Source organism: Salvelinus alpinus, chromosome 31 (genome assembly GCF_045679555.1).
Source record: "Salvelinus alpinus chromosome 31, SLU_Salpinus.1, whole genome shotgun sequence".
Taxonomy (NCBI): domain Eukaryota; kingdom Metazoa; phylum Chordata; class Actinopteri; order Salmoniformes; family Salmonidae; genus Salvelinus; species Salvelinus alpinus.
The window spans coordinates 33,169,081-33,241,169 of NC_092116.1; the positions used below are offsets into that span (position 1 = coordinate 33,169,081).

Here is a 72,089-nt window from a genome sequence, read left to right on the forward strand (position 1 = left end):
CCCTCTCTGGGCCCCAAGTGACTTTTCCCTAGCTGAGAAGGGAAAAGTGCAACTGCCAACAGTATAGTCCAAAGGGAGACATTCTAATGACAGGTATCTCACATAAGCATATTATGTAAATAAAACATCTTATTTATCTCTGTTACCCAACTAATTCTGATTCATCCTCCACACTACGGATCAGCACCTCCAGCAGGACACTTGTTTGCAAACTGATTATCTATACAGTATTATAATACTGTAAGCTATCCACTTCCTACCTGCAATATTTAAATGTAGGCAATCCAAATCTTACTTGCAGGCTATCCACTTCCTACCTGCAGGCTATCCACTTCCTGCTTGCAGGATATCCACTTCCTACCTGCAGGCTATCCACTTCCTACCTGCAGTATTCAAATGTAGGCTATCCAATTCCTGCGAATATTCTGGTCCAACAGTATATTTCAGGTGATTATAGGTAAACCAATCCCTCCTAATATACTGGTCCAACAGTATATTTCAGGTGATTATAGGTAAACCAATCCCACCTAATATACTGGTCCAACAGTATATTTCAGGTGATTATAGGTAAACCAATCCGTCCTAATATACTGGTCCAACAGTATATTTCAGGTGATTATAGTTAAACCAATCCCTCCTGATATACCGTTCCAACAGTATATTTCAGGTGATTATAGGTAAACCAATCCCTCCTAATATACTGGTCCAACAGTATGTTTCAGGTGATTGTAGGTAAACCAATCCCTACTATTGGAGACACCACTGTGCTCCCATTGATTAACGTTAACCGGTTAGATTCATTGTTATGGGGAAGAAATAGTTCTGCCAAATTGATCACCAACATTTTGTGGCTGAGGAGGACAAGAGGTCTTTCACCATTAAGGCTCGGCTGGACAACAGACAGTCCTTCACAGAGATGTTTTAATAAGGTCTCTTACCTTCTTTAAGTTGTGGCCAGAGGGATGTCTGAGTCCATCTGGGTCACGGCACCAAATGTTGTAGAAGATTAGATCCAAAGATGAAGGCAGAGACTTTTTAAATTGTATAGAAAGATCTTTAATCAAGCAGCTGCAGAGGAGATGATTGTAATTTCACAGGGAAGAACCTCCTGAGTAAATGGTTCCATGTCCCTTATATAGTGGGAGGTGATAATACCATCAGATTGTTACAGTTATTTATAGCAGCAACAGTTCCAGAACACAATGGCCTTGTGTTTAAGGTCCAGACACACCAGGACTCTATGAAAGGCATCACATCACAGTCCAACACAGAACATGTCCCTTGAGAAGTTACAACAGCTCAACACAAATTCTGCCACCACACTAGCTTTCACTCACATGTGAGGGGCTGATGCTCATTGGCTAAGACTCAATTTGCTAGGGGGGGTGAAATGTAGGGAAACAGTAATTCTGCTCATAGTTTCTATATGTTTGAACGACACATTGATACATCAAGCACAAAGTGGGAGGTTTAAAATATACTTTCTTAGTTGCCAAAATAACAGAGCTTGTCTTTAATGTTTATAACCCTTAAACTTGTTTAATTATAACCATTATAACCCTTATTATAACCATTATAACCCTTATTATAACCATTATAACCCTTATTATAACCATTATAACCATTATTATAACCATTATAACCCTTATTATAACCATTATAACCCTTATTATAACCATTATAACCCTTATTATAACAATTTTAACCATGGCTTATAACCATTATTATTTAACCCTTATAACCATTATAACTTAACCCTTATAACCATTAAACCCTTATAACCCTTGTAACTTAGGGAATGTGTACTCAATAGTTGTGGGAATTACCACTGGACAAAACTCATCATTTTTCATCACAGTCACAATCACATCCATCCTCCTCATCACATTCCTTTAACTCATCCCCTGTTCTTCTCGCCATCTTCATGCTCCTCTCTCTGCTCCCTTTTCCGCTCCTCTTTTGCCCCGCCCCACCCTCTAATACTCTCTCTCTGTTCCTCCCTGTCTCATCCTGTTCTACACTTTGAATAGCTTTTCTTGGGCAATAATATGGGAATACCTTGAAGTCCTTGTAGAAACTCGTCAATTCTTTTTCTAGTTCTCCCAAGGTATTTGAATTCACTGTTTCCCCCTTTACGTTCTTCCCCCAGTATGCTCCGGCCACCCACTGTCCCAGGTTGTTTTTACAGCAGTAGGCTGTCCACAGAAGATCCGGGATGTTCACTCGTTTGTTCAGTTTGTTGTTGCTGGGCACTGCTCCAGTCACCACATAGGCCTTTATCTGGTCTTCAGCTTCCTTACAGTTACGCTCAAGATATTCTCTGACTTTGCACTCAATTTTACTCCATCTGCCTCGGTTGAAGCCTCTTTCCTGTGGAACGGCGTTTGTCAGGGTGAAAGTGGACCTCATGGTATCATCATCAGCATACGAACATGGGAATAGGTGACCTCTGTCCAGATGCATGCCCTTTATTTTTACCTTGTAGTCTGCGTTCGTAGCCTGGTGCTCGACTCTTAGACGTCTACCTGCCACCATCATGTCACGTGTGTAATTTTTATCTTCAAGCTGAAGAAACATCAGTCAGACATTAAAACTATGATAAAAATTCATACATTTAAAAAAAATCACTATTTCACAATCCAGACTTAAGCTGAAAGTGGTTGCAACAAAGATACATATATACATGATATATACCAGTAATCAAATACACATGTTGAATGAATAGAGATTAGTCCTACCTGGGGCTCCATCATCCAGGACTGACTAGGTAACATAACTGTCTGTGATATATACCAGTAAACAAATACACATGTTATGTTATATGACAAACATTAGTCCTACCTGGGGCTCGATCATCCAACGTTGACTTGGTCTGGGGTCTGTAGGAGGACCAGTGAAGGTGTAGGCTGAGAACACAGGGATCCTGTTGGTCGTGTCGTAGAGAGTTGCAAACCTGTAGATGTTGTTGTACTTTTGGCAAATCTTCTTGTAGCGGTTCTGGTCCTGGACTGTCCCACCAACCAAAATACCTGGGAGATTTGGAGTTGTCTCCTCCAGGAAGAACTCAGTGCACTCTGGATCGAACCGTTTCACTACATGAGAGAGAGCAGGAGGAAGGAGAGAGAGAAGGAGGAGAGTAGAGAGATGATTCAATACCCCCATCATCACCTGAAGACTGTACACCACAGAGACAAAGATGAAGTTACAGAGACCAGTTGGTAGACTGGAGACTGTTGAGCTGAGTCAGGACAGACTGCTTTAAATAGTTATTTCAGAGACCAGTTGGTAGACTGGAGACTGTTGAGCTGAGTCAGGACAGACTGATTTAAATAGTTATTTCAGAGACCAGTTGGTAGACTGGAGACTGCTGAGCTGAGTCAGGACAGACTGCTTTAAATAGGTTTTCAGAGACTCCTCCTTCAGATGTCAAGGCAGAAAGGGTTGATTTGCATAAACTCCTCTGTTTGTTTCCATGGAAACTGCTGTAACAAATAACATGTGACTCACCTACTGTAGTTTCTAACACGTATGGACCCAGAACTTAAATCACACAAGAGTATAGTTCTGGGTTAACGAGATTAGACTGCTCTAAATAGTGACTGCATCCACACTTTGGTTCTGGTAGAAAAACGTTTTAGGATAAAAACATGACTTTACTGAGCATAGAGTCTGTCAGAAGATACACATCACACTATTACAAAAGTGGGACTGTTCTGGAATTACGGTTGCTGAGTTCACATTCATTAATATCCCACAATGCTTAGCGACTCTGACTCAATTACAGACTGTAATATACTGAATGAAACGGAGGAAGATGTGTCCAACTGAATGAAACGGAGGAAGATGTGTCCAACTGAATGAAACGGAGGAAGAGGTGTCCAACTGAATGAAACGGAGGAAGAGGTGTCCAACTGAATGAAACGGAGGAAGAGGTGTCCAACTGAATGAAACGGAGGAAGAGGTGTCCAACTGAATGAAACGGAGGAAGAGGTGTCCAACTGAATGAAACAGAGGAAGATGTGTCCAACTGAATGAAACTGAGGAAGATGTGTCTAACTGAATGAAACGGAAGAAGATGTGTCCAACTGCATGAAATGAAATGGAGGAAGATGTGTCCAACTGAATGAAACGGAGGAAGATGTGTCCAACTGAATGAAACGGAGGAAGATGTGTCCAACTGAATGAAACGGAGGAAGATGTGTCCAACTGCATGAAACGGAGGAAGATGTGTCCAACTGCATGAAATGAAATGGAGGAAGATGTGTCCAACTGAATGAAACGGAGGAAGATGTGTCCAACTGAATGAAACGGAGGAGCAGGTGTCCAACTGAATGAAACGGAGGAAGATGTGTCCAACTGAATGAAACGGAGGAAGATGTGTCCAACTGAATGAAACGGAGGAAAATGTGTCCAACTGAATGAAACGGAGGAAGATGTGTCCAACTGAATGAAACGGAGGAAGATGTGTCCAACTGAATGTAACGGAGGAAGATGTGTCCAACTGAATGAAACGGAGGAAGATGAGTCCAACTGAATGAAAAGGAGGAACAGGTGTCCAACTGAATGAAACGAAGGAAGATGTGTCCAACTGAATGTAACGGAGGAAAATGTGTCCAACTGAATGAAACGGAGGAAGATGTGTCCAACTGAATGAAACGGAGGAAGATGTGTCCAACTGAATGAAACGGAGGAAGATGTGTCCAACTGAATGAAACGGAGGAAGATGTGTCCAACTGAATGTAACGGAGGAAGATGTGTCCAACTGAATGAAACGGAGGAAGATGAGTCCAACTGAATGAAAAGGAGGAACAGGTGTCCAACTGAATGAAACGAAGGAAGATGAGTCCAACTGAATGAAAAGGAGGAAGAGGTGTCCAACTGAATGAAACGGAGGAAGATGTGTCCAACTGAATGAAACGGAGGAAGATGTGTCCAACTGAATGAAACGGAGGAAAATGTGTCCAACTGAATGAAACGGAGGAAGATGTGTCCAACTGAATGAAACGGAGGAAGATGTGTCCAACTGAATGAAACGGAGGAAGATGTGTCCAACTGAATGAAACGGAGGAAGATGTGTCCAACTGAATGAAACGGAGGAAGATGTGTCCAACTGAATGAAACGGAGGAAGAGGTGTCCAACTGAATGAAACGGAGGAAGATGTGTCCAACTGAATGAAACGGAGGAAGATGTGTCCAACTTTGTGTATTCTGTGATCTGGGTTTCATTTATTGGTGTTGTTTATGTTGATGTATTGTGGTCTGACCACTGCTGAGTTTATTTCCAGTAACTGAAGTAGTTCACAGTAAGAGTTGACACAAGGCTGTGTATGTAGAGTTAGAAAATGTGGTTCCTAACAACACTGTGGTCAGAGCAGCACTGGACTGATTAACACCTCAGACTCAGCAGCTGTAGATTCTTCAGTTGAGGCCTTTTCTCAGTAAGAGTAGAGGAGACTGGGGAACAAACTAACACTTTTAGACTTTAGTTTATTATCAAAATATTATTTAAGTTAGATTAATAATATTTTTATACAAACAACATATCTCAGCTACCATTACACAGTAAGTATGCTCCTTGGACATACTACCAGTCATTTACAATTCAACCAAGTGGTGGGAATTAAATGTTACAATTGACCCAGTAGGTGAATGTTCCACAGGTCAATAATTTAACAAAAAGAGAAGCAGCAAGTATATTTACTTCAGGGCCTCAAAACCCTTTTTCTTCTTCAATAAAACTAAAAGTCATCAATGGATTTAAACAAAACCTCTTGGTCATGTAGAGACACTAACCAACCATTATTACATTGAATAAGAGCTTTCTACCTGGTTTCTAATTGGACTTATTTATCTGTTACAACTGACCCTGTGTTACTTTGTTCCCCAGTCTACCCTACCTTCATTTATAATATTTAAAGTGACTGCTTCACTTCAGTAAAACATTTTTAACTTCTTAAACAAATGTTAAACAGCTGAAGCAGGTCACACAATTTTACTTCTTGTAAAATTACCTTTTGTAGTTGTGATTTAAAGATGTGGACGTTTATTTGATAATTGTTTACATAAAGTGTTGCCTTGAATGTTGGCTTGTATGATGTATGATATACTATGAATAAATGTCTTATTTCATGAAACTACAGGAATCCTTTGTTTCAGGGAAACATTATATTTGTTCAACATGCGTGTGGGGAGGAGTTCCCATTCTGTCCAATGAGGTCATTTCTGGACAATATTTCAGCCAGTAAAATGATGGTTCTACTTTAGAATGTGGAACACACAGCCAATAGGGAGGTTTGATTGTTACACATGATAAATAGTTACACCTGATCCACATACAGAGGAGTTTATCCAACCCTCCTTGTCCAGTCGTGACCACTAATTATACCAGACAGGACTCATCTTCATACAGAGGAGTTTATCCAACCCTCCTTGTCCAGTCTTGACCACTAATTATACCAGACAGGACTCATCTTCATACAGAGGAGTTTATCCAACCCTCCTTGTCCAGTCTTGACAACTAATTATACCAGACAGGACTCATCTTCATACAGAGGAGTTTATCCAACCCTCCTTGTCCAGTCTTGACCACTAATTATACCAGACAGGACTCATCTTCTCCCAGATATCATCACAGAATATATAATAATTTAGTTAGAAAGGACGCCACTGGGTGAACATTGAGGCATTGATAGATCACGAGAAGAAAAAACTAATTTACCATTTCTAAGCTTCTCATTTATTATGGAAAAACTCACCCCAGCACATTCTGAGACAGGAAGGACATCACCCTCTTCTGGTCTTCAACCTACCAGGGAAAGGACAGTGATGAACTGTGAGCTCTGTAGGTAGCTCCTGGTTGGGTACTGTGGTAGTATAAATACACATATCAGAGGGTACTGTGGTAGTATAAATACACATATCAGAGGGTACTGTGGTAGTATAAATACACATATCAGAGGGTACTGTGGTAGTATAAATACACATATCAGAGGGTACTGTGGTAGTATAAATACACATATCAGAGGGTTGGGTACTGTGGTAGTATAAATACACATATCAGAGGGTACTGTGGTAGTATAAATACACATATCAGAGGGTTGGGTACTGTGGTAGTATAAATACACATATCAGAGGGTACTGTGGTAGTATAAATACACATATCAGAGGGTTGGGTACTGTGGTAGTATAAATACACATATCAGAGGGTACTGTGGTAGTATAAATACACATATCAGAGGGTTGGGTACTGTGGTAGTATAAATACACATATCAGAGGGTAGTGTGGTAGTATAAATACACATATCAGAGAGTACTGTGGTAGTATAAATACACATATCAGAGGGTACTGTGGTAGTATAAATACACATATCAGAGGGTACTGTGGTAGTATAAATACACATAGCAGAGGGTACTGTGGTAGTATAAATACACATTTCAGAGGGTACTGTGGTAGTATAAATACACATATCAGAGGGTACTGTGGTAGTATAAATACACATATCAGAGGGTACTGTGGTAGTATAAATACACATATCAGAGGGTACTGTGGTAGTATAAATACACATATCAGAGGATACTGTGGTAGTATAAATACACATATCAGAGGGTACTGTGGTAGTATAAATACACATATCAGAGGGTTGGGTACTGTGGTAGTATAAATATACATATCAGAGGGTACTGTGGTAGTATAAATACACATATCAGAGGGCACTGTGGTAATATAAATATACATATCAGAGGATACTGTGGAAGTATAAATACACATATCAGAGGGTACTGTGGTAGTATAAATACACATATCAGAGGGTACTGTGGTAGTATAAATACACATATCAGAGGATACTGTGGTAGTATAAATACACATATCAGAGGGTACTGTGGTAGTATAAATATGCATATCAGAGGGTACTGTGGTAGTATAAATACACATATCAGAGGGTACTGTGGTAGTATAAATACACATATCAGAGGGTACTGTGGTAGTATAAATACACATATCAGAGGGTACTGTGGTAGTATAAATACACATATCAGAGGGTTGGGTACTGCGGTAGTATAAATACACATATCAGAGGGTTGGGTACTGTGGTAGCATAAATACACATATCAGAGGGTTGGGTACTGTGGTACTATAAATACACATATCAGAGGGTTGGGTACTGTGGGAGCATAAATACACATATCAGAGGGTTGGGTACTGTGGTAGTATAAATACACATATCAGAGGGTACTGTGGTAGTATAAATACACATATCAGAGGGTACTGTGGTACTATAAATACACATATCAGAGGGTTGGGTACTGTGGTAGCATAAATACACATATCAGAGGGTTGGGTACTGTGGTAGCATAAATACACATATCAGAGGGTTGGGTACTGTGGTAGTATAAATACACATATCAGAGGGTACTGTGGTAGTATAAATACACATATCAGAGGGTACTGTGGTAGTACAAATACACATATCAGAGGGTACTGTGGTAGTATAAATACACATATCAGCGGGTACTGTGGTAGTATAAATACACACATCAGATGGTACTGTGGTAGTATAAATACACATATCAGAGGGTTGGGTACTGTGATAGTATAAATATACACATCAGAGGGTACTGTGGTAGTATAAATACACATATCAGAGTGTACTGTGGTAGTATAAATACACATATCAGAGGGTACTGTGGTAGTATAAATACACATATCAGAGGGTTGGGTACTGTGGTAGTATAGATACACATATCAGAGGGTACTGTGGTAGTATAAATACACATATCAGAGGGTACTGTGGTAGTATAAATACACATATCAGAGGGTACTGTGGTAGTATAAATACACATATCAGAGGGTACTGTGGTAGTATAAATACACATATCAGAGGGTACTGTGGTAGTATAAATACACATATCAGAGGGTACTGTGGTAGTATAAATACACATATCAGAGGGTACTGTGGTAGTATAAATACACATATCAGAGGGTACTGTGGTAGTATAAATACACATATCAGAGGGTACTGTGGTAGTATAAATACACATATCAGAGGATACTGTGGTAGTATAAATACACATATCAGAGGGTACTGTGGTAGTATAAATACACATATCAGAGGGTTGGGTACTGTGGTAGTATAAATATACATATCAGAGGGTACTGTGGTAGTATAAATACACATATCAGAGGGCACTGTGGTAATATAAATATACATATCAGAGGATACTGTGGTAGTATAAATACACATATCAGAGGGTACTGTGGTAGTATAAATACACATATCAGAGGGTACTGTGGTAGTATAAATACACATATCAGAGGATACTGTGGTAGTATAAATACACATATCAGAGGGTACTGTGGTAGTATAAATACACATATCAGAGGGTACTGTGGTAGTATAAATACACATATCAGAGGGTACTGTGGTAGTATAAATACACATATCAGAGGGTACTGTGGTAGTATAAATACACATATCAGAGGGTACTGTGGTAGTATAAATACACATATCAGAGGGTTGGGTACTGTGGTAGTATAAATACACATATCAGAGGGTTGGGTACTGTGGTAGCATAAATACACATATCAGAGGGTTGGGTACTGTGGTACTATAAATACACATATCAGAGGGTTGGGTACTGTGGGAGCATAAATACACATATCAGAGGGTTGGGTACTGTGGTAGTATAAATACACATATCAGAGGGTACTGTGGTAGTATAAATACACATATCAGAGGGTACTGTGGTACTATAAATACACATATCAGAGGGTTGGGTACTGTGGTAGCATAAATACACATATCAGAGGGTTGGGTACTGTGGTAGCATAAATACACATATCAGAGGGTTGGGTACTGTGGTAGTATAAATACACATATCAGAGGGTACTGTGGTAGTATAAATACACATATCAGAGGGTACTGTGGTAGTACAAATACACATATCAGAGGGTACTGTGGTAGTATAAATACACATATCAGCGGGTACTGTGGTAGTATAAATACACACATCAGATGGTACTGTGGTAGTATAAATACACATATCAGAGGGTTGGGTACTGTGATAGTATGAATATACACATCAGAGGGTACTGTGGTAGTATAAATACACATATCAGAGTGTACTGTGGTAGTATAAATACACATATCAGAGGGTACTGTGGTAGTATAAATACACATATCAGAGGGTTGGGTACTGTGGTAGTATAGATACACATATCAGAGGGTACTGTGGTAGTATAAATACACATATCAGAGGGTACTGTGGTAGTATAAATACACATATCAGAGGGTACTGTGGTAGTATAAATACACATATCAGAGGGTACTGTGGTAGTATAAATACACATATCAGAGGGTACTGTGGTAGTATAAATACACATATCAGAGGGTTGGGTACTGTGGTAGTATAAATACACATATCAGAGGGTACTGTGGTAGTATAAATACACATATCAGAGGGTTGGGTACTGTGGTAGTATAAATACACATATCAGAGGGTACTGTGGTGGTATAAATACACATATCAGAGGGTACTGTGGTAGTATAAATACACATATCAGAGGGTACTGTGGTAGTATAAATACAAATATCAGAGGGTACTGTGGTAGTATAAATACACATATCAGAGGGTACTGTGGTAGAATAAATACACATTTCTGTTGTATAATAGTAAATATAAGTAAAAAACAGTAAAAGGTTAATTTGGATAGTTAGACTGGGCAGGCAACTGTCAGGAGACGGGGGGGCAGGAGGGAAAAAACGTACGTTTTTAACTAAAATTCCTTATAAACTGTTTTATTTGTGAAATTAAAAACACAAATTTAGGAAAAGTCAAAGAGGGGGTCAGGGGGTCGGAGAAAATACTTTACAATGAAAGAGTTAGGGCCTATTTTAAATTCCTCAAAAACGTCTGTGATGGTTCTTGTTAAAAGGCCTGGAGGTCTGATCACCACCAGTCCCAGGTAGTAGACCTACAGTAGGTTTACATTTGATTTGTCACACCAGTCCCAGGAAGTAGACCTACAGTAGGTTTACATCTGATTTGTCACACCAGTTCCAGGAAGTAGGCCGACAGAAGGTTTACATTTGATTTGTCACACCAGTTCTAGTTCATATTCCCTTTCCTGAAGAATTGTATTTCCTGAAAATAATATTTTGACGGTTATTTCAGTTACTGATAAATCTATAGATTATTGAAGAATACAGCTGTCTCAGAACCATGTCTCCATCCCTCTCTCCCTCTTCCCCCCTTCTCCCACTCCTCTCTAGCCCCTGTCTATCATCCATCTCTCTCCCTCTTCCCCCCTTCTCTATCATCCATCTCTCTCCCTCCTCCCCCTTCTCCCACTCCTCTCTAGCCCCTGTCTATCATCCATCTCTCTCCCTCTTCCCCCCTTCTCCCACTCCTCTCTAGCCCCTGTCTATCATCCATCTCTCTCCCTCAAATCTATCATCCATCTGTCTCCCTCTTCCCCCCTTCTCCCACTCCTCTCTAGCCCCTGTCTATCATCCATCTCTCTCCCTCAAATCTATCATCCATCTCTCTCCCTCTTCCCCCCTTCTCCCACTCCTCTCTAGCCCCTGTCTATCATCCATCTCTCTCCCTCAAATCTATCATCCATCTGTCTCCCTCTTCCCCCCTTCTCCCACTCCTCTCTAGCCCCTGTCTATCATCCATCTCTCTCCCTCAAATCTATCATCCATCTCTCTCCCTCTTCCCCCCTTCTCCCACTCCTCTCTAGCCCCTGTCTATCATCCATCTCTCTCCCTCTTCCCCCCTTCTCCCACTCCTCTCTAGCCCCTGTCTATCATCCATCTCTCTCCCTCTTCCCCCCTTCTCCCACTCCTCTCTAGCCCCTTATCTATCATCCATCTCTCTCCCTCAACTCCTCTCTCCCCCCTTATTTATCATCCATCTCTCTCCCTCAACTCCTCTCTCCCCTCTTGTCTATCATCCATCTCTCTCCCTCAACTCCTCTCTCCCCCTTATCTATCATCCATCTCTCTCCCTCAACTCCTCTCTCCCCCTTATCTATCCATGTCTCTCCCTCAACTCCTCTCTCACCCCTTATCTATCATCCATCTCTCTCCCTCAACTCCTCTCTCTCCCCTTATCTATCATCCATCTCTCTCCCTCAACTCCTCTCTCCCCCCTTATCTATCATCCATCTCTCTCCCTCACCTCCTCTCTCCCCCCTTATCTCTCCACGTCTCTCTCTTCCACCTTCTCTCTCTCATTTTTATTCCTTCATTACTGATTTGCAGGTAGAAAAGGATACATGTATAACACACTATTACAACAGTGGGATTGTTCTGGAATTATGGTTGCTGAGATCACATTCATTAATATCCCACAAGGCTTAACACTTAACTCAGCCCCCACCCCCCCCTCCCCTCTATCCTCTGTTAACTTGTAACTTTGTGAGGGTGGAGACGTCACTAACCAGAACTCAGGTCTCATTATTGGAAACCAGAAGATGTCAATAATGGTTTCATTTATTGGTGTTGTTTATGTTGATGTATTGTGGTCTGAACACTGCTGAGTTTATTTCCAGTAACTGAAGTAGTTCACAGTAAGAGTTGACACAAGGCTGTGTATGTAGAGTTAGAAAATGTGGTTCCTAACAACACTGTGGTCAGAGCCGCACTGGACTGTTTAACACCTCAGACTCAGCAGCTGTAGATTCTTCAGTTGAGGCCTTTTCTCAGTAAGAGTAGAGGAGACTGGGGAACAAACTAACACTTTTAGAATTCAGTTTATTAATTATATTTTTGTGCAAACAAACATACCTCGGCTACCATTACACACTAAGTATGTTCCTAGGACATACCAGTCATTTACAATTCAACCGAGTGACGGATATTAAATGTTACAATTGACCCAGTAGGTGAATGTTCCACAGGTCAATAATTTAACAAAAAGAGAAGCAGCAAGTATATTTACTTCAGGGACTCAAAACCCTTTTTCTTCTTCAATAAAACTAAAAGTCATCAATGGATTTAAACAAAACCTCTTGGACATGTTGAGAAACTAAACAACCAATAGCAGTGTTGCTATTGAACGTTGGCTTGCATGATGTATGATATACTATGAATACATTTCTCATTTCATGAAACTACGGGAATCCTTTGTTTCAGGGAAACATTATATTTGTTCAACGTGCGCGTGGGGAGGAGTTCCCCTTTCTGTCCAATGAGGTCATTTCTGGACAATATTTCAGCAAGTAAAATGATGGTTCTACTTTAGAATGTGGAACACACAGCCAATAGGGAGGTTTGATTGTTACACATGATAAATAGTCACACCTGTTCCACATACAGAGGAGTTTATCCAACCCTCCTTGTCCAGTCTTGACCACTAATTATACCAGACAGGACTCATCTTCATAGAGAGGAGTTTATCCAACCCTCCTTGTCCAGTCTTGACCACTAATTATACCAGACAGGACTCATCTTCAAACAGAGGAGTTTATCCAACCCTCCTTGTCCAGTCTTGACCACTAATTATACCAGACAGGACTCATCTTCATACAGAGGAGTTTATCCAACCCTCCTTGTCCAGTCTTGACCACTAATTATACCAGACAGGACTCATCTTCATACAGAGGAGTTTATCCAACCCTCCTTGTCCAGTCTTGACCACTAATTATACCAGACAGGACTCATCTTCATACAGAGAAGTTTATCCAACCCTCCTTGTCCAGTCTTGACCACTAATTATACCAGACAGGACTCATCTTCATACAGAGGAGTTTATCCAACCCTCCTTGTCCAGTCTTTACCACTAATTATACCAGACAGGACTCATCTTCATACAGAGGAGTTTATCCAACCCTCCTTGTCCAGTCTTGACCACTAATTATACCAGACAGGACTCATCTTCATACAGAGGAGTTTATCCAACCCTCCTTGTCCAGTCTTGACGACTAATTATACCAGACAGGACTCATCTTCATAGAGAGGAGTTTATCCAACCCTCCTTGTCCAGTCTTGACCACTAACTATACCAGACAGGACTCATCTTCATAGAGAGGAGTATATCCAACCCTCCTTGTCCAGTCTTGACCACTAATTATACCAGACAGGACTAACTCTAGGCCAGTTCCTCTGTTTACTTCAGACACATCTTCTTCCACATATCATCACGTAAAAGTTAATCAGTTAGATAATGTTTACCCAGTGGCATCCTGAGACATTAATAGATCATGAGAGAAGAAAATATTAAATTACCATTTCTAAGCTTCTCATTTATTATGTAAAAACTCACCCCAGCACATTCTGAGGCAGGCCTTGGAGACAGGAAGGACATCACCCTCTTCTGGTCTTCACCCCACCAGGGAAAGGACAGTGATGAACTGTGAGCTCTGTAGGAGGCTCCTGGTAAACAGCGTCTGGTCAATCCACTGCTGCTTCTTGTTGAGAGATGCCCGCCGGCTCTCTGGAATCACCAGCTGCATTTAAGGGAGAGAGAGAGAGAGGCAGGAAGGACATCACCCTCTTCTGGTCTTCACCCCACTGGGGCAAGTTCAGAAGCCTGGGGTGGATACAAGAGGGCCTGGGGTAGATCACCAGGGACAGGGGCCGAATGTGAGGCAGGAGGGAGCGCTGGAGGTACCTGTATGTCCAAGGGTTCATACCTAATACATACAGAGAATACATAAGTGACAGATACAGTACTAAGCATTCTCAGCACCATGACAGCAGATCTACAGCATGAAAGGTAAGTGACAGATACTAGATTTAGTTGTGTAACTAAAGGACAAAGAATGCATAGGCCTTTATGACAGATACAGGAAGGAGTGTCATAATGGAAGGGGTTTCATCTGTAAAAAGTCCACACTGCATTTATGGAAAGCTGTGTATCATTCAATACATGGACAAATAGTAAGATTAACACAATGCATATCTTCCATTATTGTAAAGTATTCATGCTTGCAGAATGCCAAGGGAATTGAGTAGCCTACCTAACATTGCAATACATTGCAGACCCATATTCATGTGTAGATTGAAATGCAATGCAAATGTTACGTTCCACAGTTTCTGTGTTGTTGTGGGTTTGTGTGTATTTCAGGAAATGGCGTCCTGTGTTGGCTGTTGTTCTGTAAAAGTTGTTGGAAGTATTTTGTAGCCTCTCCTGCAGAGGTATGTGTATGCCATAGGACTGCGTGTTTTGGGGTTATTGAAATTGTTCACTAAGTTTGAATTATTCTGTTTCATTTGTTCCCAGAGGGGAAGGGGAAGGCACCTTGGGAGTGTTTAGGCAAGAGGCCTGCGGGCATACATAACCCGTAGTATTGAATCTGTCTATGCACACTAGGTAAGACCTGGGCGGATCACCTCCTGTATTTTGGTTAGCCGCCAGTTGGTGCTAAAGGTTAGGTAAGCTGTGGGAAGGCAGGTAAGGTAGGAGAGGGGACTTTTACTTTCTTTGCTTTGGTTCGGTCCAGCCCAGTTTCCCCACCTTAACGTGTTTAAGGAAGAATTAGATTCCCTGTAAACGGTATTTTTCCCTGCCGTCCTTCCCCGCACCTACGATCACATACCTTTTTCACTCCACGGGGAGATGAGTTGTAGCAGGGTGTTGCGTTCCCTCCTCCAAGAGACGTACGTAACAGAAAATATCACGATTTCTACCCCATTAAACTAGATAACATAATACATGTATTAGCTAATCCATGACTGATACATGTTGAATAAAACTGTGTTATACACTGGAAACGAAAATAAACTACTGTACAGTAGCATGCTAAAGTTACTATACTGTAGCCTGCATCACGTAAACACTATTTCACAACTTCACAGACGTCTTACAACATACAACAAAGCACGAATATAAGCGATAGTATGCATTAAAATAGCTACGATTGTAAAAATAGTATTGAAAATGCAGACAAGTGGCCGCTGATTGTACCGGTAGTTACCGATACCAAACCAATGCTACGGGTATCATAGGTAGATGACTGCAGAGATAGAACTGTATAATGTTTTCAATTCACTTTTCCGTTCTTCTTACAACTTCACAGATGTAGCAATAAGATTACAATCCATTTCATTCAACCTTATTAAAGATACTTCCTCTGTAACTCTCCGTTTGATGTAAACAATGATCCGATGAGGGAAAAGTGTCATGGCCGCCGTTTGCTTTTGGGGCGGAGCTAAGGTCAAAGGGCGAATATGATTGGACCACACGTGGTTGGATACGGTTATTTGAGACTGTCTCGCATTGCCATTGGTGGATTTTCGCTGGTTGAGACTTTCTAGACATCCGGTTTGCCTTAAACAGGAAAATAATGCGCAAAAGATTATAGCAAATTTGTGAAGCATCCTTATTTTGTCCCTCCCCTGGTTTTTTTAGACCTAAAACTTAGTTTACTGTGGTGGAGAAAACAGGGATTTATGTGGATGTCCGCTGCCCTATAGTGTCATGTTGGATAAGTGCAACAGGACGGCTGAACTAAACCTAAATCAAGTCACACACTGTGTCCCAATCGACAACGATAACATGCAGAATTTCAAGGCAATATGTCAGAATTGGCGTGTTTTAATCCCAATTAAACTGCTGTTTTAAGGTGTCGTTATTTTATTAATTTTGAAGGCCTCGTCGATGTCTCCTTCACCGGGGAGGCTATCCCATAACACCTTGCGACAATTAGCGGAAATAATAAAATAAAAAAATGTCTGAATTAATGGCGGACAAAGTCCCCGGTTGGGAGAAAAATGTTCCAGAGGAATAGCGAATAACTTTGTGAAATGTACTTGTATTTATTCACCAAATTGTTTAAAAGCTCAACAAATTACTTTCAAGTGAATTTTTTATTCAAATGTTGAGTCAGTGCATTTTATTCAGTGGACTTTACCTAGCAGGGTTTTGTAGATGACCTGGAGCCAGTGGGTTTGGCGACGAGTGTGAAGCGAGGGCCAGCCAACGAGAGCGTACAGGTCGCAGTGGTGGGTAGTATATGGGGCTTTGGTGACAAAACGGATGGCACTGTGATAGACTGCATCCAATTTATTGAGTAGGGTTTTGGAGGCTATTTTGTAAATGACATCACCGAAGTCGAGGATTGGTAGGATGGTCAGTTTTACAAGGGTATGTTTGGCAGCATGAGTGAAGGATGCTTTGTTGCGGAATAGGAAGCCGATTCTAGATTTAACTTTGGATTGGAGATGTTTGATGTGAGTCTGGAAGGAGAGTTTACAGTCTAACCAGACACCTAGGTATTTGTAGTTGTCTACATATTCTAAGTCAGAGCCGTCCAGAGTAGTGATGTTGGACAGGCGGGCAGGTGCAGGCAGCGATCGGTTGAAGAGCATGCATTTAGTTTTACTTGTATTTAAGAGCAATTGGAGGCCACGGAAGGAGAGTTGTATGGCATTGAAGCTCGCCTGGAGGGTTGTTAACACAGTGTCAAAAGAAGGGCCAGAAGTATACAGAATAGTGTCGTCTGCGTAGAGGTGGATCAGAGACTCACCAGCAGCAAGAGCGACATCATTGATGTATACAGAGAAGAGAGTCGGTCCAAGAATTGAACCCTGTGGCACCCCCATAGAGACTGCCAGAGGTCCGGACAACAGACCCTCCGATTTGACACACTGAACTCGATCAGAGAAGTAGTTGGTGAACCAGGCGAGGCAATCATTAGAGAAACCAAGGCTGTCGAGTCTGCCGATGAGGATGTGGTGATTGACAGAGTCAAAAGCCTTGGCCAGGTCAATGAATATGGCTGCACAGTACTGTTTCCTATCGATAGCGGTTAAGATATCGTTTATGACCTTGAGCGTGGCTGAGGTGCACCCATGACCAGCTCTGAAACCAGATTGCATAGCGGAGAAGGTATGGTGGGATTCGAGATGGTCGGTAATCTGTTTGTTGACTTGGCTTTCGAAGACCTTAGAAAGGCAGGGTAGGATAGATATAGGTCTGTAGCTGTTTGGGTGAAGAGTATCCCCCCCTTTGAAGAGGGGGATAACCGCAGCTGCTTTCCAATCTTTGGGAATCTCAGACGACACGAAAGAGAGGTTGAAAAGGCTGGTAATAGGGGTGGCAACAATTTCAGCAGATAGTTTTAGAAAGAAAGGGTCCAGATTATCTAGCCCGGCTGATTTGTAAGGGTCCAGATTTTGCAGCTCTTTCAGAACATCAGCTGACTGTATTTGGGAGAAAGAGAAATGGGGAAGGCTTGGGCGAGTAGCAGAGGGGAGGGCAGTGCTGTTGACCGGGGTAGGGGTAGCCAGGTGGAAAGCATGGCCAGCCGTAGAAAAATGCTTGTTGAAATTCTCAATTATAGTGGATTTGTCCGTGGTGACAGTGTTTCCTATCTTCAGTGCAGTTGGAAGCTGGGTGGAGGTGTTCTTATTCTCCATGGACTTTACAGTGTCCCAGAACTTTTTTGAGTTTGTGTTGCAGGAAGCAAATTTCTGCTTGAAAAAGCTAGCCTTGGCTTTTCTAACTGCCTGTGTATATTGGTTTCTGGCTTCCCTGAAAAGTTGCATATCACGGGGGCTGTTCGATGCTAATGCAGAACGCCATAGGATGTTTTTCTGTTGGTTAAGGGCAGTCAGATCAGGAGAGAACCAAGGGCTATATCTGTTCCTGGTTCTAAATTTCTTGAATGGGGCATGCTTATTCAAGATGGTGAGGAAGGCATTTAAAAAAAATATCCAGGCATCCTCTACTGACGGGATGAGATCAATATCCTTCCAGGATACCTCGGCCAGGTCGATTAGAAAGGCCTGCTCGCTGAAGTGTTTCAGGGAGCGTTTGACAGTGATGAGTGGAGGTCGTTTGATCGCTGACCCATTACGGATACAGGCAATGAGGCAGTGATCGCTGAGATCTTGGTTGAAAACAGCAGAGGTGTATTTGGAGGGCAAGTTGGTTAGGATGATATCTATGAGGGTACCCGTGTTTACAGAATTGGGGTGATACCTGGTAGGTTCATTGATAATTTGTGTGAGATTGAGGGCATCCAGCTTAGATTGTAGGATGGCTGGGGTGTTAAGCATGTTCCAATTTAGGTCGCCTAGCAGCACAAGCTCTGAAGATAGATGGGGGGCAATCAGTTCACATATGGTGTCCAGAGCACAGCTGGGGGCAGAGGGTGGTCTATAGCAGGCGGCAACAGTGAGAGACTTGTTTTTAGAGAGGTAGATTTTTAAAAGTAGAAGTTCAAATTGTTTGGGAACAGACCTGGATAGTAAAACAGAACTCTGCAGGCAATCCTTGCAGTAGATTGCAACACCGCCCCCTTTGGCCGAAATGCAGCTAACCAGCTGTACTCTGTTCAATCTAGGCATGTTAGCCAGCCAAGTTATTTGTACATTATTACATGATCAGTCAATACAGATGGAGATATAGTTGTTTCATCTTACCGCCCAAAGGCATTGCATGCAGCCGTCTATATTCGTATTCCCCGTGGACCGGTTCGTACGTGAAAACATTCTGCTGCAAGGCGTCGATTTTCTACAGAACTCGATTTAATATCGAAGGCGGATAAAAACGGAAAGATATGCCTACTTTATGAAACACCGTTTTCCACCACCACGAGTGTATAGCTGATTACATACAATGCCTACAACTTGATCAAGCCTATGAATATGCAAAACTGTTTACAAAACCATTGCACATTAATAAAGGTAGTTGGAGGTTCTCAGCAACTTGAACCAACACTGACATTTGAGCAGTGAGGTTAATTCCCCCCCTTATGTTTCTGCTCTGTTCTCCTCAGGTTGAAGCACATCCCTCCCCATCACCCAGACAGATGTAAAGAAGTTGGGAACCTCCGGTCCAACAGGAACATCACCCTCTCCCAGGAGTTAGTTAGGAGTTTATTCAGCAGCATCACTGTGGTTAGATGGAAGTAGATCCACACATTGTTCTCTATCATGCAGAATTGTCAGCTCATTATAACTCATAAAGCTCATTGTAAAATACAGATGTGGGTGATTTCTGTCCCAGGGTACTGCACTGTGTACACGTTTTCTTTCCTGCCAGCCCAGCACAAACACCTTGTTCAACTATTCATGGTCCTCAATGTAGATCACAATTAGTTGCATGAGGTCAGAAAGGGTCTGGAACAAAGAATACGTAACTGTCATGAGCCTTCATGTACCCAACAAGCTTCCGAGTGTTGGAGGTTCATCTCCTTGATGTCCCTCACTTGGGGATGACTTATTTTGTTCAATGGACTGTGTTCCAAGGGTTCATGCACAGATACAGGAAACCAATAAGAGTTTATATTATTAAAAAGGACCAGTGCTGACGTCTCCCCACGGTTCTGGTTTGGAGGCTTGGACAGGATGCAGTTCATCTGTCTAATTCCCTGCGAGGAGAAACACAATCATGGTGGTATCCTGGGAGGTCTACCCCGGGGGTTGGTGATAGAGGGGAGGTACGTGCCGTGACGTTGGCTCCCTCTGCTGGGAGAACCCGGAATGGAGACGCTGATGGCACCAATTAGGGGAGAGTACCAACCAGCCGTGCAGGCCGCCTAAATGGAGCGCTGCGGGGGAGGAAAAGAGAGGAGGGCGAGAAGCTCCCGGGGTACGGAACCGAATACGAGGAGGCGGCCCTGAAGAAGGATCGAGCCGACCCTAAGTCAAATCAAGTTTATTTTATATAGCCCTTCGTACATCAGCTAATATCTCGAAGTGCTGTACAGAAACCCAGCCTAAAACCCCAAACAGCAAGCAATGCAGGTGTAGAAGCACGGTGGCTAGGAAAAACTCCCTAGAAAGGCCAAAACCTAGGAAGAAACCTAGAGAGGAACCAGGCTATGAGGGGTGGCCAGTCCTCTTCTGGCTGTGCCGGGTGGAGATTATAACAGAACTATGCCAAGATGTTCAAAATGTTCATAAGTGACAAGCATGGTCAAATAATAATCATGAATAATTTTCAGTTGGCTTTTCATAGCCGATCATTAAGAGTTGGTTAGGTTATGTTTATTTTATGATGTCAAGTAAAGGTGTTTTCTGATAGGAAGGTTCTGTCTCTGTGCACACAAACACAACACGGTTTTACCACATAATGTATTCATTTAATATATATTCCTGTTTGATATGCATGCATATCATTAATTTGGACATGTTTTCCTTTATAATATGCCAGGGTTTGTTTCGTATCCAACACATTTAGCTTACATTGTGATGAAGCAGTGTTGTAGGACTCCTGTTCCGTCTCCAGACCACATCATGAGTGTCTTGGTGTCGGATACATTTGCTTCCATCTGTCCAAGAGTGTTTCTCATCCATTCTCGTCTAATTCTACTCATTCAGGATATTGGAATATTTTGGGAGGTTGTGATTGACAGTCGACTCCTGATACTTTGTATAAGTGAAAACTCTCTGAAGTGAACTAAATTTGTTTTTCTAGTCACAATTCAATAACATTCTCCTGATAACATAATTTCCTGGTTTAGTGCAAGCCAGTGTTGTAGTACTCTGAGTCCAGTATCGAGACCACATTTTGAGTGTCTCGGTCTTGACTCGGCGTCGGACAGTGAGGACTCATAATTTTAAAAACTCCTAATTATCATCTTCCATCTGTCAGCGCATAAAACCGCTTTGTCAAATATATACACTCCTTTTTGAAACACATCTTAAGTCTGGATTGTGAAATTGTGACTTTTTGTGTGAGTTAAACGTATGAACTTTAAAAAGAGTTTTAATGTCTGACTGATGTTTCTGCAGCTTGAAGATATAAATGCCCAACGTGACATGGAGGTAGATTATAACGGTGTAAGAGTCGACCACCAGGCTGCGGATACAGACTACGATAAAACAACATGGATATGGACAGAGGTCACCTTTTCCCATGTTAGTACATGCCTTATGATGATACCAAGAAGTCCACGTTCACCCTGACAAACGCCGTTCCCCACAGGAAAGATCCTTCAACCGAGGCAGATGGTGTAAAATGGAGAGTCAGAGAAGCTCTTGTGAAGAACTTAAGGATGCTAACGACCAGACAACAGTCTATGGTGACTGGAGCAGTTCTCAACAACATCAACAACGATCTGAACAACAGAGTGCCAGATCTCCTGTGGACAGCCAGAATAACATGCTGAACCATCATTATGGTGGGGGTGTCCAGTCCACCCCTACCACTACCCCCTACTCCCTACCACTAACCGCTAACCCTAACCCTACCACTAACCCCTAACCCTACCACTAACCCATAACCCTACCACTAACCCCTAACCCTACCACTAACCCCTAACCCCTAACCCTACCACTAACCCCTACTCCCTACCACTAACCCCTACTCCCTACCACTAACCGCTAACCCTACCACTAACCCCTAACCCTACCACTACCCCTTAACCCCTACCACTACCCCCTACTCCCTACCACTAACCGCTAACCCTACCACTAACCCCTAACCCTACCACTACCCCCTAACCCTACCACTACCCCCTACTCCCTACCACTACCCCCTACTCCCTACCACTACCCCCTAACCCTACCACTACCCCCTAACCCTACCACTAACCCCTAACCCTACCACTACCCCCTAACCCCTACCACTAACCGCTAACCCTACCACTAACCCCTAACCCTACCACTACCCCTTAACCCCTACCACTACCCCCTACTCCCTACCACTAACTGCTAACCCTACCACTACCCCCTAACCCTACCACTAACCCCTAACCCTACCACTAACCCCTAACCCTACCACTACCCCCTAACCCCTACCACTAACCCCTACTCCCTACCACTAACCCCTAACCCTACCACTACCCCCTAACCCTACCACTAACCCCAACTCCCTACCACTAACCCCTAACCCTACCACTACCCCCTAACCCTATCACTAACCCCTACTCCCTACCACTAACCCCTACTCCCTACCACTACCCCCTAACCCTAACACTAACCCCTAACCCTACCACTAACCCTACCACTAACCCCTAACCCCCCAGATCAGTGTCCAAAAGGTGATATTCCGAGAGCGCTTCTCCTCAAGGATCGGGATGTACGTGATCATTGTGTCTATGATGATGACTGTGTCTCTGTTGGGGTCAAAGGTTATTACCTACCTGTTGTATTTGTTTCTGTGCTGGTGATGATGATGTAGTGACATAACCACCAGGAACCTGTGACATCATCAGGTCAAGCAGGTAATAATGGACCTGGTTTAGTCTGACCTGAGATTCACTCTGTGATCAACATTCACTATTAATGACAATACTTTCTGAACTATCAGCACAGTAGAATACTGACCTGACCTGCTTTAGTAGACTACTGACCTGACCTGCTTTAGTAGACTACTGACCTGACCTGCTTTAGTAGACTACTGACCTGACCTGCTTTAGTAGACTACTGACCTGACCTGCTTTAGAAGACTACTGACCTGACCTGCTTTAGTAGACTACTGACCTGACCTGCTTTAGAAGACTACTGACCTGCTTTAGTAGACTACTGTACTGACCTGCTTTAGAAGACTACTGTACTGACCTGCTTTAGTAGACTACTGTACTTACCTGCTTTAGAAGACTACTGTACTGACCTGCTTTAGTAGACTACTGTACTGACCTGCTTTAGTAGACTACTGACCTGACCTGCTTTAGTAGACTACTGACCTGACCTGCTTTAGTAGACTACTGTACTGACCTGACCTGCTTTAATAGACTACTGACCTGACCTGCTGTAGTAGACTACTGACCTGCTTTAGTAGACTACTGTACTGACCTGCTTTAGTAGACTACTGTACTGACCTGCTTTAGTAGACTACTGTACTGACCTGCTTTAGAAGACTACTGTACTGACCTGCTTTAGTAGACTACTGTACTTACCTGCTTTAGAAGACTACTGTACTGTCATGACGTTGGGTTGGGGGTAGGTTTACGACAGTCATAAATACCTCTTTCCCCCTTTTTCTCTCTCCCCACTATAACTGATGTGACATAAGGAAACCCATGGGTTAACATAGAGATTCTGGGTAACATCAGAAGTTGGGGGAAATGAACTATATTCTGGTAATCCGACCAACTGAACATATGCGGTGGTACTTAAGGTATATGATGTCAGTTCGGTTGCCCTCTGACACATTCTCATCAATGATAGAATGACATAAACTCTACTGTGGAAAGTCTAAACGTCAGAGGTATCGGATTCACATGGAATTGTTGTTTAATTCAAATGTTTGAATATGAGATTATTTGTGAAGAGATGAAATGTAATTTTAGCTTCCAAATAAGAGATCTGTGCTTTCATAAGTTTTCCTCTGCTCACAGTGGCCCGCCCCTGTGAAGAGGTGTGGGTTATAAACTTTTCAGACACACCCCTCTACCTCCACTATATAAAGCCAGTGACAAAAATGTAACTTCCTGTTCCGGGTATGCTAGGATGACGATCCAGTGTCAGAATGGTTCAGATAATCACTTTAGATGAAGCCAACATCAGCATGGACTTTGATTGTGTATGGTATGAACTTTGAACTCGTGTTCACTACAGAAGTGATATCTCCTAGCCGTTGAGTTGGCAACAGCTGCTACAAACGCAGGTTAGGAAGAACAGTCCGAGTACCCCGTCTTCCACACACAACGGTACTACAAAGTATCCCGTGACTACCAGAGACCAGAGACATCCTCCAAAGGACAGAGGACTCGGGTTGGCGATACGGTCTTCCATCTACCACCAACCTACTGAAGCGCAGCTCAGAGTAAATATGTATTGCATTTTCCTTGTCAAATGGGCGGTATTTAGAATGCATAAGAAACTATATTTACGAGAGCACAGCTTTTGCCCTGTTCCGAATCTCCCGCTCTTTCACTAAAATCCCGCCCCTTCCCTTTGTGTAACAAGCTGTCATATCTATTCCGCCCGCTAGGGACGTTTTCTGTATGACGTAATTTGTGATCAAGTTATGATTTAATTGTATATGTGTGATTCTGTGTGATTAGTTAGGTATTTAGTAAATAAATAATTAAACCCAATTTTGTATTGCTGATTCAACTTGTTAGCCAGGATTCTTGCAGACAATCAAGGACTTACAACCTTCAGATGAGACTGAATAAAATGACGATTAATGTGACTGTTATTTAGTAAAATATTACAAAATCTTTAAGAGTTTATTCGAAAGATAACAGCTCTATAAATATTCTTTCGTGGTGTCCCTCTCTAGTTAATTAATATTTACATGGTTAGTTCAATCAGGTAATATTGATACCGGAGAAATTATTTTATAGAATAGCATGTCATAGCAATCAATCTGGCATAGTCAAAGACACGACAGTACTGACCTGCTTTAGTAGACTACTGTACTGACCTGACCTGCTTTAATAGACTACTGACCTGACCTGCTTTAGTAGACTACTGACCTGACCTGCTTTAATAGACTCCTGACCTGACCTGCTTTAGTAGACTACTGACCTGACCTGCTTTAGTAGACTACTGACCTGACCTGCTGTAGTAGACAGCTGTATTAGTTGTAAACAAACATTGTATACCCTCAAAACATGGTTAAAACTATAATTTTGATATCATGGATTGTCAGTCATTGCATCAGAAGCTCTGTCTATGAATTTGAGAGTGTTTACATTTCTCCAGCCCTTATCCCTCAGCTGTTAACCCAAACAGTGACGGGGTGAGACAATGTGTTATTGTTTGAGCTGCATATTGCCCCTGTATACTGTAGGTAGTCTAGAGGTTAGAAGTTGTGACAGTAACTGATAGGTTGCTTGTTCTAGTCCCTGAGAAGGCAAGGTGGAAACATCTGCCGTTCTGCCCTTGAGCAAGGCATTTAACCCCCAACAACAGTTACTGTTCCCTGGGTGCCGTGGATGTTGATTAAGGCCGTCCCCCCCACCTCTCTGATTCAGAGGGGTTGGGTTTGATGTGAAAGACACATTTGGGGTGAATTCCTTCAACTGACTAGCTTTCCCTAAATATGATCAATCTTCTTCCCAATGGAAGGAATAAAATATCTGTAATGAAGCATTTGAAAGTTTGGTGTTTTGTACGTATGGCTTGTAAATGTAGCCAAGTGATTCCCATATGAGACAATTCAACATTGGTGCAAATTATTTGAGCTAAAAATAGTGATTATTGAAAGCCCTCTTTTAGTTGTCAGTTATTCCAAAGATGGTTTAGTATTGTTTTGTACGGTGTTTATTCTATACAAGAGCAAGGTAATGTTGATTAGTTAGTCTTTACTTCAGCATAACTCTGTAGTACGTATACAGCTCCATTCAGCGCGTAGTAAGTCATGCCTAACTTGGCTCACTAGTACTATATAGTATCACACTCAGATACACATAACAGCAGCGCCATCTATTGGCAAAATCTCGCAACAAGTAGGAAGATGTATAGAAACTGTCCAATAGATGAAGGTAAATGCTGCAACTGTGGAGGTGAACATGTGGCTCTTGGAGTGCCCTGATAGGCTGAAGGAGAATGAGGTGTCAAGGGTAAGGAGTGAAAATGGGAAGGAAAGAATGGCGGGGAAGAACAATGGTAGTAGAGCCTCCAGGACCAGTGAAGGTTTTTCATCAACCGAGGGATAGTAAAATGCTACATGTTAAAATGGTGGACTTTGTATAATTTATTACAATAGTTATAAACTGTACAACACAAGCAGAGAAGAAGTCTAAGAACATTGGAATCATTGTGAATGCAGCTGAACGTTTTTGGGGGTCTTCCTGATTTCCTCGGTGCCAGAAATCCTGTCGGTGAATGTAGCCCCATCACAGGCCCCTGAGCCGGTGTAGGGATGTATTTTGGACTGGACTGGGATTGAAGACGTATGATGTTTTTTTTAGTTGACGTGTTTTATTTTGTATGATATCGTTTTACCTCTTATCGGGAATATTTTGTTTACGTTTCTTATTGAATACCTCGTCCAGCTGGTGGCGGTAATGCACCTTAACATTGGATGTCAACCGCCGTTAAACTCCATCGAAGAAGAAGACACTTTCCCCTCATCGGATCATTGTTTAAATCACAAGGAGAGTTACAGAGGAAGTATCTTTAATAAGGTTGGATGAAATGGATTGTAATCTTATTGCTACATCTGTGAAGTTGTAAGAAGAATGGAAAAGTGAATTGAAAACATTATACAGTTCTATCTCTGCAGTCATCTACCTATGATACCCGTAGCATTGGTTTGGTATCGGTAACTACCGGTACAATCAGCGGCCACTTGTCTGCATTTTCAATAGTATTTTTACAATCGTAGCTATTTTAATGCATACTATTGCTTATATTCGTGCTTTGTTGTAAGGTGTAAGACGTCTGTGAAGTTGTGAAATAGTGTTTACGTGATGCAGGCTACAGTTCAGTAACTTTAGCATGCTACTGTACAGTAGTTTATTTTCTGTTCCAGTGTATAACAGTTTTATTCAACATGTATCAGTCATGGATTAGCTAATACATGTATTATGCTATCTAGTGTAATGGTGAGATAATCGGGATATTTGCCTTGCATTTCAATCTACACATGAATATGGTTCTGCAATGTATTGCAATGTTAGGTAGGCTACTCAATTCCCTTGGCATTCTACAAGCATGAATACTTTACAATAATGGAAGATATGCATTGTGTTAATCTTACTATTTGTCCATGTATTGAATGCTACACAACTTTCCATAAATGCAGTGTGGACTTTTTACAGATGAAACCCCTTCCATTATGACACTCCTTCCTGTATCTGTCATAAAGGCCTATGCATTCTTTGTCCTTTAGTTACACAACTAAATCTAGTATCTGTCACGTACCTTTCATGCTGTAGATCTGCTCTCATGGTGCTGAGAATGCTTAGTACTGTATCTGTCACTTATGTATTCTCTGTATGTATTAGGTATGAACCCTTGGACATACAGGTACCTCCAGCGCTCCCTCCTGCCTCACGTTCGGCCCCTGTCCCTGGTGATCTACCCCAGGCCCCCTTGTATCCACCCCAGGCTTCTGAACTTGCCCCCGTGGGGTGAAGACCAGAAGAGGGTGATGTCCTTCCTGCCTCTCTCTCTCTCTCCCTTAAATGCAGCTGGTGATTCCAGAGAGCCGGCGGGCATCTCTCAACAAGAAGCAGCAGTGGATTTACCAGACGCTGTTTACCAGGAGCCTCCTACAGAGCTCACAGTTCATCGCTGTCCTTTCCCTGGTGGGGTGAAGACCAGAAGAGGGTGATGTCCTTCCTGCCTCAGAAAGTGCTGGGGTGAGTTTTTCCATAATAAATGAGCAGCTTAGAAATGGTCATTTAATATTTTCTTCTCTCATGATCTATCAATGCCTCAGGATGCCACTGGGTAAACATTATCTAACTGATTAACTTTTCTGTGATGATATGTGGAAGAAGATGTGTCTGAAGTAAACAGAGGAACTGGCCTAGAGTTAGTCCTGTCTGGTATAATAGTGGTCAAGACTGGACAAGGAGGGTTGGATAAACTCCTCTGTATGAAGATGAGTCCTGTCTGGTATAATTAGTGGTCAAGACTGGACAAGGAGGGTTGGATAAACTCCTCTGTATGAAGATGAGTCCTGTCTGGTGTAATTAGTGGTCAAGACAGGACAAGGAGGGTTGGATAAACTCCTCTGTATGTGGAACAGGTGTGACTATTTATCATGTGTAACAATCAAACCTCCCTATTGGCTGTGTGTTCCACATTCTAAAGTAGAACCATCATTTTACTTGCTGAAATATTGTCCAGAAATGACCTCATTGGACAGAAAGGGGAACTCCTCCCCACACACATGTTGAACAAATATAATGTTTCCCTGAAACAAAGGATTCCTGTAGTTTCATGAAATAAGAAATTGATTCATAGTATATCATACATCATACAAGCCAACGTTCAATAGCAACACTGGTCCTGCTTGTTTAGTTTCTCAACATTCCCAAGAGGTTTTGTTTAAATCCATTGATGACTTTTAGTTTTATTGAAGAAGAAAAAGGGTTTTGAGTCCCTGAAGTAAATATACTTGCTGCTTCTCTTTTTTTTAAATTATTGACCTGTGGAACATTCACCTACTGGGTCAATTGTAACATTTAATATCCGCCACTCGGTTGAATTGTAAATGACTGGTACGTCCTAGGAACATACTTAGTGTGTAATGGTAGCTGAGATATGATGTTAGATTAATAATATTTTTATACAAACTTAAATAATATTTTCATAATAAACTAAAGTCTAAAGTGTTAGTTTGTTCCCCAGTCTCCTCTACTCTTACTGAGAAAAGGCCTCAACTGAAGAATCTACAGCTGCTGAGTCTGAGGTGTTAACCAGTCCAGTGCTGCTCTGACCACAGTGTTGTTAGGAACCACATGTTCTAACTCTACATACACAGCCTTGTGTCAACTCTTACTGTGACCTACTTTAGTTACTGGAAATAAACTCAGCAGTGGTCAGACCACAGAATACACCAACATAAACACCAATAAATGAAACATCCATTATTGCCATATTCTGGTTTCCATTAAATGTGTTAGAGGCCAAATCAGAGGTGGAAACTTGATTGAAATTTGATTGCTTCCTCCGTTTCATTCAGTTGTCAAGACTGGACAAGGAGGGTTGGATAAACTCCTCTGTATGAAAATGAGTCCTGTCTGGTATAATTAGTGGTCAAGACTGGACAAGGAGGGTTGGATAAACTCCTCTGTATGAAGATGAGTCCTGTCTGGTATAATTAGTGGTCAAGACTGGACAAGGAGGGTTGGATAAACTCCTCTGTATGAAGATGAATCCTGTCTGGTATAATTAGTGGTCAAGACTGGACAAGGAGGGTTGGATAAACTCCTCTGTATGTGGAACAGGTGTGACTATTTATCATGTGTAACAATCAAACCTCCCTATTGGCTGTGTGTTCCACATTCTAAAGTAGAACCATCATTTTACTTGCTGAAATATTGTCCAGAAATGACCTCATTGGACAGAAAGGGGAACTCCTCCCCACACGCATGTTGAACAAATTTAATGTTTCCCTGAAACAAAGGATTCCTGTAGTTTCATGAAATATGAAACTGATTCATAGTATATCATACGTCATACAAGCCAACATTCAAGGCAACACTACATGTAAACAGTTAGCAAATAAACGTCCACACCTTTAAATCACAACTACAAAGGTCATTTTACATGAAGTAAATAGTAATTAAGTAAAATTGTGTGACCTGCTTCAGCTGTTTAACATTTTTATGGTGATTGAAGAAGTTAGAAATGTTTTACTGAAGTGAAGCAGTCATTTTAAATATTATCCATGAAGGTAAGGTAGACTGGGGAACAAAGTAACACAGGGTCAGTTGTAACAGTTAATAAGTCCAATTAGAAACCAGGTAGAAAGCTCTTATTCAATGTGATAATGGTTGGTTAGTGTCTCTACATGACCAAGAGGTTTTGTTTAAATCCATTGATGACTTTTAGTTTTATTGAAGAAGAAAAAGGGTTTTGAGGCCCTGAAGTAAATATACTTGCTGCTTCTCTTTTTGTTAAATTATTGACCTGTGGAACATTCACCTACTGGGTCAATTGTAACATTTAATTCCCACCACTTGGTTGAATTGTAAATGACTGGTACTTCCTAGGAACATACTTAGTGTGTAATGGTAGCTGAGATATGTTGTTTGTATAAAAATATTATTAATCTAACTTAAATAATATTTTCCTAATAAACTAAAGTCTAAAAGTGTTAGTTTGTTCCCCAGTCTCCTCTACTCTTACTGAGAAAAGGCCTCAACTGAAGAATCTACAGCTGCTGAGTCTGAGGTGTTAATCAGTCCAGTGCTGCTCTGACCACAGTGTTGTTAGGAACCACATTTTCTAACACTACATACACAGCCTTGTGTCAACTCTTACTGTGAACTACTTCAGTTACTGGAAATAAACTCAGCAGTGGTCAGACCACAGAATATGCTGTTAGGTTCTATTACTAGAGTGAGAACTTGAACCAAACCAAGTTTATTCTTCCCAGAGGGTCAAACCAGCTGCATTAGACACAGACATGGTTTCCCCTGGGGTAGTATACAGTCTTGGCCAAATGTTTTGGGAATGACACAAATATTAATTTCCACAAGGTTTGCTGCTTCAGTCTCTTTAGATATTTTTGAATACTGAAGAATAATTACAAGCATTTCATAAGTGTCAGGCTTTTATTGACAATTACATGAAGTTGATGCAAAGAGACAATATTTGCAGCGTTGACCCTTTTTCTCAAGACCTCTGCAATCTGCCCTGACATGCTGTAAATTAACTTCTGGGCCACATCCTGACTGATGGCAGCTCATTCTTGGATAATCAATGCTTGGAGTTTGTCAGAATTTGTGGGGTTTTATTTGTCCACCCGCCTCTTGAGGATTGACCACAAATTCTTAGTGGGATTAAGGTCTGGGGAGTTTCCTGGCCATGGACCCAAAATATCGATGTTTTGTTCCCCGAGCCACTTAGTTATCACTTTTGCCTTATGGCAAGGTGCTCCATCATGCTGGAAAAGGCATTGTTCATCACCAAACTGTTCCTGGATGGTTGGGAGAAGTTGCTATCGGAGGATGTGTTGGTACCATTCTTTATTCATGGCTGTGTTCTTAGGCAAAATTGTGAGTGAGCCCACTCCCTTGGCTGAGAAGCAACCCCACACATGAATGGTCTCAGGATGCTTTACTGTTGGCATGACACAGGACTGATGGTAGCGCTCACCTTGTCTTCTCCGGACAAGCTTTTGTCCGGATGCCCCAAACAATCGGAAAGGGGATTCATCAGAGAAAATTACTTTACCTCAGTCCTCAGCAGTCCAATCCCTGTACCTTTTGCAGAATATCAGTCTTTACCCGATGTTTTTCCAGGAGAGAAGTGGCTTCTTTGCTGCACTTCTTGACACCAGGCCATCCTCCAAAAGTCTTCGCTTCACTGCGCGTGCAGATGCACTCACACCTGCCTGCTGCCATTCCTGAGCAAGCTCTGTACTGGTGGTGCCCCGATCCCGCAGCTGAATCAACTTTAGAAGATGGTCCTGGCGCTTGCTGGACTTTCTTGGGCGCCCTGAAGCCTTCTTCACAACAATTGAACCGCTCTCCTTGAAGTTCTTGATGATCCGATAAATGGTTGATTTAGGTGCAATCTTACTGGCAGCAATATCTGTCACGTCCGTCGTCCACCTCATCTGAGGATGAGTAGTAAGAAGGATCGGAGGACCAATGCGCAGCGTGATATGAATACATGGTTACTTTTATTAACGAATAACACTGAATAACCATACAAAACAATAAACGGACAAGCGAACGAAAACGCAACAGTCCAGTATGGTGACATACACAAAGACACAGAAACAGGAACAATCACCCACAACCCACAATACAAAACAGGCTACCTAAATATGGTTCCCAATCAGAGACAACGACTAACACCTGCCTCTGATTGAGAACCATATCAGGCCAAACACAGAAACAGACAAACTAGACATACAACATAGAATGCCCACTCAGATCACACCATGACCAAACAAAACATAGAAACATACAAAGCAAACTATGGTCAGGGCGTGACAATATCCTTGCCTGTGAAGCCCTTTTTGTGCAAAGCAATGATGACGGCACGTGTTTCCTTGCAGGTAACCATGGTTGACAGAGGAAGAACAATGATTCCAAGCACCACCCTCCTTTTGAATCTTCGTCTGTTATTCAAACTCAATCAGCATGACAGAGTGATCTCCAGCCTTGTCCTCGTCAACACTCACACCTATGTTAATGAGAGAATCACTGACATGATGTCAGCTGGTCCTTTTGTGGCAGGGCTGAAATGCAGTGGAAATGTTTTTGGAGGAATCAGTTCGTTTGCATGGCAAAGAGGGACTTTGCAAATAATTGCAATTCATCTGATCACTCTTCATAACATTCTGGAGTATATGCAAATTGCCATCATACAAGCTGAGGCAGCAGACTTTGTGACAATTAATATTTGTGTCATTCTCAAGACTTTTGGCCACAACTGTATACCCCATTCTGGGTGGAGTCTCCTCCTCATCACTACACATTACATCATTATTTCTAGGCAGGGATCTGAGTGATATGAGCCTTAAACGGTTCCTCCCCTTATCAGTACTGCCTCATGTGACCATGTTTCCCTGCATTCAGCCCCTCCCAAGCTTCATTATGGCTCCCCTCATGCCTCCATTATACCTAATGATTCCTAATAATTACAGCTCAGAAACCAAACCTACACCAACATAAACACCAATAAATGAAACATCCATTATTGCCATCTTCTGGTTTCCATTAAATGTGTTAGAGGCCAAATCAGAGGTGGAAATGTGATTGACATTTGATAGCTTCCTCCGTTTCATTCAGTTGGACACATCTTCCTCCGTTTCATTCAGTTGGACACATCTTCCTCCGTTTCATTCAGTTGGACACATCTTCCTCCGTTTCATTCAGTTGGACACATCTTCCTCCGTTTCATTCAGTTGGACACATCTTCCTCCGTTTCATTCAGTTGGACACATCTTCCGCCGTTTCATTCAGTTGGACACATCTTCCGCCGTTTCATTCAGTTGGACACATCTTCCTCCGTTTCATTCAGTTGGACACATCTTCCTCCGTTTCATTCAGTTGGACACATCTTCCTCCGTTTCATTCAGTTGGACACATCTTCCTCCGTTTCATTCAGTTGGACACATCTTCCTCCGTTTCATTCAGTTGGACACATCTTCCTCCGTTTCATTCAGTTGGACACATCTTCCTCCGTTTCATTCAGTTGGACACATCTTCCTCCGTTTCATTCAGTTGGACACATCTTCCTCCGTTTCATTCAGTTGGACACATCTTCCTCCGTTTCATTCAGTTGGACACATCTTCCTCCGTTTCATTCAGTTGTAATCATATCTGTAATGTATGTGAGGCCTTTGAGACATCATACTAAATAAGTTGACTTGCTGGTCAAGGGAAATGCAAGTTTACTTCTTTTATTTGCTGATTCAGAGAGGCTAAGCCTTGTGGGATATTAATGAATGTGATCTCAGCAACCGTAATTCCAGAACAGTCCCACTGTTGTAATTGTGTGATGTGTATCTTCTGACAGACTCTATGCTGAGTAAAGTCATGTTTTTATCCTAAAACGTTTTTCTACCAGAACCAAAGTGTGGATGCAGTCACTATTTAGAGCAGTCTAATCTCGTTAACCCAGAACTATAATCTTGTGTGATTAAGTTCTGGGTCCATACGTGTTAGAAACTACAGTAAGTGAGTCACATGTTATTTGTTACAGCAGTTTCCATGGAAACATACAGAGGGGTTTATGCAAATCAACCCTTTCTGTCTTGACACATGAAGGAGGAGTCTCTGAAAACCTATTTATAGCAGTCTGTCCTGACTCATCTCAGCAGTCTCCAGTCTACCAACTGGTCTCTGAAATAACTATTTAAAGCAGTCTGTCCTGACTCAGCTCAGCAGTCTCCAGTCTACCAACTGGTCTCTGAAAAACCTATTTAAAGCAGTCTGTCCTGACTCAGATCAACAGTCTCCAGTCTACCAACTGGTCTCTGTAACTTCATCTTTGTCTCTGTGGTGTACAGTCTTCAGGTGATGATGGGGGTATTGAATCATCTCTCTCCTCTCCTCCTTCTCTCTCTCCTTCCTCCTGCTCTCTCTCATGTAGTGGAGAAGTTCAGTGATGTTCCAGACTGTGAGAAGTTCTTCCTGGAGGGGACAACTCCAAATCTCCCAGGTATTTTGGTTGATGGGATAGTCAAGAACGAGGGCCGCTACAAACCGATTTGCCAGAAGTACAAAAACATCTACAGGTTTGCAACTCTCTACGACACGACCAACAGGATCCCTGTGTTCTCAGCCTACACCTTCACTGGTCCTCCTACAAACTGCAGACCAAGTCAACGTTGGATGATCGAGCCCCAGGTAGGACTAACGTTTTTTCATATAACATAACATGTGTATTTGTTTACTGGTATATGTCACAGACAGTTATGTTACCTAGTCAGTCCTGGATGATGGAGCCCCAGGTAGGACTAATCTCTATTCATTCAACATGTGTATTTGATTACTGGTATATATCATGTATATATGTATCTTTGTTGCAACCACTTTCAGCTTAAGTCTGGATTGTGAAATAGTGATTTTTTAAAAATGTATGAATTTTTCTAATAGTTTTAATGTCGGACTGATGTTTCTGCAGCTTGAAGATAAACATTACACACGTGACATGATGGTGGCAGGTAGACGTCTAAGAGTCGAGCACCAGGCTACGAACGCAGACTACAAGGTAAAGATAAAGGGTATGCATCTGGACAGAGGTCACCTGTTCCCATGTTCGTATGCTGATGATGATACCATGAGGTCCACTTTCACCCTGACAAACGCCGTTCCACAGGAAAGAGGCTTCAACCGAGGCAGATGGAGTCAAATGGAGGGCAGATTCAGAAAATATCTTGAGAAGAACTGTAAGGAAGCTGAAGACCAGATGAAAGCCTATGTGGTGACTGGAGCAGTGCCCAGCAACAACAAACTGAACAAACGAGTGAACATCCCGGATCTTCTGTGGACAGCCTACTGCTGTAAAAACAAACTGGGACAGTGGGTGGCCGGAGCATACTGGGGGAAGAACGTAAAGGGGGAAACAGTGAATTCAAATACCTTGGGAGAACTCGAAAAAGAATTGACGAGTTTCTACAAGGACTTCAAGGTATTCCCATATTATTGCCCAAGAAAAGCTATTCAAAGTGTAGAACAGGATGAGACAGGGAGGAACAGAGAGAGAGTATTAGAGGGTGGGGCGGGGCAAAAGAGGAGCGGGAAAGGGAGCAGAGAGAGGAGCATGAAGATGGCGAGAAGAACAGCGGATGAGTTAAAGGAATGTGATGAGGAGGATGAGTGTGATTGTGACTGTGATGAAAAATGATGAGTTTTGTCCAGTGGTAATTCCCACAACTATTGAGTACACATTCCCTAAGTTATAAGGGTTATAAGTGTTAAGTAATAATGGTTATAAGGGGTAAGTAATAAGTGTTATAAGCCATGGTTAAAATGGTTATAATAAGGGTTATAATGGTTATAATAAGGGTTATAATGGTTATAATTAAACAAGTTTAAGGGTTATAAACATTAAAGACAAGCTCTGTTATTTTGGCAACTAAGAAAGTATATGTCACATGTGAGTGAAAGCTAGTGTGGTGGCAGAATTTGTGTTGAACTGTTGTAACTTCTCAAGGGACATGTTCTGTGTTGGACTGTGATGCCTTTCATAGAGTCCTGGTGTGTCTGGACCTTAAACACAAGGCCATTGTGTTCTGGAACTGTTGCTGGTATAAATAACTGTAACAATCTGATGGTATTATCACCTCCCACTATATAAGGGACATGGAACCATTTACTCAGGGGGTTCTTCCCTGTGAAATCACAATCATCTCCCCTGCAGCTGCTTGATTAAAGATCTTTCTATTCAATTAAAAAGTCTCTGCCTTCATCTTTGGATCTAATCTTCTACAACATTTGGTGCCGTGACCCAGATGGACTCAGACATCCCTCTGGCCACAACTTAAAGAAGGTAAGAGACCTTATTAAAACATCTCTGTGAAGGACTGTCTGTTGTCCAGCCGAGCCTTAATGGTGAAAGACCTCTTGTCCTCCTCAGCCACAAAATGTTGGTGTTCAATTTGGCAGAACTATTTCTTCCCTATAACAATGAATCTAACCGGTTAACATTAATCAATGGGAGCACAGCTGTGTCTCCAATAGTAGGGATTGGTTTACCTATAATCACCTGAAATATACTGTTGGGCCAGTATATTAGGAGGGATTGGTTTACCTATAATCACCTGAAATATACTGTTGGACCAGTATATTAGGAGGGATTGGTTTACCTATAATCACCTGAAATATACTGTTGGACCAGTATATTAGGAGGGATTGGTTTACCTATAATCACCTGAAATATACTGTTGGACCAGTATATTAGGACTGCCTAGAAGTTCAGCATCCCGGAGTCGCCTCTTCACTGTTGACGTTGAGACTGGTGTTTTGTGGGCACTATTTAACGAAGCTGGCAGTTGATGACTTGTGAGGCATCTGTTTCTCAAACTAGACACTCTAATGTACTTGTCGTCTTGCTCAGTTGTGCCCTGGGGCCTCCCATTCCTCTTTCTAGGGAGTAGTACACAGCATTGTACGAGATTTTCAGTTTCTTGGCAATTTCTCACATTGAATCGCCTTCATTTCTCAGAACAAGAATAGACTGACGAATTTCAGAAGAAAGTTCTTTGTTTCTGGCCATTTTGAGCCTGTAATCAAACCCACAAATGCTGATGCTCCAGATACTCAACTAGTCTAAAGAAGGCCAGTTTTATTGCTTCTTTAATCAGATCAACAGTTTTCAGCTGTGCTAACATCATTACAAAAGGGTTTTCTAATGATCAATTAGCCTTTTAAATTGATAAACTTGGATTAGCTAACACAATGTGCCATCGGAACAGAGGAGTGATGGTTGCTGATAATGGGCCTCTGTACGCCTATGTAGATATTCCATTAAAAATCAGCTGTTTCCAGCTACAATAGTCATTTACAACATTAAAAATGTCTACACTGTATTTCTGATAGATTTGTGGTTATTTTAATGGACAATTTTTTTGGGCTTTTCTTTAAAAAACAAGGATATTTCTAAGTGACCCCAGACGTTTGAATGGTAGTGTACATGGAGACTAGTGAAAGTGACAAAGACAGTGATGAAGACAAGTGGAAAGATTCATGGTCCTCGTGGTCTATCAGTTAAGGTCAAATGTAATGAGTGTCGACAGTAGATGAATGGAAATATGTTATTAGTTGCTTTCAGCTAGCAGTCTAATAATGAAATGTGTTATTAGTTGCTTTCAGCTAGCAGTCTAATAATGAAATATGTTATTAGTTGCTTTCAGCTAGCAGTCTAATAATGAAATATGTTATTAGTTGCTTTCAGCTAGCAGTCTAATAAGGAAATGTGTTATTAGTTGCTTTCAGCTAGCAGTCTAATAATGAAATGTGTTATTAGTTGCTTTCAGCTAGCAGTCTAATAAGGAAATATGTTATTAGTTGCTTTCAGCTAGCAGTCTAATAATGAAATATGTTATTAGTTGCTTTCAGCTAGCAGTCTAATAAGGAAATATGGGAGTCATTTGAAGAAGCTAATGTTTAAATACAAGGTTACATGATGATCAGAGGGATTGAGCCTGGGGACTGATATGAAATGAGATGCTGCCATCTGGTGTTTGGGTTAAAGATAAGCTTGCTGTGGACCCATTGATAAGCCACCAGGGAAAGTGAGTGGTATTCACTGAACTCAGGCTGTAAAGGACACATTGATAAGCCACCAGTGAAAGTGAGTGGTATTCACTGAACTCAGGCTGTAAAGGACACATTGATAAGCCACCAGTGAAAGTGAGTGGTATTCACTGAACTCAGGCTGTAAAGGACACATTAATAAGCCACCAGTGAAAGTGAGTGGTATTCACTGAACTCAGGCTGTAAAGGACACATTGATAAGCCACCAGTGAAAGTGAGTGGTATTCACTGAACTCAGGCTGTAAAGGACACATTGATAAGCCACCAGTGAAAGTGAGTGGTATTCACTGAACTCAGGCTGTAAAGGACACAGTGGGAACATTTGGAACAGAGGTATGAATAATTGAAAAATACAAGTTTTTGACGATTACCAATCACTATGTCTTAACTTGATAGTGTGAATAACACCAGTGACTTAAGGATGAAGGTAATGTCATCTAAAACAATAACCTGTTTCCAGTAAGTGGAACACTGTCCAAAATGTAAATAGATCCCAGTAAACGTTCTGAGGACCAGGAATATAAATAAAGGAACAAGCTGATAAGCCAGCAGCAACTTTTTGAAAGACCGAGTGGATTTGTTAAGTGACTAAGATACTGTAGAAGAGTGTTGAAAACAGCATATACATATGAGATGAGTAATGCCAGATATATGTAAACATTATTAAAGTGGCCAGTGATTCATAATCTATGTCTATAGGCAGGAGCCTCTAATGTGCTAGTGATGGCTGTTTAACAGTCTGATGGCCTTGAGATAGAAGCTGTTTTTCAGTCTCTTGGTCCCAGCTTGATGCACCTGTACTGACCTCGCCTTCTGGATGGTAGCGGGGTGAAGAGGCAGTGGCTCGGGTGGTTGATGTTTTGTTGACGTTGGGTGAGAGGCTGTTTCCCAGGCATCACACTCCCAGAGCCCTCACCTCCTCCCTATAGGCTGTCTCGTCATCGTTGGTAATCAAGCCTACTACTCTTGTGTCATCTGCAAACTTGATGATTGAGTTGGAGGCGTGCAGTCATGGGTGAGCGGGGAGTACAGGAGGGGGCTGAGCACGCACCCTTGTGGTGCCCCAGTGTTGAAGATCAGCGGAGTGGAGGTGATGTTTCCTACCTTCACCACCTGGGGACGGCCCGTCAGGAAGTCCTCAAAGCGTGCAAAGAATGTGTTTATCCTGTCCGGAAGCAAGACGTCTGTCTCAGTGACGTTGCTGGTTTTCCTTTTGTAGTTCGTGATTGTCTGTAGTCCCTGCCACAAACGTCTCGTGTCTGAGACGTTGAATTGCGACTCCACTTTATCTCTATAATGACGTTTAGCTGGGTTTGATTGCCTTGTGAAGTGAATAACTGCACTGTTTATACTCTGCCATATTACCAGTCTCCTTGCCATGGTTAAATGTGGTGGTTCGGGCTTTCAGTTTCACCCAACCGCTCCCCGTTTCTTCAGCTGGTTGTTCAGTACAGCACCATTTCTATTCAACTGAACGCTCCATTACGTTTTAATGTACTGAACATACTATTTAGTTATGTACTGAACATACTATTTAGTTTAATGTACTGAACATACTATTTAGTTTAATGTACTGAACATACTATTTAGTTTAATGTACTGAACATACTATTTGGTTTTAATGTACTGAACATACTATTTAGTTTTAATGTACTGAACATACTATTTAGTTTTATTGTACTGAACATACTATTTAGTTTAATGTACTGAACATACTATTTAGTTTTAATGTACTGAACATACTATTTAGTTTAATGTACTGAACATACTATTTAGTTGAATGTACTGAACATACTATTTAGTTTAATGCACTGAACATACTATTTAGTTTTATTGTACTGAACATACTATTTAGTTGAATGTACTGAACATACTATTTAGTTGAATGTACTGAACATACTATTTAGTTTAATGTACTGAACATACTATTTAGTTTAATGTACTGAACATACTATTTAGTTTAATGTACTGAACATACTATTTCGTTTTAATGTACTGAACATACTATTTAGTTTAATGTACTGAACATACTATTTAGTTTAATGTACTGAACATACTATTTAGTTTAATGTACTGAACATACTATTTAGTTGAATGTACTGAACATACTATTTAGTTTAATGCACTGAACATACTATTTAGTTTTATTGTACTGAACATACTATTTAGTTGAATGTACTGAACATACTATTTAGTTGAATGTACTGAACATACTATTTAGTTTAATGTACTGAACATACTATTTAGTTTAATGTACTGAACATACTATTTAGTTTAATGTACTGAACATACTATTTAGTTTAATGTACTGAACATACTATTTAGTTTAATGTACTGAACATACTATTTAGTTTAATGTACTGAACATACTATTTAGTTTAATGTACTGAACATACTATTTGGTTTTAATGTACTGAACATACTATTTAGTTTTAATGTACTGAACATACTATTTAGTTTTATTGTACTGAACATACTATTTAGTTTAATGTACTGAACATACTATTTAGTTTTAATGTACTGAACATACTATTTAGTTTAATGTACTGAACATACTATTTAGTTGAATGTACTGAACATACTATTTAGTTTAATGCACTGAACATACTATTTAGTTTTATTGTACTGAACATACTATTTAGTTGAATGTACTGAACATACTATTTAGTTGAATGTACTGAACATACTATTTAGTTTAATGTACTGAACATACTATTTAGTTTAATGTACTGAACATACTATTTAGTTTAATGTACTGAACATACTATTTCGTTTTAATGTACTGAACATACTATTTAGTTTAATGTACTGAACATACTATTTAGTTTAATGTACTGAACATACTATTTAGTTTAATGTACTGAACATACTATTTAGTTTTAATGTACTGAACATACTATTTAGTTTTAATGTACTGAACATACTATTTAGTTTAATGTACTGAACATACTATTTAGTTTAATGTACTGAACATACTATTTAGTTTAATGTACTGAACATACTATTTAGTTTAATGTACTGAACATACTATTTAGTTTAATGTACTGAACATACTATTTCGTTTTAATGTACTGAACATACTATTTCGTTTTAATGTACTGAACATACTATTTAGTTTAATGTACTGAACATACTATTTAGTTTAATGTACTGAACATACTATTTAGTTTTAATGTACTGAACATACTATTTAGTTTTAATGTACTGAACATACTATTTAGTTTAATGTACTGAACATACTATTTAGTTTAATGTACTGAACATACTATTTAGTTTAATGTACTGAACATACTATTTAGTTTAATGTACTGAACATACTATTTAGTTTAATGTACTGAACATACTATTTAGTTTTAATGTACTGAACATACTATTTAGTTTAATGTACTGAACAAAACTGGTCTAAAGTAGTGCACTACATAGGGAATAGGGTTCAAATAGGCCCTGGTCTAAAGTAGTGCACTACATAGGGAATAATGGTCAAATAGGCCCTGGTCTAAAGTAGTGCACTACATAGGGTATAATGGTCAAATAGGCCCTGGTCTAAAGTAGTGCACTACATAGGGAATAGGGTTCAAATAGGCCCTGGTCTAAAGTAGAGCACTACATAGGGAATAATGGTCAAATAGGTCCTGGTCTAAAGTAGTGCACTACATAGGGAATAATGGTCAAATAGGCCCTGGTCTAAAGTAGTGCACTACATAGGTAATAATGGTCAAATAGGCCCTGGTCTAAAGTAGTGCACTACATAGGGAATAGTGGTCAAATAGACCCTGGTCTAAAGTAGTGCACTACATAGGGAATAGTGGTCAAATAGACCCTGGTCTAAAGTAGTGCACTACATAGGGAATAGGGTTCAAATAGGCCCTGGTCTAAAGTAGTGCACTACATAGGGAATAATGGTCAAATAGGTCCTGGTCTAAAGTAGTGCACTACATAGGGAATAGGGTTCCATTTGGGATGGAGCAATACATCACTGACCTGGGAGAAAACATGGAGAACCCTGTACTCACCATGTTACCAATCTGTCACCAATCACTTTGCTGATCCATCAGAAAACCAATAAATATCTCCAGGTCTGTTGAACAAAGAGATTTTCATTGTAACTGGGGTCATACTGACACACACACACACACACACACACACACACACACACACACACACACACACACACACACACACACGCACACACACACACTTTCTGCAGTGATTGTCATTATAATGTAATTTATTTATGTATATATTTTCTGTTGTACAGAGTTGTCTACTGTTGTCTGTCGCCCCCCAGTGGTTCTTTGTTGTAAGAACGAACTTAATTCCGTCCCAAATGGTACCCTATTGTAGTGCACTATAAAGGGAATAGGGGGCCATTGGGGACGTATCTAACTGGAATATGTTGTTGCACTACGTCATAATGATTAGCTCTGGTCCAGGGTGTGACGTTCATCTTGATGGTGCTGAACCGTCTTGATGGATATAACACCCTGGACCAGAGCTACCTAACAATACACAGCTGGATAATAAGTCCTGTTATCTGATATTCTGAATAATGTTGTATTTTATACGTTGTTAAACTGATAAAAAAGGAGAAACCTGCACACTGCTCTTGCTAGTATCACTGCTCTTTATTCAGCTTTCCGTATCGGCCTCAAGGCCTTCGTCAGAGCTTTGTGAGTGTTAGTCGTTTGCACCCTTATGTAGACATTGCATCGAATGGGGTTGGAGTCGAGGGGATATAAACATGTGTTACCAAATATAACAATGTGCATTTCATAAGTATTCTAATAACGTGTGTACATAAAACGTATTAAACACGTTCTGCCCCGGACCTGGACGTTCTGCCCCCCCCCCCCCCCCTTCCAGGACCGGACCTGGACGTTGTACCCGTGACCTGGACGTTCTGCCCCCCCCCCCCCCCTTCCAGGACCGGACCTGGACGTTCTGCCCCCCCCAATGTGTTTGGGTCCATTTTTTTCTCAGCTAAAAGTAGGAGAAACAGAACATAATAGCAGCCCAATTAATAGTCCTCTGCTACAAATTAAACACCATTTTAACACATCTGGTTAGTAGGCTATATAATCAGTTCAATGTCAGTAAAATAGACTTGTATTTTCAATCTGATTACATTGATAAAATCACCAATGCCCTGGATGTTCTGCCGCCCTAGGCGAGACAACTCCACACCTTGTAGAATCCAAACCCAAAGAATTCAGGTTGTTCTGGAGACAAAGGTGGGTCCGGCCCACTACTAGATGGGTGTACCTAATAAACTGGCCACTGAGTGTATATATACAGCAGTAAACAAATACAAATAAGGGTGGTCTCTTTCCCCATCCCCAGTGAAGGTGTAGGCTGAGAACACAGGGATCCTGTTGGTCGTATCGTAGAGAGTTGCAAACCTGTAGATGTTGTTGAACTTCTGGCAAATCGGCTTGTAGCGGTTCTGGTTCTGGACTTTCCCACCAACCAAAATACCCAGAATATTAAGAGTTAACTTATCCATAAAGAACTTCTCACAATCTTCAACGTCACTGAACTTCACCACTACATGTCTGTGCATCTGTCTGTCTGTCATTCTGTCTGTGTGACTCTGTCTAGATTTAGGTTCCCAAGGAAGGTACTCCTGATAGCGCTCAAACCCGTCTGGATCTTGACACTCTGAACATACGTTCTGCATCATATCTCTTACACCAGATATTATATTTTTTGTATTTTGTACTTTGTAAAAGGGTCTTTTCTTTTTGTTTGCTGCAAAAACTGAAAAACCTGCTTGGAACGAAATACTGCTGTGAAACCTACAGGAGCCGTATCTTAATTTGATCATCCTGTTGTTGTAGGAATTTTCCTGCACAGAATGAAATGTTAATTTGTAATGTATTCCAGGTTAAAAAGGCTTCTAAAGTTTGTATTTTCTTCTTTAAAATGTCATAATTTTTTTGACCATACAACTTTTTGAACAACCCCTAGAGAAAATGTCCATTAATTAAAAACAACATAACAATTTCCTGTTGCTGCAGGATCATTTCTGTTGTGTGAAACTGTCTCAAATGAATATATTCATCCAAGGTATTTTTTTCTATTCACTACTAAAGTGGCACATCATTTTCCAGGAAGTAGCCTTGTAGTTTTTGTAGTCTTTCTGAATAGTCTTCAATGGGCAAAAACGCATCGCAATGGTCTTCAAGCCAAATAATCCATAAAAGGAATCTAGGCAGAGGTAAATTCATCCAAAAACGAAATATGTATTTTATATATATATACATTATATATATATCAATCAATCAATTGAAACCTGTCCTGTCCACAGAGGTCATGGATTGGAGGTTTGAAAACTGAAACAAGGCTGACCTCTGCTGGTGAGTAAATTTGAGAACACTGCTTGAAAATCATTTAAAAAATAATTTAACCTTTATTTAACTCGGCAAGTCAGTAAAGAACAAATTATTATTAATTATTATTAATTGACCAGCTCCAGGTATGTTTAGAGACATGGTAGCTTCTTACCAGCTCCAGGTATGTTTAGAGACATGGTAGCTTCTTGACCAGCTCCAGGTATGTTTTGAGACATGGTAGCTTCTTGACCAGCTCCAGGTATGTTTAGAGACATGGTAGCTTCTTGACCAGCTCCAGGTATAGTTTAGAGACATGGTAGCTTCTTGACCAGCTCCGGGTATGTTTAGAGACATGGTAGCTTCTTGACCAGCTCCAGGTATGTTTAGAGACATGGTAGCTTCTTGACCAGCTCCAGGTATGTTTAGAGACATGGTAGCTTCTTGACCAGCTCCAGGTATGTTTTGAGACATGGTAGCTTCTTGACCAGCTCCAGGTATGTTTAGAGACATGGTAGCTTCTTGACCAGCTCCAGGTATGTTTAGAGACATGGTAGCTTCTTGACCAGCCCCAGGTATGTTTAGAGACATGGTAGCTTCTTGACCAGCTCCAGGTATGTTTAGAGACATGGTAGCCTCTTGACCAGCTCCAGGTATGTTTTGAGACATGGTAGCTTCTTGACCAGCTCCAGGTATGTTTTGAGACATGGTAGCTTCTTGACCAGCACCAGGTATGTTTAGAGACATGGTAGCTTCTTGACCAGCTCCAGGTATGTTTAGAGACATGGTAGCTTCTTGACCAGCTCCAGGTATGTTTAGAGACATGGTAGCTTCTTGATCAGCTCTAGGTATGTTTAGAGACATGGTGGCTTCTTGACCAGCTCCAGGTATGTTTAGAGACATGGTAGCTTCTTGACCAGCTCCAGGTATGTTTAGAGACATGGTAGCTTCTTGACCATCTCCAGGTATGTTTAGAGACATGGTAGCTTCTTGACCATCTCCAGGTATGTTTAGAGACATGGTAGCTTCTTGACCATCTCCAGGTATGTTTAGAGACATGGTAGCTTCTTGACCAGCTCCAGGTATGTTTAGAGACATGGTAGCTTCTTGACCAGCTCCAGGTATGTTTAGAGACATGGTAGCTAGCTGGTATGCTGGACTGGCTGGACTGGTTGGACACGTAGTTATGGCAAAGTTTGAATGAAACTGACAACTAAAATAGTACTTTCAATAATTTATATTTTTAGCTCAAATAACGTGGTTTAATGTTGAATTGGAGCATTTTGGAGTCACTTGGTTACATTTAAACAGCATGAGAACAAAACACCAGACTCTCACAGGCTTCATTCATTATAGATGTTTATTCCTTCAGATGGGAAGAAGATGGATACATACAGTGATAGAATTACATTCAGAACATAATAGTATCTCTATGGTAACAGTGATAGAATTACATTCAGAACATATACTAGTATCTCTATGGTAACAGTGATAGAATTACATTCAGAACATATAATAGTATCTCCATGGTAACAGTGATAGAATTACATTCAGAACATATAATAGTATCTCTATGGTAACAGTGATAGAATTACATTCAGAACATATAATAGTATCTCTATGGTAACAGTGATAGAATTACATTCAGAACATATAATAGTATCTCCATGGTAACAGTGATAGAATTACATTCAGAACATATAATAGTATCTCCATGGTAACAGTGATAGAATTACATTCAGAACATATAATAGTATCTCTATGGTAACAGTGATAGAATTACATTCAGAACATATAATAGTATCTCCATGGTAACAGTGATAGAATTACATTCAGAACATATAATAGTATCTCTATGGTAACAGTGATAGAATTACATTCAGAACATATAATAGTATCTCCATGGTAACAGTGATAGAATTACATTCAGAACATATAATAGTATCTCCATGGTAACAGTGATAGAATTACATTCAGAACATATAATAGTATCTCTATGGTAACAGTGATAGAATTACATTCAGAACATATAATAGTATCTGTATGGTAACAGTGATAGAATTACATTCAGAACATATAATAGTATCTCTATGGTAACAGTGATAGAATTACATTCAGAACATATAATAGTATCTCTATGGTAACAGTGATAGAATTACATTCAGAACATATAATAGTATCTCTATGGTAACAGTGATAGAATTACATTCAGAACATATAATAGTATCTCCATGGTAACAGTGATAGAATGACATTCAGAACATATAATAGTATCTCTATGGTAACAGTGATAGAATTACATTCAGAACATATAATAGTATCTCCATGGTAACAGTGATAGAATGACATTCAGAACATATAATAGTATCTCTATGGTAACAGTGATAGAATTACATTCAGAACATATAATAGTATCTCCATGGTAACAGTGATAGAATTACATTCAGAACATATAATAGTATCTCTATGGTAACAGTGATAGAATTACATTCAGAACATATAATAGTATCTCCATGGTAACAGTGATAGAATGACATTCAGAACATATAATAGTATCTCTATGGTAACAGTGATAGAATTACATTCAGAACATATAATAGTATCTCTATGGTAACAGTGATAGAATTACATTCAGAACATATAATAGTATCTCTATGGTAACAGTGATAGAATTACATTCAGAACATATAATAGTATCTCTATGGTAACAGTGATAGAATTACATTCAGAACATATAATAGTATCTCTATGGTAACAGTGATAGAATTACATTCAGAACATATAATAGTATCTCTATGGTAACAGTGATAGAATTACATTCAGAACATATAATAGTATCTCCATGGTAACAGTGATAGAATTACATTCAGAACATATAATAGTATCTCTATGGTAACAGTGATAGAATTACATTCAGAACATATAATAGTATCTCTATGGTAACAGTGATAGAATTACATTCAGAACATATAATAGAGTCTCTATGGTAACAGTGATAGAATTACATTCAGAACATATAATAGTATCTCCATGGTAACAGTGATAGAATTACATTCAGAACATATAATAGTATCTCCATGGTAACAGTGATAGAATTACATTCAGAACATATAATAGTATCTCCATGGTAACAGTGATAGAATTACATTCAGAACATATAATAGTATCTCTATGGTAACAGTGATAGAATTACATTCAGAGAAGAGTATATAGTATCTCTATGGTAACAGTGATAGAATTACATTCAGAACATATAATAGTATCTCTATGGTAACAGTGTTAGAATTACATTCAGAACATATAATAGTATCTCTATGGTAACAGTGATAGAATTACATTCAGAACATATAATAGTATCTCTATGGTAACAGTGATAGAATGACATTCAGAACATATAATAGTATCTCTATGGTAACAGTGTTAGAATTACATTCAGAACATATAATAGTATCTCCATGGTAACAGTCATAAGGAAGTCACAACCTGACAAACTGTAGGCCAGGGTTGGGGATAATTCCATTTCAATTCCAAATGTTCCTCATTGAAAAGCATTGAAGAGAAATGGATTTCCAGGGTACTTCTAGAACTGACTGGAATTGAAATGGAATTGATCTCAACCCTGCTGGAAGCCTAATTATTAACATTAACAAGAGTAATGGCAGCACATCATCAAGGAATTAAACTGTATTTTATTTATTAAAACAGAATTCTGTTCCCTTACATACTTTTTATATTTGATATAAACAGAGAAGAGATGGACAGAGGGAAGAGAAGAGTATAGAATATAGATATATATAGACATAGAAGAGATGGGTAGAGGGAAGAGAAGAGTATAGAATATAGATATATATATATATAGACATAGAAGAGATGGACAGAGAGGGGAGAGAAGAGTATAGACTATAGATATATATAGACATAGAAGAGATGGACAGAGAGGGGAGAGAAGAGTATATACTATAGATATATATAGACATAGAAGAGATGGACAGAGGGAAGAGAAGAGTATAGACTATAGATATATATATAGACATAGAAGAGATGGGTAGAGAGGGGAGAGAAGAGTATATACTATAGATATATATAGACATAGAAGAGATGGACAGAGGGGAGAGAAGAGTATAGACTATAGATATATATAGACATAGAAGAGAAAAATATTACAATTGAAAGTGTACATATGTTGACATGTAACCATTGTAACCCTCACTACCATTATAACCCTCACTACCATTGTAACCCTCATTACCATTATAACCCTCGTTACCATTACAACCCTCGTTACCCTTATAACCCTCATTACCATTACAACCCTCATTACCATTACAACCCTCATTACCATTACAACCCTCATTACCATTATAACCCTCATTACCATTATAACCCTCACTACCATTATAACCCTCACTACCATTACAACCCTCATTACCATTATAACCATCATTACCATTACAACCCTCGTTACCATTACAACCCTCGTTACCATTACAACCCTCATTACCATTATAACCCTCATTACCATTATAACCCTCATTACCATTACAACCCTCATTACCATTATAACCCTCATTACCATTACAACCCTCATTACCATTATAACCCTGATAATCATTAGTCTAACAGTAATGATAGTTTGTTGATATGGTGTGAGCATCTGTACCCAGATCATCCAAAGAACCTTCCAGAACTATTTCTCATGGAATTGTAAAGATTCCTCACTACGGAAGGAATTCTTCCAACTGGGTTAGGAGGAAGTGGTAGGTTAAGGACCTCTTGGACACTTTTTTGGGAACACCTTGACAGGACCATCTTTACCTTGGTGATGTTTGTTCAACATTTCTTCGAGTTTTCCCAAGGTTTCTGGGTTCAATGTTTCCCCCACGTCTTCCTTCTTGTTCCACCCCCAGTGTGCTTCAGCCATCCACCCTTTCTTCTCCCTGTTGTAACAGCAGAAGGCTGTCCACATGAGATCTGGGATGTTCACTCGGTTGTTCAGTGTTTTCTTCGCACTGGGAACCGCTCCAGTCACCACATAGGCTTCTATCTTCCTGTTGTTATTAATACAGTCCTTCATCAGCTTTTCTCTGACATTTTCCTCCATATCATTCCAGCTGCCCCCGTTGAAGGACACCACCTGGGGAACGATGTTGGTCAGGGTAAAGGTGGACTCCTGAGTTTCCAAGTCATGCGCATGTGAACTTGGGAAGAGGTGACCTCTGCTCACATCTTTATAATCTGTTGGGTTTTTACTCTGACCATAGTCGTTGTTCTCAGCCTGGTTTTTGTACTGGACTCTTTCCATTCTCTGCATTTCAGGGCTGTTCTTTTCCCCTTCCTTTTCCTCTTCGAGCTGCAGGAAACAACAGTCATACAGTCATTCACTAGTTCTGTACAGTAACCTCTATTTCCTGTTCAATGAACCCTATTTTCTGTACAGTAACCTCTATTTCCTGTTCAATGAACCCTATTTTCTGTACAGTAACCTCTATTTCCTGTTCAATGAACCCTATTTTCTGTACAGTAACCTCTACAATCAAGTCTCTATACCCTCCATAGTGGTAGTTCTATATTCTAAATAATAATTAATAAACCCTACTTTCTGTACAGTAACCTCTATTTCCTGTTCAATAAACCCTATTTTCTGTACAATAACCTCTATTTCCTGATCAATAAACCCTATTTTCTGTACAGTAACCTCTATTTTCTGTTCAATAAACCCTATTTTCTGTACAATAACCTCTATTTCCTGTTCAATAAACCCTATTTCCTGTACAATAACCTCTATTTTCTGTTCAATAAACCCTATTTTCTGTACAATAACCTCTATTTTCAGGGGGGGGATCACAACCCACAATCAAGACAATCAAGTCTCTATACCCTCCATAGTGGTAGTTGTATATTCTGTAACATAACTGTCTGTGATATACAGCAGTAAACAAATAAAACATGTATGTTATATGACAAAACATGAGTCCTACCTGGGGCTCTATCATCCAGGGATCATCTGGTCGACCCGTTGTATAACCAGTGAAGGTGTAGGCTGAGAACACAGGGATCCTGTTGGTCGTGTCGTAGAGAGTTGCAAACCTGTAGATGCTGTTGTACTTCTGGCAGATCGGCTTGTAGCGGTTCTGGTCCTTGACTATCCCATCATACAAAATACCTGGGAGATTTGGAGTTGTCCCCTCCAGGAAGAACTTCTCACAGTCTGTAACATCACTGAACTTCTTCACTACATGAGAGAGAGCAGGAGGAAGGAGAGAGAGGAGGAGGAGAGTAGAGAGATGATTCAATACCTCCATCATCACCTGAAGACTGTACACCACAGAGACAAAGATGAAGTTACAGAGACCAGTTGGTAGACTGGAGAGACTGTTGATCTGAGTCAGGACAGACTGATTTAAATAGTTATTTCAGAGACCAGTTGGTAGACTGGAGAGACTGTTGATCTGAGTCAGGACAGACTGCTTTAAATAGTTATTACAGAGACCAGCTGGTAGACTGGAGACTGTTGATCTGAGTCAGGACAGACTGATTTATTAAATAGGTTTTCAGAGACTCCTCCTTCAGGTGTCAAAACAGATAGGGTTGATTTGCATAAACTCCTCTGTACGTTTCCATGGAAACTGCTGTAACTAATCAAATGTGACTCACCTCCTGTAGGCCTATTCCATGGGACTGTATGGTGATCAGACCTCTGGGCCTTTTCACAAGAACCACCACAGACATTTTAATTTACTTCATCTGAATTAAACATTTGCCCTAAATCTGCCATTGGGAATGTCATGTCTTGACTTTTCCTAGATAAATGTCTTAAAGAAATGGGGAGACTTGGGTATTTGTTTTTGGATCGAAGCTGTAGAGATCAGTCAGGATTTGAACTTCTAATTCATCATTAAATGACCGGGTATGATGGTACATTGATCAGCTGTACAGTTTCAAGCTGTTATTTTAGCATTTTTCCCCAAAGTGAACCTTTAACATATTGACTTTGTTTGACCATGATTTCATAAACTAAATCTTAGCAGGACAAATCATTTAAATGTTTTTAACCCCCTTCCCTTCCTTCTCCTGACGGTTGTCTGGCCAACTGATGATCAAATTCCCCAGATGAACCTTGACTTGTTAGTTTAATGCAGAATGAATGTACCCTCTCTGTTCTCCTAGATGCTGAACCCGGATGTAGTGACTGTGTACACAGAGTTTTTCTTCCTCTCTCATGATCTATCAATGCCTCAGAATTCCACTGAGTAAACATTATCTTACTGAATGAGGAACTCTTCTGTCATGATATCTGGGAGAAGGTGTGTCTGAAGTAAACAGAGCACCCGGCCTGTAAGCAGTCAACTTCCTTTTCAGTTTGTTTATTACATTGACCAGATCAACCTGTACTTGTTAAATGAGTCCTGTCTGGCATAATTATCTGACATGCAAGCAGTCATTTGCTGACTTAGTAGCTTGTGGGTAGAGTGTCCACCCTGATAGGGGATTGGGGTTTGATCCCTGGTTGAGTCATACCAAAGACTGTAAAAAATGGGACCAGATGCGTCTCTGCTTGGCACTCAGCATTAAGGAGATGATGGGGTACAAGGCCTTCTAACAGACTAGCTTCCTGTCCAGTACTTGTACATCAAGCTGCTTCATGCTACAGAAACAAGAGGCTCTTGCCCTTTGGGCCGTTCTGGTTTCAGACAAGACTTACTGAAGTAGTCAGTTGACAATTAAAACGTTATTTCACTCATTTCGTTTCCAAAGAAACAGGTAAAGGTTAATCTTGTGAATTTGATGAATGAACTGAAATAAAATTGAAATAAAATAAGTTAAATGGTCCATTGAGGATTGTCTTTCGGAAGAAAGAAAAAACAGACACAAAATACAAAGACACAATTCAGGTGCTTCCACAGGGTTGAAAATGTTGTGAAATGTTGTCTGCACTTTCCAGGTAATAGCAGCACCAAGGTTACGGTTGCTGAGTTCACATTCTTTCATATTCCACGAGGCTTAACACCTCTGACACAAAAACTCAAAGAAGTTCAAATATTTAGTATGATGTCTCATAAAGGCCTCACCTACATTACAGATATATGTACAACTGACTGGAACGGAGGAAGATGTGTCCAACTGAACGAAACGGAGGACAATGTGTCCAACTGAACGAAACGGAGGACAATGTGTCCAACTGAATGAAACGGAGGAAAATGTGTCCAACTGAACGAAACAGAGGAAGATGTGTCCAACTGAACGAAACGGAGGAAAATGTGTCCAACTGAACGAAACGGAGGAAAATGTGTCCAACTGAACGAAACGGAGGAAAATGTGTCCAACTGAACGAAACAGAGGAAGATGTGTCCAACTGAACGAAACGGAGGAAGATGTGTCCAACTGAACAAAACGGAGGAAGATGTGTCCAACTGAACGAAACGGAGGAAGATGTGTCCAACTGAATGAAACGGAGGAAGATGTGTCCAACTGAATGAAACGGAGGAAGATGTGTCCAACTGAATGAAACGGAGGAAGATGTGTCCAACTGAATGAAACGGAGGAAGATGTGTCCAACTGAATAAAACGGAGGAAGATGTGTCCAACTGAATGAAACGGAGGAAGATGTGTCCAACTGAATGAAACAGAGGAAGATGTGTCCAACTGAATGAAACAGAGGAAGATGTGTCCAACTGAATGAAACGGAGGAAGATGTGTCCAACTGAATGAAACGGAGGAAGATGTGTCCAACTGAATGAAACGGAGGAAGATGTGTACAACTGAATGAAACGGAGGAAGATGTGTCCAACTGAATGAAACGGAGTGTCACGTAGAGTAGGCCAGAAGGCTAAACTGGAAAACCTAACCTCTATCAAAATAAAAAGATGGCGGAGCCGCAAAAGTTCTTCTGTGCAAAGGTGTTTATTTACAAGGTGATTCCGGAACAAAAACAACAGTACTGCCATCAAACGTCTACCTTATGGGACAGCTTAAAAACAATGCTGCCCCATCCACAGCTCGATCCAAAATGCCGCTCCATGAAATGAAAGAGAGGCTCCTTTTGTAGGGCTAGCCCCTCCCCTCAGAACAATTAACACTAATTAATTAAGCAATTACCTAGTCAAACCTACATTTTCCATTAACTACACATACTAAAGGATATACATTGCAACACGTGTTTTAAACAATATCACAACATTACATCACTACTGACAGTATCTTTCAATATGCCCATTTACATTTATGAGCCATTTGGGACAGGCACTATAAAGCCAGCCCAATCCCTTAGCTCGGGTCCTTTTCCAGCATACCAGGAAGCTACCGAGATGGAGACAGAGACGAACAGAACAAACAAACAAACAAAGCGCTCATCCACAACATTTATAAGTATAATAAATATTGCAGATCTCAAATATGAACATTGACATAAGTGTGAAATGTATGTACTAAGACGGAAGTTAATTTGTGTGTCGACCCACATTGTTAACTTATCTTATAACGGAGCAGGGAGGAGTGATGAATGTGTGCGCTAAAGAACCAAATGCTGCCCGCGGCCAGTGACGGACTTCTACGTCACACGGAGGAAGATGTGTCCACCTGAATGACATGAAGGAAGAGATGTACAACTTGGTGTATTCTGTGGTCTGACCACTGCTGAGTTTATTTCCAGTAACTGAAGTAGTTCACAGTAAGAGTTGACACAAGGCTGTGTATGTAGAGTTAGAAAATGTGGTTCCTAACAACACTGTGGTCAGAGCAGCACTGGACTGGTTAACACCTCAGACTCAGCAGCTGTAGATTCTTCAGTTGAGGCCTTTTCTCAGTAAGAGTAGAGGAGACTGGGGAACAAACTAACACTTTTAGACTTTAGTTTATTATGAAAATATTATTTAAGTTTGTATAAAAATATTATTAATCTAACATCATATCTCAGCTACCATTACACACTAAGTATGTTCCTAGGACGTACCAGTCATTTACAATACAACCAAGTGGCAGATATTAAATGTTACAATTGACCCAGTAGGTGAATGTTCCACAGGTCAATAATTTAACAAAAAGAGAAGCAGCAAGTATATTTACTTCAGGGCCTCAAAACCCTTTTTCTTCTTCTATAAAACTAAAAGTCATCAATGGATTTAAACAAAACCTCTTGGTCATGTAGAGATACTAACCAACCATTATCACATTGAATAAGAGCTTTCTACCTGGTTTCTAATTGGACTTATTTATCTGTTACAACTGACCCTGTGTTACTTTGTTCCCCAGTCTACCCTACCTTCATGTATAATATTTAAAATGACTGCTTTGCTTAAGTAAAACATTTTTAACTTCTTCAATTACCATCTGAAGCAGGTCACATAATTATACTTCATGTAAAATTTGTGGTGGCTTATTTCTGCTTTACCAATTGAGGAGAGTTACAAACTTCACACACCAGTCAGAGTTATACTTAAACTACATCTTTAATAATAAGAGCTTTGCAATAGCCTTTTTTGACTTTCAATGATGCGCTATCTCTAATGAACCATTGAAAGTGACTACAGAAAATTACAAAGATCTTTTATAGCCAAGATACACCCCTCTCAACCTACATGACGAACCACAGATCTTAGGAACAGTTCACAAAGAAAGACTTTTACTTAAGAGAGAGGAGTATCCCATAGCCAGATAGCATTCGCTATAAACTATTGTTCAGTTTGGTCCCTATGACAAGGTTCTAATCTCATTCCTGGTACTTCATAGCACAGAACCATTACCTCATTGTCACGTTCCTGACCTGTTTTCTGTTATTTTTGTATGTGTTTAGTTGGTCAGGGCGTGAGTTGGGGTGGGCATTCTATGTTTTGTGTTTCTATGTTTAGGTCATTTGTAATTAGCCTTATATGGTTCTCAATCAGGGACAGGTGTTTGACGTTCACACTGTTTGTTTGTGGGTGGTTGTCTCCTGTGTCCGTATATGTTACCACACGGGACTGTATCGTTTGTTTGTAGTCTGTACCTGTTCGTGCGTTCTTCGTTATATGTAAGTTCACATGTTTTAGGTCAGTCTACGTAGTTTGTTATTTTGTTTATTATCAAGTGTTATTTCGTGTTTCGTCGTTTGTTTAAATAAATCATTATGTCAAATTATCACGCTGCGCTTTGGTCCAATCCCTACTCCTCCTCTTCGTCTGAAGAGGAGGAGGACAACCGTTACACTCATCCAATGGCATAACTCAATTGTCAACTCTAGATACCCCCATCTCAAGTAAACCTCCTCTTGACCCCACTCCTGGACAAGCTCACTGAGGGGAGTGACTTGCGCACAGACATTGTGAAGACAAGTAATTGGTTCCCCCTTAATCACCCCATCCCTTCACATATGGTTTAACAGATACATTCACATATGAAGACAATGTTCCATTCTGTCCTCTTCCCTTTCTGATATTCTGCATAGCACCAGAGACATGTAAAAGACAAGCCTGACCTCTCCCCTCTCTGGGCCCCAAGTGACTGAGCCCCAGCTGAGGGAAGAAATGCAACTGCCAACACTAGAGTCTATTTGAAGTACATTCTAATAAAAGTATATCACATAAGAATATTATGCAGATATGACATCTTAATTACTTATGTTACCCAACTAATTCTGATTCATCCACCACAAATTACCTTTGTGATTGTGATTTAAAAGGTGTGGACATTTATTTGTCAATTGTTTACATCAAATTCTCCTTGAATGTTGGCTTGTATGACCTATGCAGTGGTTCCCAAACTTATTGTCCCGTACCCCTTCAAACATTCAACCTCCATCTGTGTACCCCCTCTAGCACCAGGGTCATCTGTGTACCCCCTCTAGCACCAGGGTCAGCGCACTCTCAACGGTTGTTTTTTGCCATCATTGTCAGCCTGCCAAACACACACTATACGATACATTTATTAAACATAAGAATGAGTGTGAGTTTTTGTCACAACCCGGCTCTTATGGCGGTTTAGGAGCAGTGGCTTCTTCCTTGCCGAGCGGCCTTTCAGGTTATGTCGATATAGGACTCGTTTTACTGTGGATATAGATACTTTTGTACCCGTTTCCTCCAGCATCTTCACAAGGTCCTTTACTGTTGTTCTGGGATTGATTTACACTTTTCGCACCAAAGTATGTTCATCTCTAGGAGACAGAACGCGTCTCCATCCTGAGTGGTATGACGGCTGCGTGGTCCCATGGTGTTTATACTTGTGTACTATTGTTTGTACAGATGAACGTAGTACCTTCAGGTGTTTGGAAATTGCCCCCAAGGATGAACTAGACTTGTGGAGGTCTACATTTTTTCTCTGAGGTCTTGGCTGATTTCTTTAGATTTTCCCATTATGTCAAGCAAAGAGGCACTGAGTTTGAAGGTAGGCATTGAAATACATCCACAGGTACACCTCCAATTGACTCATTGATGTCAATTAGCCTATCAGAAGCTTCTAAAGCCATGACATAATTTTCTGGAATTCTCCAAGCTGTTTAAAGGCACAGTCAACCTAGTGTATGTAAACTACTGACCCACTGGAATCGTGATACAGTGAATTATAAGTGAAATAATCTGTCTGTAAACAATTGTTGGATAAATGACTTGTGTCATGCCCAAAGTAGATGTCCTAACAGACTTGCCAAAACTATAGTTTGTGAACAAGACATTTGTGAGGTGGTTGAAAAATGAGTTTGAATGACTCCAGCCTAAGTGTATGTAAACTTCTGACTTCAACTGTTTACCAGGAGCTGTGCCAGACCAGCCACGTCTGTTGACTCATCCAGCTGTCACGCATATCATTCACTGGCTTGTATGCAAAGCAGCCATTGTTTCAAAACATCTCCTGACATGTCACTGATGCGTCGTGTTGTTTGATGAAGGCATTGTCTATGTAGTATTTTTTGACTTTTCCCCCAGCATTGTCCCAGCCATATCCGCGGCAGCAGGAAGAATGAAGTCCTCCACAATAGTATGGGGCTTGCCTGTCCTAGCCACTCGGTAGCTCACCATATAAGACGCTTCTAGCCCCTTCTTATGAATGATATCTGTTGCTTTCATAAATGTCTTACTACTTGAAAGTTGTTCGTAATTCTCGCTCAAAATACTCCCGTGGCTTATTTTAGAAGGGGCATGTTTTGTTTCTAAATGTTTCGTCAGGTTGTGAGATAGTACTTTTGCACATATAATACACTGTGGCTGAGGAAAGGTTGCTAGATCGAATCCCTGAGCTGACAAGGTAAAACTCTGTTGTTCTGCCCCTGAACAAGGCAGTTAACCCACTGTTCCCCGGTAGGCCGTCATTGAAAATAAGAATTTGTTCTGAACTGACGTGCCTAGTTAAATAAATAAAATAATAATAATAAGACATTGTGTTGTTATTTCGCTGAACACTAGATGGTTTCATTTTGTTTTTGGCAGTGAAACCAGGCAACTCAGGCGAAGAAAAAATCTCACCCAAATGTATATCCCTGTTGGAAAATATAAATGGACTGTTTAAAAATGTGAAGGGAAAAGACAGTGAATCACATTTTTGCTTGGCGTTCCCCTGACGGCATTCAGCGTACCCCTGGGGGTACGTTTGAGAATAACTGCTGTAGGCTATTCAATTCCTGCTGTAGGCTATACAATTCCTGCTGTAGGCTATTCAATTCCTGCTGTAGGCTATCCAATTCCTGCTGTAGGCTATTCAATTCCTACTTGCATTCTATTCCAGTCCTGCTGTAGTCTATCCAATTCCTGCTGTAGGCTATTCAATTCCTGCTGTAGGCTATTCAATTCCTGCTGTAGGCTATCCAATTCCTGCTGTAGGCTATTCAATTCCTACTTGCATTCTATTCCAGTCCTGCTGTAGTCTATCCAATTCCTGCTGTAGGCTATTCAATTCCTGCTGTAGGCTATTCAATTCCTGCTGTAGGCTATTCAATTCCTGCTGTAGGCTATCCAAATCCTGCTGTAGGCTATTCAAATCCTGCTGTAGGCTATCCAATTCCTGCTGTAGGCTATCCAATTCCTGCTGTAGGCTATCCAATTCCTGCTGTAGGCTATCCAATTCCTGCTGTAGGCTATCCAATTCCTGCTGTAGGCTAGTAAATTCCTGCTGTAGGCTATCCAATTCCTGCTGTAGGCTATCCAATTCCTGCTGTAGGCTATCCAATTCCTGCTGTAGGCTATACAATTCCTGCTGTAGGCTATACAATTCCTGCTGTAGGCTATCCAATTCCTGCTGTAGGCTATCCAATTCCTGCTGTAGGCTATCCAATTCCTGCTGTAGGCTATACAATTCCTGCTGTAGGCTATCCAATTCCTGCTGTAGGCTATTCAATTCCAACTTGCATTCTATTCCATTCCTGCTGTAGGCTATCCAATTCCTGCTGTAGGCTATCCAATTCCTGTTGCTGCAGCATTCAAATGTAGGCTAACCAACTCTTACTTGCAGGCGATCCAATTTCTGCTAATATACTGGTCCAACAGTATAATTCAGGTGATTATAGGTAAACCAATCCCTCCTAATATACTGGTCCAACAGTATATTTCAGGTGATTATAGGTAAACCAATCCCTCCTAATATACTGGTCCAACAGTATATTTCAGGTGATTATAGGTAAACCAATCCCTCCTAATATACTGGTCCAACAGTATATTTCAGGTGATTATAGGTAAACCAATCCCTCCTAATATACTGGTCCAACAGTATATTTCAGGTGATTATAGGTAAACCAATTCCTCCTAATATACTGGTCCAACAGTATATTTCAGGTGATTATAGGTAAACCAATCCCTCCTAATATACTGGTCCAACAGTATATTTCAGGTGATTATAGGTAAACCAATCCCTCCTAATATACTGGTCCTACAGTATATTTCAGGTGATTATAGGTAAACCAATCCCTCCTAATATACTGGTCCAACAGTATATTTCAGGTGATTATAGGTAAACCAATCCCTCCTAATATACAGGTCCAACAGTATATTTCAGGTGATTATAGGTAAACCAATCCCTCCTAATATACTGGTCCAACAGTATATTTCAGGTGATTATAGGTAAACCAATCCCTCCTAATATACTGGTCCAACAGTATATTTCAGGTGATTATAGGTAAACCAATCCCTCCTAATATACTGGTCCAACAGTATATTTCAGGTGATTATAGGTAAACCAATCCCTCCTAATATACTGGTCCAACAGTATATTTCAGGTGATTATAGGTAAACCAATCCCTCCTAATATATTGGTCCAACAGTATATTTCAGGTGATTATAGGTAAACCAATCCCTCCTAATATACTGGTCCAACAGTATATTTCAGGTGATCATAGGTAAACCAATCCCTCCTAATATACTGGTCCAACAGTATATTTCAGGTGATTATAGGTAAACCAATCCCTCCTGATATACTGGTCCAACAGTATATTTCAGGTGATTATAGGTAAACCAATCCCTCCTAATATACCGGTCCAACAGTATATTTCAGGTGATTATAGGTAAACCAATCCCTCCTAATATACCGGTCCAACAGTATATTTCAGGTGATTATAGGTAAACCAATCCCTCCTAATATTCTGGTCCAACAGTATATTTCAGGTGATTATAGGTAAACCAATCCCTACTAATATACTGGTCCAACAGTATAGTTCAGGTGATTATAGGTAAACCAATCCCTCCTAATATACTGGTCCAACACTATATTTCAGGTGATTATAGGTAAACCAATCCCTCCTAATATACTGGTCCAACAGTATATTTCAGGTGATTATAGGTAAACCAATCCCTCCTAATATACCGGTCCAACAGTATATTTCAGGTGATTATAGTTAAACCAATCCCTCCTAATATACCGGTCCAACAGTATATTTCAGGTGATTATAGGTAAACCAATCCCTCCTAATATACCGGTCCAACAGTATGTTTCAGGTGATTATAGGTAAACGAATCCCTCCTAATATACTGGTCCAACAGTATATTTCAGGTGATTATAGGTAAACCAAACCCCCCTAATATACTGGTCCAACAGTATATTTCAGGTGATTATAGGTAAACCAATCCCTCCTAATATACTGGTCCAACAGTATGTTTCAGGTGATTATAGGTAAACCAATCCCTCCTAATATACTGGTCCAACAGTATATTTCAGGTGATTATAGGTAAACCAATCCCTCCTAATATACTGGTCCAACAGTATGTTTCAGGTGATTATAGGTAAACCAATCCCTCCTAATATACTGGTCCAACAGTATATTTCAGGTGATTATAGGTAAACCAATCCCTCCTAATATACTGGTCCAACAGTATATTTCAGGTGATTATAGGTAAACCAATCCCCCCTAATATACTGGTCCAACAGTATATTTCAGGTGATTATAGGTAAACCAATCCCTCCTAATATACTGGTCCAACAGTATATTTCAGGTGATTATAGGTAAACCAATCCCTCCTAATATATTGGTCCAACAGTATATTTCAGGTGATTATAGGCAAACCAATCCCTCCTAATATATTGGTCCAACAGTATATTTCAGGTGATTATAGGTAAACCAATCCCTCCTAATATACTGGTCCAACAGTATATTTCAGGTGATTATAGGTAAACCAATCCCTCCTAATATACTGGTCCAACAGTATATTTCAGGTGATTATAGGTAAACCAATCCCTCCTAATATACTGGTCCAACAGTATATTTCAGGTGATTATAGGTAAACCAATCCCTCCTAATATACTGGTCCAACAGTATATTTCAGGTGATTATAGGTAAACCAATCCCTACTATTGGAGACACCACTGTGCTCCCATTGATTAATGTTAACCGGTTAGATTCATTGTTATAGGGAATAAATAGTTCTGCCAAATTGATCACCAACATTTTGTGGCTGAGGAGGACAAGAGGTCTTTCACCATTAAGGCTCGGCTGGACAACAGACAGTCCTTCACAGAGATGTTTTAATAAGGTCTCTTACCTTCTTTAAGTTGTGGCCAGAGGGATGTCTGAGTCCATCTGGGTCACGGCACCAAATGTTGTAGAAGATTAGAACCAAAGATGCAGGCAGAGACTTTTTAATTGAATAGAAAGATCTTTAATCAAGCAGCTGCAGAGGAGATGATTGTAATTTCACAGGGAAGAACCCCCTGAGTAAATGGTTCCATGTCCCTTATATAGTGGGAGGTGATAATACCATCAGATTGTTACAGTTATTTATAGCAGCAACAGTTCCAGAACACAATGGCCTTGTGTTTAAGGTCCAGACACACCAGGACTCTATGAAAGGCATGACATCACAGTCCAACACAGAACATGTCCCTTGAGAAGTTACAACAGTTCAACACTAATTCTGCCACCACACTAGTTTTCACTCACATGTGAGGGGCTGATGCTCATTGGCTAAGACTCAATTTGCTAGGGGGGGTGAAATGTAGGGAAACAGTAATTCTGCTCATAGATTCTATATGTTTGAACGACACATTGATACATCAAGCACAAAGTGGGAGGTTTAAAATATACTTTCTTAGTCGCCAAAGTAACAGAGCTTGTCTTTAACATTCACAACCCTTAAACTTGTTTAATTATAACCATTTTAACCATTATTATAACCATTATAACCCTATTATAACCCTTATTATAACCATTTTAACCATGGCTTATAACACTTATTACTTACCCCTTATAACCATTATTACTTAACCCTTATAACCATTATAACTTAACCCTTATAACCATTAAACACTTATAACCCTTATTATAACCATTATAACTGTTATTATAACCATTATAACCCTTGTAACGTAGGGAATGTGTACTCAATAGTTGTGGGAATTACCACTGGACAAAACTCATCACTTTTCATCACAGTCACAATCACATCCATCCTCCTCATCACATTCCTTTAACTCCCCTGATCTTCTCGCCTCTTTATTCTCCTCTTTTTCCCTGTCTCATCCTGTTCTACTCTCTCTCTGTTCCTCCCTGTCTCATCCTGTTCTACTCTCTCTCTGTTCCTCCCTGTCTCATCCTGTTCTACTCTCTCTCTGTTCCTCCCTGTCTCATCCTGTTCTACTCTCTCTCTGTTCCTCCCTGTTTCATCCTGTTCTACTATCTCTCTCTGTTCCTCCCTGTCTCATCCTGTTCTACTCTCTCTCTGTTCCTCCCTGTCTCATCCTGTTCTACTCTCTCTCTGTTCCTCCCTGTCTCATCCTGTTCTACTCTCTCTCTGTTCCTCCCTGTCTCATCCTGTTCTACTCTCTCTCTGTTCCTCCCTGTCTCATCCTGTTCTACTCTCTCTCTGTTCCTCCCTGTCTCATCCTGTTCTACTCTCTCTCTGTTCCTCCCTGTCTCATCCTGTTCTACTCTCTCTCTCTGTTCCTCCCTGTCTCATCCTGTTCTACTCTCTCTGTTCCTCCCTGTCTCATCCTGTTCTACTCTCTCTCTCTGTTCCTCCCTGTCTCATCATGTTCTACTCTCTCTGTTCCTCCCTGTCTCATCCTGTTCTACTCTCTCTGTTCCTCCCTGTATCATCCTGTTCTACTCTCTCTCTCTGTTCCTCCCTGTCTCATCCTGTTCTACTCTCTCTCTGTTCCTCCCTGTCTCATCCTGTTCTACTCTCTCTCTGTTCCTCCCTGTCTCATCCTGTTCTACTCTCTCTCTGTTCCTCCCTGTCTCATCCTGTTCTACTCTCTCTCTGTTCCTCCCTGTCTCATCCTGTTCTACTCTCTCTCTGTTCCTCCCTGTCACATCCTGTTCTACTATCTCTCTCTGTTCCTCCCTGTCTCATCCTGTTCTACTATCTCTCTCTGTTCCTCCCTGTCTCATCCTGTTCTACTCTCTCTGTTCCTCCCTGTCTCATCCTGTTCTACTCTCTCTCTGTTCCTCCCTGTCTCATCCTGTTCTACTATCTCTCTCTGTTCCTCCCTGTCTCATCCTGTTCTACTCTCTCTCTCTGTTCCTCCCTGTCTCATCCTGTTCTACTCTCTCTCTGTTCCTCCCTGTCTCATCCTGTTCTACTCTCTCTCTGTTCCTCCCTGTCTCATCCTGTTCTACTCTCTCTCTGTTCCTCCCTGTCTCATCAGTTTATATGGAATAGACCTATAGTTACATCAGTTTATCTGGAATAGACCTATAGTTACACCAGTTTATCTGGAATAGACCTATAGTTACATCAGTTTATATGGAATAGACCTATAGTTACATCAGTTTATATGGAATAGACCTATAGTTACATCAGTTTATATGGAATAGACCTATAGTTACATCAGTTTATATGGAATACCCTATAGTTACTTCAGTTTATCTGGAATAGGCCTATAGTTACTTCAGTTTATATGAAATAGGCCTATAGTTACATCAATTCCATGGAATCAGAGAGGATTTTAAGCATTGACATCTGAAGGAGGAGTCTCTGAAAACCTATTTAAATCAGTCTGTCCTGACTCAGATCAACAGTCTCCAGTCTACCAACTGGTCTCTGTAATAACTATTTAAATCAGTCTGTCCTGACTCAGCTCAACAGTCTCCAGTCTACCAACTGGTCTTTGTAATAACTATTTAAATCAGTCTGTCCTGACTCAGCTCAACAGTCTCCAGTCTACCAACTGGTCTCTGTAACTTCATCTTTGTCTCTGTGGTGTACAGTCTTCAGGTGATGATGGGGGTATTGAATCATCTCTCTACTCTCCTCCTTCTCTCTCTCCTTCCTCCTGCTCTCTCTCATGTGGTGGGTAACTTCAGTGAGTGCAAGAAGTTCTTCATGGAAGGAACAACTCCTAATCTCCCAGGTATTTTGGTTAATGGGACAGTCCAGAACCAGGGCCAGAACCAGAACCGCTACAAGCCGATCTGCCAGAAGTTCAACAACATCTACAGGTTTGCAACTCTCTACGACACGACCAACAGGATCCCTGTGTTCTCAGCCTACACCTTCACTGGTCCTCCTACGGGCCCCAGACCAAATCAACACTGGATGATAGAGCCCCAGGTAGGACTAATGTTTGTCATATAACATAACATGTGTATTTGTTTACTGCTATATATCACAGACAGTTATGTTACCAAGTCAGTCCTGGATGATAGAGCCCCAGATAGTTCTAATTTCTATTCATTCAACATGTGTATTTATTTACAGCTATAGACATACAGTATCTTTATTACAACCACTTTCAGCTTAAATCGTTGTTAAATTGTGACTTTTTTACGAGTTAATGTCTAAACTTGTTAAAGAGTTGTAATGTCTAAACTAGTTAAAGAGTTTTAATGTCTAAACTAGTTAAAGAGTTGTAATGTCTAAACTAGTTAAAGAGTTTTAATGTCTAACCTAGTTAAAGAGTTTTAATGTCTAAACTAGTTAAAGAGTTGTAATGTCTAAACTAGTTAAAGAGTTGTAACGTCTAAACTAGTTAAAGAGTTGTAATGTCTAAACTAGTTAAAGAGTTGTAATGTCTAAACTAGTTAAAGAGTTGTAATGTCTAAACTAGTTAAAGAGTTGTAATGTCTAAACTAGTTAAAGAGTTGCAATGTCTAAACTAGTTAAAGAGTTGTAATGTCTAAACTAGTTAAAGAGTTGTAATGTCTAAACTAGTTAAAGAGTTGTAATGTCTAAACTAGTTAAAGAGTTGTAATGTCTAAACGAGTTAAAGAGTTGTAATGTCTAAACTAGTTAAAGAGTTGTAATGTCTAAACTAGATAAAGAGTTGTAATGTCTAAACTAGTTAAAGAGTTGTAATGTCTAAACTAGTTAAAGAGTTGTAATGTCTAAACTAGTTAAAGAGTTGTAATGTCTAAACTAGTTAAAGAGTTGTAATGTCTAAACTAGTTAAAGAGTTGTAATGTCTAAACTTGTTAAAGAGTTTTAATGTCTAAACTAGTTAAAGAGTTGTAATGTCTAAACTAGTTAAAGAGTTGTAATGTCTAAACTAGTTAAAGAGTTGTAATGTCAAAACTAGTTAAAGAGTTGTAATATCAAAACTAGTTAAAGAGTTGTAATGTCTGAACTAGTTAAAGAGTTGTAATGTCTAAACTAGTTAAAGAGTTGTAATGTCTAAACTAGTTAAAGAGTTGTAACGTCTAAACTAGTTAAAGAGTTGTAACGTCTAAACTAGTTAAAGAGTTGTAACGTCTAAACTAGTTAAAGAGTTGTAACGTCTAAACTAGTTAAAGAGTTGTAATGTCTAAACTAGTTAAAGAGTTGTAATGTCTAAACTAGTTAAAGAGTTGTAATGTCTAAACTAGTTAAAGAGTTGTAATGTCTAAACTAGTTAAAGAGTTGTAATGTCTAAACTAGTTAAAGAGTTGTAATGTCTAAACTAGTTAAAGAGTTGTAATGTCTAAACTAGTTAAAGAGTTGTAATGTCTAAACTAGTTAGAGTTGTAATGTCTAAACTAGTTAAAGAGTTGTAATGTCTAAACTAGTTAAAGAGTTGTAATGTCTAAACTAGTTAAAGAGTTGTAATGTCTAAACTAGTTAAAGAGTTGTAATGTCTAAACTAGTTAAAGAGTTGTAATGTCTAAACTAGTTAAAGAGTTGTAATGTCTAAACTAGTTAAAGAGTTGTAATGTCTAAACTAGTTAAAGAGTTGTAATGTCTAAACTAGTTAAAGAGTTGTAATGTCTGAACTAGTTAAAGAGTTGTAATGTCTAAACTAGTTAAAGAGTTGTAATGTCTAAACTAGTTAAAGAGTTGTAATGTCTAAACTAGTTAAAGAGTTGTAATGTCTAAACTAGTTAAAGAGTTGTAATGTCTAAACTAGTTAAATAGTTGTAATGTCTAAACTAGTTAAAGAGTTGTAATGTCTAAACTAGTTAAAGAGTTGTAATGTCTAAACTAGTTAAAGAGTTGTAATGTCTAAACTAGTTAAAGAGTTGTAATGTCTAAACGAGTTAAAGAGTTGTAATGTCTAAACTAGTTAAAGAGTTGTAATGTCTAAACTAGTTAAAGAGTTGTAATGTCTAAACTAGTTAAAGAGTTGTAACGTCTAAACTTGCTAAATAGTTGAAAAGTCTAAACTAGTTAAAGAGTTGTAACGTCTAAACTAGTTAAAGAGTTGTAACGTCTAAACTAGTTAAAGAGTTGTAACGTCTAAACTAGTTAAAGAGTTGTAACGTCTAAACTAGTTAAAGAGTTTTAATGTCTAAACTAGTTAAAGAGTTGTAATGTCTAAACTAGTTAAAGAGTTGTAATGTCTAAACTAGTTAAAGAGTTGTAATGTCTAAACTAGTTAAAGAGTTGTAATGTCTAAACTAGTTAAAGAGTTGTAATGTCTAAACTAGTTAAAGAGTTGTAATGTCTAAACTAGTTAAAGAGTTGTAATGTCTAAACTAGTTAAAGAGTTGTAATGTCTAAACTAGTTAAAGAGTTTTAATGTCTAAACTAGTTAGAGTTGTAATGTCTAAACTAGTTAAAGAGTTGTAATGTCTAAACTAGTTAGAGTTGTAATGTCTAAACTAGTTAAAGAGTTTTAATGTCTGACTGATGTTTCTGCAGCTTGAAGATAAAAATGGCCAAAGTGACATGGAGGTGGATAATAAAGCTGTCACACACCAGGCTGCGAACGCAGACTACGACAAAAACAAGTTGAATTTGCACAGAGGTCACCTTTTCCCATGTTCGTACGCACCTGATGATGAAACCATGAGGTCCACTTTCACCCTGACAAACGTCGTTCCCCAGAAAGGTTCTTTCAACGGGGGCAGATGGATGCAGATGGAGTGCAGAGTCAGAAAAGCTCTTTTGAATAACTGTAAGAATAACAACCAGATAGAAGCCTATGTGGTGACTGGAGCAGTTCCCAACATCAACAACAACCAACTGAAGGAACGAGTGAACATCCCAGATATCCTGTGGACAGCCTTCTGCTGTAAAAACAACCTGGGACAGTGGGTGGCCGGAGCATACTGGGGGGAGAACAAAAAGGACAATGGGAACATATTGAACCTGGAAACCTTGAGAGCACTCGAAGTCAAGTTGAAGGAAAGCTACAAGGTTGATGGTAATGTCAAGGTGTTTCACGATAAATGTCCAAGAAACGTTAATGTGCAACAGGTTGAGAGTGTAGAAGAGGTTGAGCCGGGGAAAAAGAGGGGCAGGGAAGAGAGCGGAGAGGGGAGTAATAAGATGGAGAGAACATCAGGGGAGTTAAAGGAATGTGATGATGAGGATAGATGGCAATAAGATGGAGAGAACATCAGGGGAGTTAAAGGAACGTGATGTCGAGGATAGATGTGATTGTGACTGTGATGAAAAGTAATGAGTTTTGTCCAGTGGTAATTCCCACAACTATTGAGTACACATTCCCTAAGTTACAAGGGTTATAAGGGTTATAATAACAGTTATAATGGATATAATAAGGGTTATAATTAAACAAGTTTAAGGGTTATAAACATTAAAGACAAGCTCTGTTATTTTGGCGACTAAGAAAGTATATTTTAAACCTCCCACTTTGTGCTTGATGTATCAATGTGTCGTTCAAACATATAGAATCTATGAGCAGAATTACTATTTCCCTACATTTCACCCCCCCTAGCAAATTGAGTCTTAGCCAATGAGCATCAGCCCCTCACATGTGAGTGAAAGCTAGTGTGGTGGCAGAATTAGTGTTGAACTGTTGTAACTTCTCAAGGGACATGTTCTGTGTTGGACTGTGATGTCATGCCTTTCATAGAGTCCTGGTGTGTCTGTACCTTAAACACAAGGCCATTGTGTTCTGGAACTGTTGCTGGTATAAATAACTGTAACAATCTGATGGTATTATCACCTCCCACTATATAAGGGCCATGGAACCATTTACTCAGGGGGTTCTTCCCTGTGAAATCACAATCATCTCCTCTGCAGTTGAAGATTAAAGATCTTTCTATTCAATTAAAAAGTCTCTGCCTTCATCTTTGGATCTAATCTTCTACAACATTTGGTGCCGTGACCCAGATGGACTCAGACATCCCTCTGGCCACAACTTAAAGAAGGTAAGAGACCTTATTAAAACATCTCTGTGAAGGACTGTCTGTTGTCCAGCCGAGCCTTAATGGTGAAAGACCTCTTGTCCTCCTCAGCCACAAAATGTTGGTGTTCAATTTGGCAGAACTATTTCTTCCCTATAACAATGAATCTAACCGGTTAACATTGATCAATGGGAGCACAGTGGTGTCTCCAATAGTAGGGATTGGTTTACCTATAATCACCTGAAATATACTGTTGGACCAGTATATTAGGAGGGATTGGTTTACCTATAATCACCTGAAATATACTGTTGGACCAGTATATTAGGAGGGATTGGTTTACCTATAATCACCTGAAATATACTGTTGGACCAGTATATTAGGAGGGATTGGTTTACCTATAATCACCTGAAATATACTGTTGGACCAGTATATTAGGAGGGATTGGTTTACATATAATCACCTGAAATATACTGTTGGACCAGTATATTAGGAGGGATTGGTTTACCTATAATCACCTGAAATATACTGTTGGACCAGTGTATTAGGAGGGATTGGTTTACCTATAATCACCTGAAATATACTGTTGGACCAGTATATTAGGAGGGATTGGTTTACCTATAATCACCTGAAATATACTGTTGGACCAGAATATTAGGAGGGATTGGTTTACCTATAATCACCTGAAATATACTGTTGGACCAGTATATTAGCAGAAATTGGATCGCCTGCAGCAGGAATTGAATAGCCTACAGCAGGAATTGAATAGCCTACAGCAGGAATTGGATAGCCTACAGCAGGAATTGAAAAGCCTTTCATCAGGAATTGGATAGACTACAGCAGGAATTGAATAGCCTACAGCAGGAATTGGATAGCCTACAGCAGGAATTGTATAGCCTACAGCAGGAATTGAATAGCCTACAGCAGGAATTGAATAGCCTACAGCAGGAATTGGATAGCCTGCTGCAGGACTGGAATAGAATGCAAGTAGGAATTGGATAGCCTACAGCAGGATTTGGATAGCCTACAGCAGGAATTGGATAGCCTACAGCAGGAATTGAATAGCCTACAGCAGGAATTGGATAGCCTACAGCAGGAATTGGATAGACTACAGTAGGAATTAGATAGCCTACAGCAGGAATTGGATAGCCTACAGCAGGAATTGGATAGCCTACAGCAGGAATTGAATAGCCTACAGCAGGAATTGAATAGCCTACAGCAGGAATTGGATAGCCTACAGCAGGAATTGGATAGCCTACAGCAGGAATTGAATAGACTACAGCAGGAATTGGATAGCCTACAGCAGGAATTGGATAGCCTACAGCAGGAACAGGGATACATTTGGGTGAGTTTTTTTCCTCGCCTGAGTAGCCTGGTTTCACTGCCAAAAATAAAATGAAACCATCTAGTGTTCAGCGAAATAACAACACAATGTCCAATTATTATTATTTTATTTATTTAACTAGGCACGTCAGTTCAGAACAAATTCTTATTTACAATGACGTCCTACCGGGGAACAGAGGGTTAACTGCCTTGTTCAGGGGCAGAACGACAGATTTTTACCTTGTCAGCTCAGGGATTCGATCTAGCAGCCTTTCCTCAGCCACAGTGTATTATATGTGCAAAAGTACTATCTCACAACCTGACGAATCATTTAGAAACAAAACATGCCACTTTTAAAATAATCCACAGGAGTATTTTGAGCGAGAATTACGAACAACTTTCAAGTAGTAAGACATTTATGAAAGCAACAGATATCATTCATAAGAAGGGGCTAGAAGCGTCTTATATGGCGAGCTACCGAGTGGCTAGGACAGGCAAGCCCCACTATTGTGGAGGACTTCATTCTTCCTGTTGCTGTGGATATGACTGGGACAATGCTGGGGAAAAGGCAAAAAATAATACACAGACAACGCCTTCATCAAACAACACGATGCATCAGTGACATGTCAGGAGATGTTTTCAAACAATTGCTGCTTCGCATACAAGCCAGTGAATGATATGCGTGACAGCTGGATGAGTCAACAGACGTGGCTGGTCTGGCACAGCTCCTGGTATACAGTTGAAGTCGGAAGTTTACATACACTTGGGTTGTTGTCATTAAAACTTGTTTTTCAACCACTCCACAAATGTCTTGTTAACAAACTATAGTTTTGGCAAGTCTGTTAAGACATCTACTTTGTGCATGACACAAGTCATTTATCCAACAATTGTTTACAGACAGATTATTTCACTTATAACTCACTGTATCACAATTCCAGTGGGTAAGAAGTTTACATACACTAGGTTGACTGTGCCTTTAAACAGCTTGGAGAATTCCAGAAAATTATGTCATGCTTTAGAAGCTTCTGATAGGCTAATTGACATCATTGAGTCAATTCGAGGTGTACCTGTGGATGTATTTCAAGGCCTACCTTCAAACTCAGTGCCTCTTTGCTTGATATCATGGGAAAATCAAAAGAAATCAGCCAAGACCTCAGAAAATAATGTAGACCTCCACAAGTCTGGTTCATCCTTGGGAGCAATTTCCAAACGCCTGAAGGTACCACGTTCATCTGTACAAACAATAGTACGCAAGTATAAACACCATGGGAACACGCTGCAGCCATCATACCGCTCATGGAGGAGACGCGTTCTGTCTCCTAGAGATGAACGTACTTTGGTGCGAAAAGTGCAAATCAATCCCAGAACAGCAAAGGACCTTGTGAAGATGCTGGAGGAGACAGGTACAAAAGTATCTATATCCACAGTTAAACGAGTCCTATATCGACATAACCTGAAAGGCCGCTCAGCAAGGAAGAAGCCACTGCTCCTAAACCGCCATAAGAGCCGGGTTGTGACAAAAACTCACACTCATTCTTATGTTTAATAAATGTATCGTATAGTGTGTGTGTGGCAGGCTGACAACGATGGCAAAAAACAACCGTTGAGAGTGCGCTGACCCTGGTGCTAGAGGGGGTACACAGCTGACCCTGGTGCTAGAGGGGGTACACAGCTGACCCTGGTGCTAGAGGGGGTACACAGCTGACCCTGGTGCTAGAGGGGGTACACAGCTGACCCTGGTGCTAGAGGGGGTACACAGCTGACCCTGGTGCTAGAGGGGGTACACAGCTGACCCTGGTGCTAGAGGGGGTACACAGCTGACCCTGGTGCTAGAGGGGGTACACAGCTGACCCTGGTGCTAGAGGGGGTACACAGCTGACCCTGGTGCTAGAGGGGGTACACAGCTGACCCTGGTGCTAGAGGGGGTACACAGATGGAGGTTGAATGTTTGAAGGGGTACGGGACAATAAGTTTGGGAACCACTGCATAGGTCATACAAGCCAACATTCAAGGAGAATTTGATGTAAACAATTAACAAATAAATGTCCACACCTTTTAAATCACAATTACAAAGGTAATTTGTGGAGGATGAATCAGAATTAGTTGGGTAACATAAGTAATTAAGATGTCATATCTGCATAATATTCTTATGTGATGTACTTGTTATTAGAATGTATTTCTAATAGACTCTGGTGTTGGCAGTTGCACTTCTTCCCTCAGCTGGGGCTCAGTCACTTGGGGCCCAGAGAGGGGAGAGGTCAGGCTTGTCTTTTACATGTCTCTGGTGCTATGCATAATATCA

The 72,089-nt window shown here is 40.3% G+C and overlaps 4 protein-coding genes across 9 annotated transcripts; 2 read left to right on the forward strand and 2 right to left on the reverse strand.

Moving 5' to 3' along the window:
• Positions 1-1,038: 1,038 nt before the first annotated feature.
• LOC139561518 (endonuclease domain-containing 1 protein-like) lies at positions 1,039-16,138 on the reverse strand. Of its 4 annotated transcripts, none has more exons than XM_071378704.1 (5): positions 15,545-16,138; positions 14,269-14,638; positions 6,756-6,863; positions 2,842-3,092; positions 1,039-2,565 (listed from the first exon to the last, which is right to left on the reverse strand). In XM_071378704.1, the coding sequence occupies exons 3-5, from the start codon at positions 6,763-6,765 to the stop codon at positions 1,843-1,845; spliced, it is 984 nt and encodes a 327-aa protein (XP_071234805.1). In that variant the 5' UTR covers positions 6,766-6,863; positions 14,269-14,638; positions 15,545-16,138; the 3' UTR covers positions 1,039-1,842. The 4 variants fall into 4 exon arrangements, with proteins under 4 accessions (XP_071234805.1, XP_071234806.1, XP_071234803.1 ...); XM_071378705.1 differs by having other exon boundaries at positions 1,039-2,370; positions 2,479-2,565; positions 14,269-16,138; XM_071378702.1 differs by having other exon boundaries at positions 6,756-6,805; positions 14,269-16,138.
• Positions 16,139-24,032: 7,894 nt separating this feature from the next.
• LOC139561380 (endonuclease domain-containing 1 protein-like) lies at positions 24,033-36,406 on the forward strand. 3 transcript variants are annotated; one of them, XM_071378426.1, is made up of 3 exons: positions 24,033-24,666; positions 34,584-34,840; positions 35,118-36,406. In XM_071378426.1, coding segments are annotated over exons 1-3 (981 nt in total). In that variant the 5' UTR covers positions 24,033-24,665; the 3' UTR covers positions 35,841-36,406. The 3 variants fall into 3 exon arrangements, with proteins under 3 accessions (XP_071234527.1, XP_071234526.1, XP_071234528.1); XM_071378427.1 differs by lacking the exon at positions 24,033-24,666 and having other exon boundaries at positions 34,414-34,840; positions 35,118-35,204; positions 35,313-36,406; XM_071378425.1 differs by lacking the exon at positions 24,033-24,666 and having other exon boundaries at positions 34,413-34,840.
• Positions 36,407-45,922: 9,516 nt separating this feature from the next.
• On the reverse strand, positions 45,923-51,061 carry LOC139561578 (endonuclease domain-containing 1 protein-like). The gene is made up of 2 exons (XM_071378803.1): positions 50,559-51,061; positions 45,923-49,930 (listed from the first exon to the last, which is right to left on the reverse strand). Exons 1-2 carry the CDS (start codon positions 50,883-50,885, stop codon positions 49,343-49,345), a joined length of 915 nt encoding a protein of 304 aa, XP_071234904.1. The 5' UTR covers positions 50,886-51,061; the 3' UTR covers positions 45,923-49,342.
• A 12,985-nt stretch (positions 51,062-64,046) lies between these two features.
• On the forward strand, positions 64,047-67,834 carry LOC139561308 (endonuclease domain-containing 1 protein-like). The gene is made up of 2 exons (XM_071378318.1): positions 64,047-64,514; positions 67,017-67,834. The coding sequence occupies exons 1-2, from the start codon at positions 64,182-64,184 to the stop codon at positions 67,701-67,703; spliced, it is 1,020 nt and encodes a 339-aa protein (XP_071234419.1). The 5' UTR covers positions 64,047-64,181; the 3' UTR covers positions 67,704-67,834.
• The last annotated feature ends 4,255 nt before the right edge of the window (positions 67,835-72,089 follow it).

Coding starts and splice junctions, on each gene's coding strand:
- LOC139561380 (XM_071378425.1), top strand. CDS start 34,511: ATGATGGGGGTATTGAATCATCTCTCTCCTCTCCTCCTTCTCTCTCTC. Junction 34,841..35,117: donor GTTGGATGATCGAGCCCCAG/GTAGGACTAACG, acceptor ATGTTTCTGCAG/CTTGAAGATAAACATTACAC.
- LOC139561578 (XM_071378803.1), bottom strand. CDS start 50,885: ATGATGGAGGTATTGAATCATCTCTCTACTCTCCTCCTCCTCTCTCTC. Junction 49,931..50,558: donor CCTGGATGATAGAGCCCCAG/GTAGGACTCATG, acceptor TGTTTCCTGCAG/CTCGAAGAGGAAAAGGAAGG.
- LOC139561308 (XM_071378318.1), top strand. CDS start 64,182: ATGATGGGGGTATTGAATCATCTCTCTACTCTCCTCCTTCTCTCTCTC. Junction 64,515..67,016: donor ACTGGATGATAGAGCCCCAG/GTAGGACTAATG, acceptor ATGTTTCTGCAG/CTTGAAGATAAAAATGGCCA.
- LOC139561518 (XM_071378704.1), bottom strand. Junction 2,566..2,841: donor GTTGGATGATCGAGCCCCAG/GTAGGACTAATG, acceptor ATGTTTCTTCAG/CTTGAAGATAAAAATTACAC.